Here is a 72089-nt window from a genome sequence, read left to right as displayed (position 1 = left end):
TAATGTGACAGATGCGCACACGCTTTATGTTGTTAGGTTCAAGCAATAAAATTTAGATGTCTCTTTTTATACGAATAATTATATAAATACATTCCTATTATGAACATTTACTACAAAAATAAAAAAAATGAAAAAAAGAAACATAATTCCATTTTATTACCCTTTCCTTTTCTAGGTATAATTAATGTTAAGAACCCTTCACACGATATGACCACACTCATCAAACTAATATCCTCATTTAATTATTTAATTAAATTTCTAGTTAATTACAACAATTAAAATAACACTAAAACATGCAATTAAACACAATATTTTAAAATGTTATTAAAATTTCCACGAACAAACATATAACATTTAGAGTCATAACATAGCATTGCGTACATACACATTTATTTTAAAAGGGAAAACAAACAACAAAAACAACATATTGACACAAACCATGGAAAATTGTAGGGGAAGTGAATGGGATAAATTTTCCTGGAAAGAATCCATCGGTGCGACAACCGAGAAGGGACTCTATTTGTATGTCGACAGGATTCAACAGAACAACAAGCAACACAACATAACTATAATGTAATAAAATATTTAAACGTCAGTACACTAAGTCATGAAAAAAGAGAGCAAAATAAAAGGTGTAGCAATAGCAACAGATGCCAGAATCAAATGTACAGTTGTGACAAGTCTTAAAAATGCAAGTAATTCCAGCAACTACAACTACTGGCAAATGGAATGCAGAAGTTATCCATATTCCCTACATCAACATTTCAAATAGGCTGGAAACAGAAAATAAACTATAAACTACCTTGGTGGTACTATCACCGATTTAATTTGTCATGAGAGACTACTTGAGCTATAAACTGGATTTAATAAAATTTTTTATGAATTACATAAAGAATCAAAGGACTTTCTTAAAAAATACGAAATTTTTACGAATATTATTTGTTTAAATCTATTTTTAAGGTCTCTATATTTAAGGAATATTTATAGAAGTGGATTTATAAAGAATTTTTTTTTTTGCGTGGATTTCTAAAGAATATTTCTAGGCGTGAATTTCGAAAACATAATTTCTAGGCGTGGATTTCTAAAGAATATTTCTAGGCGTGGATTTCTAAAGAATATTTCTAGGCGTGGATTTCTAAAGAATATTTCTTGGCGTGGATTTCTAAAGAATACTTCTAGGCGTGGATTTCTAAAGAATACTTCTAGGCGTGGATTTCTAAAGAATACTTCTAGGCGTGGATTTCTAAAGAATATTTCTAGGCGTGGATTTCTAAAGAATATTTCTAGGCGTGGATTTCTGAAGAATATTTATAGGCGTGGATTTCTGAAGAATATTTCTAGGCGTGGATTTCTGAAGAATATTTCTAGGCGTGGATTTCTGAAGAATATTTCTAGGCGTGGATTTCTGAAGAATATTTCTAGGCGTCAATTGCTAAATAATATTTCTAGACGTGGATTTCTAAAGAATATTTCTAGTCGTGGATTTTTAAAGAATACAATTTATACCCTCCAACATAAGGTGATATATATTAAACTCCCAAATTTGGGAAAGTTTTTTAACCGAATTGATTGTAATATGGCATTTTGAATTCATTCATAGGGTACCACATTTTCCGTAATTACTTTATTATTACCCGAAGGCAATTACAACGAATTATATCTGCTGATACAATTTATTGCCTCTTTTGCAGTTAATTGTCTTTGGTTCCTTGTGTTCTCATCTTTATGAGTTAAGCTTTGCTCGTTGCACATGAGAATGTGCGTGACATTAATTGACAAGCAAAAAAGGGATAATAGATTTCATTGCTGGCTGTTTAAGATCCTGCTGTTACATATGATTAATGTGAGCAATTTGTGACTTTTATTAGATTCATTATCTGGGTGTTCACAATGAAAAAATATTAATATTATTAATATTTATTTGATCATATTTGTCAAAATGAAATATTTTTCTATTGTTACTTGTAACTATGACTTTTATTTAATAGTTTTATATAACTGATAAAGCTGTCATAACGTTTCGTTTATTGAAGTCGAGACATATCGTTTGAAATAGCGACTATCCCATATTCGTCATTTTGAAGATGATTTTCTAGAAGAATATGACATTGTAGCTTATCAGAGAATAAATGACCTCTAAGCAGAAATATTCTACAGGGTGAGATAAAAAAACTACAGCAAAGTCAAACGACATAATGTTTACATTTCTTTTTTTAATTTTATTGAATGAAAACAAAAAATGTCGGAAATATCATTAAATTTTAGAATTTAGAACCAAAATACTCCAGACACAATAGTCCAACGGATTGGTATCCGGAGATTTCGGTGGCCATTGTGCGCTGGAAATGAATACAGGACCTCATTTTGTAACCATTCTTGAGTGATGCGTGCTGAGTGCGATGGTGCTGAGTCCTGTTGGAATGTCAAAGATCTGCGTCCAAAATGCTTGCGTGCCCAAGGCTTTAATACACGCTGCAGAATATTTCGCAATAATATTCGGCATTTAATCTGATGCCACGGTCGATTAATACGAGCGGAGAGCGATCATCGGCTGTTATGGCTTTCCACACCATCACCATGGCCGGCGCTTGAGTTCTGGTGGCCAACCGAAGGTGCACATTTTCAGCTGACCTCTCTGGCAAGTAAACACGATAATTTTGTGTGTTTACAAACTGCTGGACAACGAATATTTTCACATCGGAGAAAACCAAATTCGGCAGTTCACCACTTTCGGCCAAATCTTTAGCAACTCTTTAGCTCTTTTGAGTCTATTTTCTTTTTGTTGCGATGTAAGTTCTTGCACTTTCTGGAATTTACATGGCTTTACCCCGAGCTCTTTTGCCAGTATTTGCCGAATGGAATATTGCGATATGTACAGCTGACGAGTCATTTTTCGGCCACTACGACGCGGGTTTCGATCAAGTCGCTTCTTTACTTTTCGAACCATTTCTGCGAATATTGCTGTTTTCTTCCGTCTACTTCCTTGACCACGGTAACGAGCGATGGTACGAGACACAAAAGATTTATTCACATTTAAATGCAGGAGTGCTCTAACGGTAGCCACATGTAGTTTTCCAGTCAAATATAACGAAATCACGCTGGAATTCCATCACGAATAACTTTTTTCTGGAAAATTCTCACCAAAATGCTTTTGTATGCTTGTAAACAATATAATGAGCTGTCACTGGAATAATTTTAACAGCTGTCGGACGAGTGGCTTAGAAATGACAGCAGTCTGCAGTTGGTTGCAGTTTTTCCATCTCACCCTGCATATGAATCCATGTTTTGACACTGCTCCCATATAAAGGTGGGTTCGTTATTTTTAAGGTCAATTTAACTCGGTTTATCAAGCGAATAACAACAAAGAAAATTACGATTTCATGTCAACTTTGAAAATCGTACATAAATCACATTCGAGCATGTAAAATATTCAACATATCCTGAAACGGATCTACTGATTTATCTAGCTTCCTAGTGCATGTCACAATCAAATGCATAAATAAATAATACCATGTAGAAACGTGTGTTATAGGGTATAAAAATTAAAAGATACTGTAAATTTCCAGAAGATATCTTTTTTTACATCTCCCATTCTTTTGTCAGTGGTTTGCTTAACAAATATAGAAAAAGTCTAGAGAAACAATAAAAGCAACAATTTAGATGAATTTTTGCTGTGGCAAATTGTTTGGATTGCTAATTAGATATGAGGAGTGCCGTCAAATAAAAAATCACTTACCAAACACGTAGTCAAACGTATTCAGTTAAACAAAGTTGTATATTAGGGCCGAACTTATATGTTAGGGTGAACTTTGGAAATGTCACAGACATATTTAAATAAAAACAGAGCCTAATTATAGCATTACATTACCTTAATATACATTCAGCTTTAAATATATACATTTATAAAAAATGCATTGTTTATTGTTTTCTCTGAAATATGTATAGACCTCCTCGTTCTGTATTACAACATTCTACCCTATAGATAAACAAAATCTGTACCCATACTAACATTCTGAGGCTAATATATGAATAGAGCAAAAAAAGAAAGAAAATCACATTTTTTTACTGCATAACTGGTAATTTCATTCATATGTATGTGGAACACGTGCTACAATTCAATCTAAATATCTAGACACACTCACATACATCCATACATAACATATTAAGCAATATGTGTAACAATGTGTTTTGAATATGGCTAGGTGGGAAAAGTAATTTTACTTTCAAGTTTTTTTCCTCAACAGAAAAATTTCAATATTTTTTATTAAATATGTGTGGATGTGTTAATATTACAATTGAATATAAAACAAAATACGTGGCAAGAAAAAAATGGATTTTCAATTGTAAAAGGTAGATCGTTATACCAAACGCCACATTGTTGATACATCTTAAATAATTTTCAAAATACGCGAAGAATTTAAGGTTTTTTGAAAAAATAATGTAGGTTGCATTATTACAAAAGAGAAATGAAAACTGGTCCGGTTTACCATAGTCCCCATGCCCCATTTTTATACCCTTCACCACACTGTGGTACAGGGTATTATGTCATTGTGCATATGTTTGTATCAGGCAAAAATAATCGAGATGCACCCATAGTTCCTTTTGTAAATATGCATAGAATCACTTTCTGAGTCGATTTATGCATGTCCATCCATCCGTCTGTCCATGTTAAATTGTAAACAAAGTACAGGTCGCATTTATGATTCGAATTGGATGAAATTTAAAGATCCAGGCAGTATTTTTTCGACCGTAGTTGTTGTAATTTACAATTTTAGGTTCTCAAAGTGTAAAATAACTTGGTAACTTCCATCTCTGTTATGTTAAATTTTGTTCATATAGAAGCAGGTCTTCAAAAAGACGCATCCGCAATTTTTCACAATGGAAAAAATAGAAATGTGTACTTTCATTGTAAAAAAATAACGGATGCGTCTTTTTTGAAAACATGTGCCTATATGAAGGAGTTGTCAGATCGATACAAAATTTAACATTTGTTCATAACAGAGATGGAAGTTACCAAAACAATTAATTTTTTTCTGTTTATACCGCGCTTTTTCCGAATCGCCTCGTAAACTTGGTAAATATAATAGGTACAAAGTTTAATTCCAGTCGGGTAGACCGTTCACTTAATATTGGATTTATAAATATTTAAAATTTTGACCTCATCTTCGGAATTGATCTAGGTTTGGTTGTGAATAGTTTGGTTCAATTTTCTTTCGCCTAATATTCAATTTATAATAATTGAAAGTTGTGACTCCTTTGGGGGAAATACCAGAAGGTGTTGACCAATGTGTCCCATCCTCGGATTTGATCTAGGCTTGGCAAAGATAATATATTGTACAAAGTTTAATTTTTAGCACAATTTTGACCATTTTGTGGGGAAGTTCCAGAGGGAGTGGATCCATATTCCTAATCGTCGAACTTAAACTAAGTTTGGAAAAATATTACAATGTGCATAGTTTACTTACGGTTACTCCCTTCCTGCGCCAGAAGGATGAACGGATATTTCTAAATCGATTCCATTTTTTTGACGTAGACCTCTCATAACTGGTTCGTTACTTTGAACTCTTATTGGCATTATAGGTTCTCCTGATATTAAATTCTCAATATAGGTCAATTTATAGTCCTTATATAATTGTGCTGCTACATTTTTAGTATATAGTCGCATTTTCAAACCTAAGTACATGAATGAATGTTTGCAATTCAATTTTTTCAAAAAATAAAAAACTCCTGTAGGTTGATATATTAACATAGTTCTCATATAGGGGTTCGAACGGATTTAAGGTATTTTGAAGGTCTTAAGCAAAATTAATACGACTATGCAGGATAATTTTGAGTGGTACAAGGTCAGCAGTTAAAGTCGGAAAGGACCTTCCGGAGGCCTTCAATACCGAACGAGAATTCTGACAAGGTAACAGTTTGTCGTTTGACCTGTTTAAAATCCTGCTGGAAAAGGTCATGCGAGAGGCAAAGGTGAACAGAAATGACACTCTGTACACCATACAACACATGTTACTCGCCTATGCCGACGAAATCGACATAATCCTTCGATCATTGCGAGCGGTAACAGCCAGGTGGCTGAACGAATTGAGAAGAAGTCTGCCAAAGTGGCACTAGTGTAAATGACGAAAAGACCAAGCTGATGGTATTGACGCGCAATACGTCCAGTAGACTCGGACAACTGTGGAAATTGAAAACTACAGTTTCGAGGTAGTTAGCGATTTTATATACCTCGGTACCGCCATAAACAAAACTAATAACATCAGCTTGGAAATCCCGAGGAGAATAGTTTTGCTACTATGGTCAGACCAAACTGACACTATACAAGACGCTGATATTACCCGTGCTCTTGTATGGATCTGAAGCATGTGTACTTGTGCACGCAGATGAGGCAGCTCTTGGAGTGTTTGAAAGAAAAATTCTCCAGAAGATCTATGGATCGATCGACGTCGACGGTGAATATTGACGTGGAATGAACCATGATCTATACCATCTATTCTCGGACATCGACATAGTCAGACGGATAGTCTTGGACAATCTCGTTCAGTTCAGTGATCGAACGAACTAGATCATTTTTCAAAAGTGAACTAGTCTATGCGGGTGCTTTGCTTTTAAATGCCGCTTCATATTATTTACTGACGTATAGCTGACTATACGTAAAAACTACTGCATCATATGATCTTTTAAGCACCGCATTCCATGAAATGGGACAACAATATATTACACGTATCTTCATTCAATTTTAGAGAGTTTATATGAACATGTTTTTATTTGACGCCGTTCAATTAGTCAAAGTCATTGCACATGTGAACAACACTGAAGGTGTAGAATGCAATGTCGTTCAGTGAGCAACGTCGTTCAGAGACCGACTGAGTTTGGTAAACAAAATCGTACAGTGGACGACACTAATAATAACTGAACCATGTCGTTCACTCTTTCAGTAGACTGACTCGTTCAATTGAACTAGGTCGTTCACGAACGACAAAAGACAACAGACGGATCGAGTTGCAGCGACTACGTTGGCTAGCTCATGTTGTGAGAATGGATGAAGATGCCGCCACTCAAAAGGCATATAAAATCGAGCCAAGTGATGCTTGACGCCGAAGGGGAAGGCCACGAATCCGATGGAAAAATCAAGTAGAAGACAACATCTCGAAATATGGTCTCTCAAATTGGATGAGATGCGCACAAGACCGACGCGCTTGAAAATATTTTTTAAACTCGGCTTATTGAATAGCCTGCTGTAAAATTTTAAATATATATTCTCATTTGAATATATACCTAATATGAAGATCATGCTCCTTTTTCGGTAACTTGAAGGCCTTAAGTTCATTTTCTAATCGATGAGATACTAATTAAGCACTTTTTAGCCCATATTTTTACATATCCATCATATAGACGTCTCGGCCAATTTAAGCATTTTGATGGACCTTGCATGATTTATATCCGTTTTTCATGCGAAACACTGTTCCTCCTGCGATTGGGAAACTTCCAAATTCCAACAGAATCTTCTAGCGCCTAAAGTATGATGGTCGTAAAAATGGAATGACAGATGACCTACAAATGAAACGTATTTGGGGGCTTGTAATTTGGTGTTCCGGATTCTAGGATGGTAACATGTTTAAAATAGGCTGATGTTTTGACAAATTCGCCACTCAGGTCTTTCATAGGTTGTAGTCGCATTTTCCAAACAAATTGGCTGTGCTTTCACAATTTCAGAAGATTCATATTATGACAGGTTCATATTATGACACACGACATAAAGGTTCGATTTTATATATTTTCTCATTCAATTTTTACAATTGGTCACTTCGGGATTTTCGAAGAAAATGTTAAGTATATTTGGTATTTCCGGTCAATGGTTCCACAAAAATCACTGAAATTACTAGAATAACTAACCAAATACATTCTTTAAATCTTTTAATGTCGCTTTTAAAATTCCCAAAATCGAGCATAACATTTATATACGGACTTTACCATAAACTTTACGAAGGCATTTCTTAACTCAAATGAATTTTCAACATTCATCTTCAGCATACAAATTGATGATACAGCATCAGGTTCGTAAACAAGGCAATTCTAATGGACATGAAGTGTATTTCGTTTATTTTAAATTGAATTTAAACATAACTACCCACATATGATCCCGGTAATAAGCCCTTACCTGAAATCAGCTACACTGCGGTAGGACCACACTTTGCATAAATTATTCTCGAACCGAATTTTCAAAATATTTAATATAATTAGCCCATCACAGCTTTTTTCCAATAAAAATAGCTAATACAAGCCATCATATGCCAAACCCAATTCCCCCAAATTGGAATAATGATGTTATATAGCTGCTGGGGTGGTGATGCTGTAATTTATTTGGTTTTATATTGGCGGACACAACAGCAGTGCACGTTGCAGCACTCCACGTGTGATGGTGTAGAGTTATAGCCGCTCAATTAAACACAAATTTGCCAAACAATTATATTGCATCACGATGCACTCACGTTACTCAACCAGCCAGTCACCATCACCGCCACCACCATCACGTTGTTGGTATTTCTGATGGAGGTTGGGTTGCACCACATGCAACATCCAATCGAATTGAAAGCAATGCGAACGTAACCAAACAATGCATCGATAACAAGATCCATGGATAGACAGGGCCAGACATACAGGTCTAAAGTATGTAGAAATAGATATTGGTGTCAGATGCATACGCACACAGACACACACACAGGCGCTCACACTTCTATATGCATGTGTGAATGAATGCCACGGATAACTTTTGGGGTCCATTATTGGTTGCGAGTCAATAAATACAAACGTTGTGATTGCACAACAACAACAACAACAAAGGGAAATCACAGCAATCTCTACAACATCAACAGTGACAAATAATTTTGTAGGGTAATTTAAAAGGAATTTTTGTGTGAAAAAATGTCATTAAATTATTTTTGCATATTCACAAAGTGTTCAATTAATTTAGTTGTATATGCACAAATACCGTGATGCATCAATGTTTGTGCAATGTAACTGCTACTACCACTACTACGCCAATTTTATTTGGAATTTTACAAATTGACTTCAGTTTTAATTACCGAAATGTTATTTATTAGGATGCTTTGCGAACTGCGAAATACATCCAGCAATGACAGAATATTTGTCTAAATGTGTAGTTTTTTCGCTTTTATTTACACATTACTTACTTATATTTCTGAACAATACTAAAAACAACAACTTTCCTAGTGATAACTGTAAATTTCGTCAGAAAAGCAAAATGAAACAAATTGAGTTCATTTTGTTCAACGCAAAATCGGACAAAGCAAAGTATCAATGTTAAAAAATGCAAAAAATCGAGAAATCAATATTTAGTTGCATATCCTTTGTTGTCCCGAACGGCCTGTAAACGCTTCGGTATTGATTTGGTATTCGGTATTTGATTCTGGCATACCTCCGGCTCTATGGAGTTCCACGATTCCAGTAAAGCCTCCTTAAGCTGTACTAAGGAGTTATTTTTTTTTCATACACTCTCCTAGCTAATTCTTCCCAAAGATGCTCAATTACTTTAAGGTCTGGGCTCTGTGCAGGTGTTTGTATAAGTTTGGGGCAGTTATGGATCAACAAAAGCTTTGCAACACCTGATGTGTGCTTGGGATCGCGATACCCAATTTGTCTGCACTTTGCTTTACATTTTGCTTTAAAATGTTGAGGTAGACAAATTTTTCCATTTTACCATCAATAAAATGCAAATTGCCTACTCCCGCACTCAACATGCAGCCCCAAACCATAACAGAATCTCCTCCGTGCTTAACAGTGGCTTTTGTATTCTTATGATTAAATTCAGCATTTGGCTTACGCCACACATACATCTTTCCATCTGATCCGTGCAAATTAAATTTGCTTTCGACAGTAAACAGAACCTTAATATAATGAAAACTATCAATAGAAATGTATTTTAAGATGATCTATCAACAGATGGCGCGCTATATATTTTCGTTGCGTTTTGGGTGCTTAATCGAATTTAAGCATACCGACACAAATTCATACATAACCTTTTTTCGTGAAAAGCGCGTGGGAGTCCAAAAAAAATTTCTTTCTGTTATCTTTAATTGAAGTAGGAAGGTTTTTATGAAAGAAAATTTTGAGAAAAATACGCGAAAATCCGATTGTGACTAGTTTTGCACTCCATTGTTTCATTATTTCAGACACCATTACCGACCTCGGCATTGGTGTTACAAAATTTGTGTCGGTATGCTTAACTTCGATTAAGCACCCAAAACGCAAAGAAACTATATAGCGCGCCATATGTCGGACGAACTTAAAATGAAACAGAAACTCTCCTCACGCTCCATAGACCATATACATAAAGTTTGGTCAAAATCGATGCAGTAGTTCCTGAGTTTCGGTGCAAAAACACAAAAAAAACTAAATATTGCGCCATCTGTCGGATGAACTACGCAGAAACACTCCTCACATCACAGAAACACTCCTCACATCACAGAAACACTCCTCACATAAGTTTCGTGAAGATTTAGACATAGCACCCACACACAGTTTCGTACGATTTTGTGTGAATGGTGCATAAAAGCCCCTATATTTCTTCTGATTTTTTTACATAGCGTACTGAATTGAGTCTAGAATAATGCGTGCTAAGTTTCATAAAAATCAGTTCAGATTTCGATGTAGCTCCGATACAAATTTTGGACCGATTTTATGTAAATGTTGCACTAAAGGCATAAAATATTTCTCCGACAGCGATAGAACTATGCACAGGGTATTTTTCGACCCTGATTAGTTAAAAAAATAATGAAAAGCCTTAAAATACCTAATTTTGGGGGACAAACATAACAGAGGTGACATTAATATAAGTTCAGAATTGCTATCTTCAATATTGCGAGCTTTAGTTTTTTACAGGAGTGTAGTTCGATGGGCCCGGTTTGGAACTTAACGCCTTTTGTACTGTGTACTCATACACAGAAAAAATATTTTATGAACATTTTTATAATTTCATTCATAGTTAATTGTTCCCATATTGTACATGTTAAAGTCAGTATTTTTCCGCCTCTCCCTTTAATTGGTGGTTGTTATTTTTGCAATCCGCCAACCTTCCATTCACCTGATTGTGACAAGTTTTCACTCCATTGTTTCATTATTTCAGACACTCTTACCAAGCTCGGCCAATTCACATATGTATTTTCCAAATTATTTTGATATAAATGTCAAATCAAATATAAGAAATAAGTGTTGATATGAACATCAGGCTCAACCAAAAACTTAACATTGTATATGGTTATTTTAATGCCGCAGAACATGAACATGTAAGTAAATAAGAAGTAACGAGACAAGGCATAACACTGAATTAAATAGAAACAAGTGAAAAAGCGTTAAGTTCGGCCGGGCCGAACTTTGGATACCCTCCACCATAGATATACTGACAGGTACTAGAAATTAAAATATGGGGAACATACCAAAAAGTGGGCCTATACCGACATTTCTAAAAACGGATTATGTTAACTATAATACAAATTTCAGAAATTTTTAATGGATAATTATACCCACAGCCTTATGGCTTATGATGGTGTATACACTTTAACAACGTGAAAATGTGTCTCATCGAAATATTGGTTCTAGACCCCATGTCTCTTTGGACCAAAATTTGTTTCAGAAAATTTTGATTTTATCCAAACTTTGACCATCTTATTATTTCTTCCAAACTTAGTTCAAATTCGATGATGGGGAATATTGGTCCACTTCTTCTGGAACCTTCACACAGGGATTAGGCCTAAATGCGGCTATAGTTCATTATCGAACCTTACGTTCTAATTTTGATCTCCTCCGCATGATGAAATGATTACAACAGAGTCTTAGAACCAAACCCAAACACGGAACTATGTTAATATAAAAAAGGGGGTTATATGGGGACGACCCCAAAAAGGGGGCGAATATTAAACATTTTTGGTAGAGAGATGTGTTACCATATACGACTTCAAAATACCAAATTGCAGAGAATTTGGTTGAAAAGCGCGCCCAAGAACCCCAAAATACCGAAAATTGGGGGGTACCCTTAAATGTGGGCTATCCGAAAAAATTTACCTATATTTATAATTTTTTGTGGAGATATTTGGAACCTATTAAGAACTCAAAATACTAAATTACAGCCAATTCGGTGGAAAATACGATCAAAACCCCCAAAATACTGAAAATTAGTAGGTACCGTTATATGGGGGCTACCAGAAAAAGTGGATCTATCTTTATATTTTTTTGTGGAGACATTTAGTTCACAATAAGAACCCAATGTACCGAATTTCAGCGAATTCGGTTGAAAAACGCGGTAAAGAACCCCAAAATACCAATAATTTGGGGGTACCCTTATATGGGATCTATGCCTAAACGTGGACCGATATATCCCATCTTCGAACTTGCCTGCATACAAAAGACAACCTATGCAAAATTTCAGCACCCTATCTCAATTCCTTCAGAAGATAGCGTGATTACAACAGACGGACGGACGGTCGGACATGGTATATCGTCTTAGAATTTTGCCCTGATCAAGAATATATATATATATATATATAATATACTTTATAGGGTCGGAAATGAATATTTCGATGAGTTACAAACGGAATGACAAAATTAATATACCCTCCATACTAAGGTGGAGGGTATAACAAATTAAAATAGAAATATTAAAACGACAAAAAAATTGTGGGTCATAGAAACCCGCCAGCAAACACACACTCTAAATATATTTGTTCCACTCTCTCGGGCAGGAAACAAGTTTTTAAAGTTTTATGAATTGTATTACTTAAATAAATGAAGAAATGACGACATTGGCAACACTTTCTGAACATTATTCATAAAATATAAAAATAATTATATTCTGTGTATGAAAGTAATTTATTTGTCAGGATTTAGAGCAAATGAAATACCAATCTGTGGTAGGGAAATTGGGCTAGGAACTTCAACATACCGAACATTGCGAGTTAATTTTATTTCAAATATTTTATTGTTTTAAGAAATATTTATTATCGGTATATTTGGATTTTTATTTTGTGACCTTCCAATCGAAAAAACTCTTTTATTTTAAATAAATTCCAAACAGGAAATTCTATGAAGAAAATAAGACATTGGTCATAAAAATTGAAAAACATCTGCCGTTTTTATTAAAATTACGGTGTAGGTGTCCCTTTCTTGGATCGAGTATAAACGTTTCTTTGTAAGGAACGTTGACACTCTTTATAATTTTTCAGAATTAAAGAAAAAAATCAAAGATTCGAAGGTAATTCATTAGGTATTAATAACTTCTGTAGGATTTATGTCGACTTTCACCTTGGTTTCTGTTATGGTAGCTACTCCTTTCCATTTGTTTATAGATGTGTGTGTATTTTTTCGATTGTTATCTATATTTACCTCAATAGGTCTGTTTTCACACGATAACCCCAAATGCTTATTTATTATTATTGGGACAATGACAAAACATAGACAAATATTGTGAATTTTCTGGTAGGGGGTTCTTTGCCTTTCAACAAAACCCGTGTCTCTCTTAATTACCCTTTCCAAATATTGCAAAAATTTCCAATTTCTCTGAACCTTTTTTTATGGTTTGTCATCTTCATTTTACAATTATCTAAACATATAAATGCATTTTTAATGATTTCTTAAGTGATGCCGATGATCACTCCTCCTTTTATAGTAATGGCCAAACAAAAGAAAAATATGTAGAAAATTCAGATTTCAAAAAAAAACGAAATGACAATGATGCGAAATGTTAAAACGTGTTTTATAGACGAGATGTATTGTTTTCTTTTTTTCCTTAGCGGTTCCATTTAATTGCGTAGCTGTCTGTGGCGAAAAGAGTTTTCTTTGGATTTCTTTTTCTTTCATTTTTCTATTATTGGCATTTTAATATTGCATATTTCTCATTCACTTCACATGGTGTGATGGAAAAAGAAATGATTGATGACGGTTGGAGAAGCCCATTGACAGTTGTGTTGTTATAAATCGTAAAAACAATCGGTCACTGAAGGCACATAAAAATGTGTGTGTGTGTGTGTGTTTTTTGCATTTTGTCTGAAAAATTTTTGTTTCATGTCATATGGATATATTTTTGGAAGTGCAAACAGAAAACGAAAATCTTTTTCTCACGAGAATGTATGTCGTTGAGTACACAGTAAGTGGAAAAGTTACGTTGTAGCTATTTAATCTTTTGTACCAATATTAAATATTTTCCACGAAAAGGGTGTTTTCGATTTTCTGACAATTCGAAATACTTAGTTATAGAAAACCGTTTAGTACTTTTAAAATACCTAAAATGGGACGGTGAGGAAGGGAACATTTTCTAAGCAAATTTATAAAGAGGACAAATAAGTGGACCAATGCCGATAAGCCTCTTAAGGATATCACCAGTAATATAAAATCGGAACAGCTTTTCATGATATATATTCCTATAATTTTCCATCCCAGTGGAACTATATTACACTGCTGCGACTTAGAAGGTCATGAATAGTATAATGGGGGATATATCACCAAAAAGTCAACCTATATGAATCATTTTTTCTGAGTATATTCATTTACTGAATATATTCATATACCTCGCTTTTAATACAAGTAAAAATTCTTATAATCATGAGAATGCCACTATTTTTTCCAAAAAATGTAAACATTTCATAAATATCACAATTATTTTGCTACTTCACTCTACTTTACGACCATATGCACTCATTTTACCCCTCTCTCTCTCTCTCTCTCTCTTATTCGACAAAAATGTGGTGGTGTTTTATTTTTCTTGGGGGGAATACATTCGCAAGAAAAATAACATACCACCACCATTCACTTTTTAGCTGTGCTTCGGTATCATTCTAAGTCTTTCCCCTTTTTGTTATTTTTGTAGATGCTTCTTTCTTGTTCTACTGTTTCTGTTGCTAATCACTAATCACTAGATTGTGACTAGTTTTGCATTACATTCTTTCTTTATTTCAGACACTCTTGACCTCTGGATTGGTCTTACAAAATTTGCATATGTATTTTCCAAATTATTTCGATATAAATGCTAAATAAAAGATTTCAAACAAATGTTGATACGAAAAACAAGCCATTGAATATGATTGTTCTAATAACGCCGAACATGAACATGTATGTAAATAAGAAGAAACGAGACACGATATAACGAAAAAAATTAAAACACATAATCGAAGTAGAAAATTTAAAACGACAAAGAAATTCTGTGCTATAGAAACACGCCATCACAACCAAACGCATGGGCTCCAAAGTAGCTTTTGTCACTCTCTCTGACGGGAAACCAGTATTTAAAGTTTTATGAATTGCATTCATAAAATTCAGAAATCCTGACGATAGAATGCACGCATAATCGAAAGTATTGTTGCAGACGAAGTTACTCGAGATGGCGAGAGTTACTTTCACAAACTTTGTGTCTGTGTGTCCAAACAAATGCATATGTATGGACCAATAAGGATAATAATTATTGGCGTGGAATGGAGGATAAATAAATCAACTTTCGAATAATCGACTTTTTGTATTGAAAAGTCTGGTCGAATTCGACTGTTGATCTATGAGGAAATCGTAAAGTCGTCTTTTTAAGATCATAGTTTATTTTCGAAAACCCAAATCGCCAAAAAAAAAAACAGTAAGGAAAGTAGTAAAGTCGGACTGGGCCGACTATAAGATACGCTTCACCACTTTGGGGATATTCTACATATGTATCTTTACAGATGTCGTATTTTCGAAAGAACATTGATATGAAATCGAACTTTATCTACAAGTAAACCGACTAACATCAATCCTTACACATGCCATTCTGCAACCTATTCCATACTTTTTAAATAGACTTAACGCAAACTTTACGCACGCTATTTGGTATGCTTCACTGTTTAAAATGTAATATCAATCAAGCACCCATTGATTATTTGGTTTACAATCAACATGAATAGGTCGAAATTATATATAGAAACTATGCTATATCTAAATCTGAACCGATTTCAAGAATACTTATCCGAGAATAATTTATATTAATTTAGTAAGTTATAGTAACTTCAGTGCATTGTTCCCAATTTGCGTGCGGGTCAGCCAATCTTTGGTTCTTTAGTACACAATTTACATTAGCACACATCATTCTAGACTTAAATCAGTAGGCTGTGCCAAATTTCATGCAAATCGAAAGGTATATAGGAGCTTTGGTGCACTATTTACATAGAATCGGACAAAATTATATATGGGAGCCATATCTAAATCTGAACCGATATTCACGAAACTTAGCACACACCATTCTGGACCTAATTCAGAACTCTATGCCAAATTTTGTGCAGATCGAATGATATATAGGGACTTTGGTGCACCATTTACCTTAAATCGGACGAAACTATATATAGGAGCTATATCTAAAGCTGAACCGATTTTCTCAAAACTTGGCACACATCGTTCTGCACTTAATTCAGTACTCTATGCCAAATTTCATGCAAATCGAAAGATATATAGGGACTTTGGTGCACCATTTACATTAAATCGGTCGAAACTATATATGCGAGCTATATCTAAATCCGAACCGATTTTCTCGAAACTCGGCACACATCATTCTGGACCTAATTCAGTACTCTGAGCCAAATTTCGTGCAAACCGAAAGCTATAGATGGACTTTGGTGCCCCATTTGCCTTAAATCGGACGAATATATATATGGGAGCTATATCCAAATCTGGACCGATTTTTAACAATTTCAATAGGGTTCGTCCTTGGGCCAAATAAGTGACTTCTGCCAAATTTCATCCAAATCGGATCATAAATGCGACCTGTACTTTGTTTACAATATAACATCTACAGACGGACGGACGGACATGCATAAATCGACTCAGAAAGTGATTCTATGCATATTCTCAAAAGGAACCATGTGTCTATCTCGTTTCCTTTTGCCTGTTACAAACATATACACAAAGACATAATACCCTGTGCCACAGTGTGGTGAAGGGTATAAAAATTACACACTGCATAACTTTATTTTATCTTTTGACAACAATTCATATAAAAAATTAAATTTTTAGTCGATTTTGAATTAGTCGGTAGAAGTTAAAAAATCGATTTGGAACAAGTTTGACAAAATCGAAAAATCGACTTTTTAGTTAAAGGCAAATACGTAGTCGAGCGAAAAAGTCGATTATTAGGACTACGGACTCGACTACGTATCCCTAGGTAGAATCCGTGGTATCGTTAGGGATATGCGGGAGGGAGTGATGTGCCCAAACTTGTCCTGACCCTCGTAAGGTAGCCTGATTGGGTTGGGACCTTTATAAGGCGACTATGTTATTATTACATTATATGTTAGTGGGTTGTTTGTGATCAGAAAGCAAACTGTTCACAATTACAGACACTCAGTCTGAAAAACTGGGATATGAACTTCAATAATTTTTGGAAAGAAGTTGTTAATTCATCAGGAATCTGATGTGCCAAATTGTAGCAAGTTTGATGAGAAAATTTGGTTGAAAACTTCATAATAGCGAACTGCGACTTATATAGACAAATTTTCGCAAAAATTAGTTTTACACTACAATATTCCGGAATGCCAAATTACAGCCACTACAATGGGAAAATTGATAAAAACCCTTTAAAATACTGGCAATGGGCGCTACCCTTATATTGGGAGAACATGCCAGTACCGAAACATAAACCGATTCGCATAATTTTTGGTAGAAAGATTTGATAATCATTGAGAAACCGAACATTCGGTTAAAAAAATCCCCAAAATGCACAAATGGGGGTCACATAGGGTTGCCAGTTTCCGATTCGTAAAAAGCAAGACATTAAACGAAAAAATTTTATTTTAGTTTGCGTGAATAATTTTAATTAAAATATCCATTGTTTTAAAAATTGCACTGTAAAATACTATGTTGAAATAAATATTATCCTGACATACCAAAAAACGAAGCCAATTATTGCTCCAAAATGGCATATTTCTCGTCCCAAGATTTATCTCAATATATAGAGGGTTTTAAAAGGATTTTCAACATATAAAAGCCCTACCACGGTTCTCAATTCCATCAAAGAAATTTTAGTTCTATTGAATAGGGTTTTCTTTTTACAGGCTTAACTTCAACGCCGCCCCCAACGAACTTATAGAACCGTTTATTATTCAATGTCTTCAAAAATTTTACAACAAAACGGATCCATCTTTCCAGCACCTGTAGTACTTAACTATTAAGAAGACAATTCATTCAACATAATCCTCAATTTGTTATTCCATTTAGTTGGACAAATTAAATATTAGCTTGAAAATGGACAGGCATAAAAAATGTTAGACCATCCAGCCAGGATGGCAATCCTAGGGCCATACGAAAACTTGAAACTATATTGGTAATTTTTTGTAGGTAGATTTTGTACTCAATGAAAGCTCAAATACTAAATATAGGATATAGCTCCCCCAAAAAAAATGGGTGTACCGTCGTCATATGAGGACATTGCATTATAATCGATAATTTTTGGGGAGGTAGGCAGAAAATACCAAAATTTAGGATCTGACGTTACATGGGGGCTGCCATAAAAAACCTAGAAATATTGATCATTTTTAGTGGAATAATTTTCTACCCAGGGAGAACCCGAAAAACGTGCCTAAAAGTTTCGAAATACTGAATATTGGCGGGTACCGTTATATGGGGTTACCCCAAACATTCTAGGTGTAGTAGCAAAGTATGTGCAGCTCTATATTAAATAGTATGAAAGGCGGATCTCGTTACAAGCTATGACAATCTAGCCGACTTCGTCGTAATTCGACCCCTTTCATAGCATATATTTTCAGCTGAGATGTTGTCAAACCATTTTTGCAAGATGTTGATAATACTGCAGGCATTGTTGTCCTCTTTCCCAGGCAGCCACCAGTCAGTCAGTAAGTCTGTCAGTGACATTGTCGATGACATATTTTAAGCCATGAAATTCTTTACGTTTATGGAGTATTTTTGTGTGTGTGCGTGTGTATGCCTGCAAGGTCTTCACCATTCGATTTTCGGGGAAAATATATAAAAAGTGCTTTCTTCCTCATCTTCTGTTGTTGGCTTAAAGAACTGGCTGGCTTGAATGGTCGTCATTCTTTTGTCTTTTACCCCCATATGATACTGATGCTGCCGGACTTCTCATCAATCTTCCGTGTGTTATCTATGCGTCAGATGACATACACTCAATGTTTGGTCTGAACAACTGTGTCGTCCTCAAACTGCGTGGTTAAAATACATTTTTCATCTGAATATCACACTTCATACATGGTTGGCTATTTCTTCTCAGCGGCGGCTCGGTAGCTATTCCCTTGGCATTTGCTGTTCACAGTTGTTCGCCGGTCGTTGAGTAACATTATATTTTGCTTGTTTCTCTTTAAGTTGACTGATATTTATGGCCATAATTTATGATGTAAAATAAATTTTATGCAGAATATTTGCCGTTGGCATATAAAGAGATGCCAATTTGCAAATTTAAATGTAATCGAAAACACAAAGTGTCTGTCAATTGATGGAATAAAAAGAAGTAATTTATACTGGAGAAAAATCACGATTTAATAATCAATCAATTCCATTATTTAAAAATCAAAATAGTGTCTTCTGTCATTTATAACTTCTATCAGTGTCACTGCACAACATCGAAAATCATTCTTCCTAACTGCTTGAATTCACTTGAACTATTTTCCGCCAGCACTTTTTTCTTTTCATTTAAATATTGCTCTTCTCTGCGAATCACTTCATTTCTAGGGTCCTCCACAAATTCGAAGGGTAAATTTCCAATAAAAAAAGAAGAAGAAAAAATATGCAAAACGACTGACTATTGAGAATGTGTAAATGCATGCATGTGCAGAAATGCATAAACTGTTGTAAAACGCCATACTTGCCTTCTTTGTAATGCCGTTTACAATGTCGGAATCAGTGAATAAACGGATAACGCGAAAAAGCATAAGCACATATCTTTTATTGATTTTCTTTATCAACACAAAGAAAAAAACGAACATCAACAATACACGATGTCGAAGACGTAAAAGAAGTGTGACAGTCAGTATTAAATATTTGATTGTGAATATAAGAATTTCAAGGGCAATGGAATATTTTTTTTTACAGTAATTGAGAAGTGTAAATTAAGTTTGTCATTCCGTTTTAAATAATTCGAAATATTCCCCAGTGATCCCATCAGATATATAAATATATTCTTGATCAGAATGTCCGTCTGTTGAAAAAAACCATATAGCTCAAGGTATTTAAGATGTAATGCACAATTTCAAAATTCGATCTTAAATATCTTGATCTATTCTTAGAATATTTCGTATTGAACGATACCCCCAAATGAAACTGATCCTTTGGGGGTATCGTTTGAAGATAATGCTATCATCCACTTGATCTTTGCATCGAATTCGTGGCATTTCCCTTCTGCGTGAACCATCAGTTAACTCGCTTTTATACACCTTTTGAGTTGGAGCCTCCTCCGTAATCATGGCCTAGCAACCATAATCGCTGCAGCTCGATACGTCTGACTATATCTATGTGCGAATATAGACGGTATAACTCGTGAATCATTCGACGTCGATATTCGCCGTCGACGCAGATCTGCCCGTAAATGTTTCGCATAATTGTTCTCTAAAACACTCCAAGAACTTCCTATTCTGCTTGCGCAAGTACCCATTGTTTCAGATCCATACACCAGCAAAGGAAGTATCAGCCTCTTGCAGAGTGGGAGTTTGGTCTGGCGGGAGGTTCCTAAATTGCTTACTAAGACCATAATAGCATCCATTAGACAACACTATCCGTCTCCAAATTTCAAAACTAATGTCATTAGTCCTATTTATGGCCGTACCGGTGTATATAAAATCGTTGACTGTCTCAAAGCTGTAGTTTTCAAGTTCCACAATTGGTCTAAGTCGACTCGATGGCTTGAAACTATACGTCTTGCAACTGTTGGTTAATTGGATGTAATTTTATATTTTGGATTCTCATTGGGTAGAAAATCTTCTTGCCAAAAATTATAATTTTTGGCCGATGTTACGGTGTATGCCACATATAATGGTGTAGCCATTACTCGTACTTTTATGGATTTTTTTGGTATATTACGATTTGAACCTTTTTTAAAGAAAAAACTAATATGTCACTTTAACCAGTGAACGGAGCAGTATAGACGGACGGGGCCGACCATACGATACCCTACACAACTTCCACGGAACTGGTGCAATAGTTGGCGATATTTGCACCCTATTGCCCGATTAGAGGTCAACAGCACCTCTTCCTACACAGACATATATTCCGAATATTACAAATGTTCAGTACAGCCCCTCTAATTACTTCTTCAGATTCCCTTCACCGTGGGCTGTGTTGTGATGTTCGGCTTATAATTGTGGCCTATAGATCGACTCGAAAAACACACAAAAAATAACTTTTCGGTCCACTTCATCCCAAAATTATTATCTAATCATCACCGAAAATTATAGGCGTTGTCATTGACCATACCTGGACTATATTTTCGCCTTCTCTCAGTACGTAAGCACCTGTAAGAACATACGACAATATAATTGGTATCGATTTAAAGGCACACAAAAGTCAGGGTCCATTTGGCCCGCTAAATATTGACCGATCTTCATCAAAACAGGCATGCTTATTCTTTGGCTCGATAGCCTTCTCCATGTAAATTTTCGCGATGTTTGGACCATAATTGCGGCGTCTGAGGCGATCAGAAAATCAGACAAAAATAAAGTTTTTGGTCAATTTCATACCCTAAATATTAACCGATATTTACCAAAAACAATAGGGGTCTTCATTGGCCAGAACCCAACCTACACGCAAAATTTCGTGAAGATGATCGCTCAAATTATGGCAAACACCTTCAAAACTTTGAATATCAGACTGGCTGCCTCAAGAAAGAATCTAAAGAGATATGATACTGAATTGTGCAAATACAAAATATACATATAATATTGATTAGGAACTATAGGATGACTACTTTGGTCCAAATTACATGGGTATCGAATTATGGCTATAATGGTCGGGGGTTTTTTTTTTAAATCGATTTAGATTTCGATCTAGCGTTCATAAAGATTTTCACCTAATTTCATGTAAATTATTCTCTGCTTTTGATTACCACGACATTTTCAATTTTCACTATTACATTCGAAGAAAACTTTTTTTTTTGGTGAAAAATGACAATTATTCTCAAATTTGAAAAATGTGCAATGTATGCACATTGAAAAAGATCAATGGCGCAGACAGGCACACATGTGCTGTCGTCTCTCTAGGCCAATCTAACATCTATCTATGTATGGTAACATATTTCGCTGGGTCGACAAGTTTACCGTATATTTTATACTCATTGTAGCTTAATAAGGTAAGTCGAGAGTGTGTTTTTTACTCAAATTGCGGTTTTTGTGGTTTAGCAGCAATGGCAACACGCTGCTATACCAGAGATGGGAAAATAAAATTTGAACATGTGAACATCGATAAGTTAATCCTGGACTGAATTTGAAATGGGCATTTAAAATACTAAAATCGAGGGCTCTTCAAACCATGGACTCAATCGACTTTTTGTCCTTCCTGAAAGCCAGGTACTAAATTACAAATCGGAAAAGTACAGCCTGAAACATTAAGCTAGAATCATAAACATATTGAAAGGACTTATGTTGAGCATTTTTGCGTATAAGTTGTATACTCACCCAAGAGCTGGAGCCCACACAAGATAAATTTAATGAATATTTTCATAATTCTATTCAAAGTTTATTTTCAAGATCCCACATTGTTGATGTACCTCGTTTAGAATAAAAGTAAAAAATTCGTATAATACTATTTTTTCCATGAAATGTAAACTTTTCATTAATATCAAAATCATTACAAATTATCCTCTCTATCTCCCTCTTTTGACAAAAACAATTGTATTCCTCGCAGGAAAAAAACACCACCATTCATTGTTCGGCTTGGTTTTTTTTTTGGTAACGTCCTCCGCTTCTCCCCACACTTTTCCGTTTATTATTATTGTTTATTGTTTCTTTTGCTAACAACCTCTGTCTCTCCACTCACTCGACTGTGTGGTTAGTTTTGTATTCCATTGTTTCTTAAATTTACACACTAAACTGACCTCTGCATTGTGTTGTAAAATTCGCAAATATATTTTCCAAAATATTTCGATATACGATACGAGCAACAAGTCCAACCGAATCTTTAGCAATGTATATGATCGTTTAATTACGGAAGACAAGAACATGTAAGGTAAATGAAAAGAAACGAGACTAGACTCAACGAAGAAGAATACATAAACCCAAACCTTACCTTTGAAAAAAGCCAGTGTTTACAGTTTTAGGAATTGCATACATAAAATGCAGAAATCTGTACATTGGCAACACTGTCTGAACACTATGCATATAAAATTGTTTGTAAAAATGTGTTGCATACAGAATCAAAAAAATCTTAACTGGGAAGGAGCCTTATACAGAACTAATTCAATATATGAACCTATATAGACATTCTTCTGTGAAGAATTTGCCTAACAATTTTGCCTAAAATGATAAATTATCATATATTGTCATATAAGGCGAGGCTCCGTAAAACAGAAGAGAGAAGACCGAAGGGCTGTAATTTGGTATTTTGAGGCTGAGATATATCTAGGCATGAAGAAAGTTCTATCATAGGCTCATGTTATTTTGGAGGTTTTAGCGACATTATTTTTAAAGGCCGAACAACGATATAGGTTTCTTTTTTTAATATAGCCTCCATATATAGATCCCGCCCTATTTTAGGTGTTATGAACGATTTAGATACATTCTTCCACCGAAGTTGGCCTACTTTGGCATTTCGAGTTCCAGAGGAGAAAGAACAGACAGCGTCCCAACTTCGGTCATGATCTAGGCTTGGTAGAGATAATTGTTTGTGCAAAGTTTGATTCAAATCGGACATTCCATTCGCATGATATTCGATTAATAAATATTAATTATTTTTACCCTTTGGGAGGAAGGTACCAGAAGGAGGGGACAAATGGGTCCCATTGGTTCAAATCGAATATTCCATTATTGATATTGGATTTATATATATATATATTGAAAATGTTGACCCTTTGTTGGGAGATACCAGAAGGTTCTCACCTTGTGACTTGATATTGGCTTGGGAAATATAATAGGTTGTGCAAAGTTTGGTTTAAATCGAATAGTTCGTTGCATGATATTATAAAATTAATTTTTAGTAACATTTTTAACATTTTGTGGGGGAGGTGCTATAAGGATTGACAGGCAGACGGACGGAAATTTGAAAATCGACTCCATCTTTTCAAAAACGGATTTGGTCCAAAGAAACATGGGAAGTTAAACCAATATTTCGATGAGGCGTATTTTAACCGCATACCCTAATTAGCCATAAGGCTGAGGGTATAAAAAATGTTCCCGTTCCATGTTTGATATTTTGAAAGCTTTAAGTTGCTGTAATTTGGCTTTCCGGGTTTATGAATAGTGAAAACAATTTTTGATATATATCAACGTTTTGGTATAACCACCACATAGGGATTCCCTCCCATTTTCAATATTTTGAAGGACATAATCGAATTTTCTCATCGAAGCGGCTGTAATTTGGTGTTCTGGATTGTTGGAGGTGACAGATATCAGGTCCACTTTTCGGTATTTTGAAGATTTTAGCGGATTTTTACTACCAAAGTTGCGTTTTGATTCCTAGTTTACAAAATATGTTTTCCCAAAAAATGTAGGCATATGTGATTTAATATCCTCCATGCAACAGAGTCACATAATTTTCGGTATGTTGAACATAGTCCCCATGTTAAGATCCCGAACGATTGGAATAAAAAGTTCGTCTGTTCACAGGCACTTTGTTTCTGTTTATTGGTAAACGTTATTGAAAAGGTGTTATCGTATTGAATTTTCCATCCCTGCACATTAAAATTACTCCTGTTGTTAAATTATGCGTTATGGTCAACCCGCCACCACCAGCACCAACACAGATTGGCTACTGGCTCACCTAATGACTGTTATTGGCTTCATTCATGAATTTGTTTGGTTTTCAGAGAGCCGGGAACGAGCAAACGAACGAGAGAGAGTCATAGCTATAGTGCCAATTTGATGTATGGTAAGTGTATTTTGGCCAAGACAAGTTTCTTGTTTCTATGAAAGGCATGTGCTATGTTATGATGCTATTGATGATGATAATGACAACAGCAACAACAACCACATCACAATGTTCGATACGACAATGATGATGAGGATGCGTTGTAATGCATTGCATTGCATTCAACCAGCTGCATTCAATACCAAATTCAATCAACAATCAAATCATCAGGCAGGCAGGCATCTATCCTCCATTGGCATTGTTCGCTGGTGTATTGTGTGGCAGCTTAAACTATGTTAAGTGTCATTGTTAGAGACACATGAACATAGCTGTAGCCGTTGTAGTTGTTGTGCTGCTGCTGCTTGCGCTGTTGTTTGATATTGAACTTGATTTGAGAATTTAATGAATATTTTGTTGAAACTATAACTGACAATTGCGATAAGAAAGTTGTTATTTAGTTTGTTTCGATTTGAGCAAACAAAACAACTCAATTTCGTTGTTTCATAGCATTTTTGTTTTGTTGATACAACAACTTAACGAGATTACAAGACGCAAATAGTTTTCTTATCCGACTTAATGGTATATAAGCAGATGTTGAGGTGTGGCTGTTAAAGAGATTTATTTTAATTGGTTATTTAATGATGTGGTCATAACTTACCAAATAAATAAAATAACATCATAGAGAGTTTTAAATTACCTGGAAATAAAGAGAAAGAGAGAAATGTTGTTATTAAAAAAAAAAACAAATAGCAAAAAAACATATTTTTTGAATTCAAGTATAAGTAGTAAGGCAGTAAGGCAAATATAAAAAGGACCGGCCCCATATTCGGTACTTTGTAGGCTTAGCTACTTTTTTACATTTTCTAAATTTTGCCTGTAACTTGGGATCTGTCGGATAAAAATCAATGTTTTGTCGTAGGCCCCAAATTCCGTTCCACTTTTGGTATTTTGAAGATTTTAATGGAATATGTTTTAATCGAAGTGACCGTAATATATTAGGTTGGGGCTCAAACAATTAATCTGTATGTCTGTCTACCTGATGAGCAGCATAAAAATGGGGTTCACTTCTTTTGGTAGAGAGGGTCAAAGTTTTTTAAAAAATATATATATTAATAATTTTATAATATAATTCGAACCAAGTATCCGATTTTAGAAAATGTGTCCAAAATTCGTAATCTAGCGAAAATCGCAATGATTCGGTTACTTTACATAAACATGGAGAAATGACTACAATTTCTGGAAAAGAGTTTATTTTTTGGCTAAATTTCAGCTAATTTGATTTGAAAATGGGGATTATAGCAAAACTTCGACCAATAATTACCATTTTTTATGGGAAATCGTATTCACAAGGCAATTTCGTTTGGAATATGTGTTCAAAAATCCTTCAAAAAACAGAAAATCGGGAAATACCATCGACTGATAAAAACAATTTTTGTAAAACCATAAAAACAAGCAAATGTAAAAATTACAGTCAATTCTATTGAAAAGCGGGACAAAATTAAAAAAAAAAACGAAAATCAGGAAGCAACGAAAAACCGACCTCAGAGAACCAAAAAATATAAATTTACAATATTTTTTATTGAAAAAAATATATATATATCTAAAACCCTTAAAATATCGAAATTCCGAATGCCCAGAGACCGATCTATAAGAAAAATTGTTGTTTAGGAAATATTGTTCACAATTTTATACCCTCCAACAAGAAGAGGGCATTCAAAATTGCAAAATCGGTCGGAGCTTCCAGGAAAAACGTTTGTTATATGGGGGCTATACCAAAACCGGGATCGGGATAGATCGATCGAAAAAATGAGATTTGACAATTAGAGAATCCAAAGTTGCAGCCAATTGTTTGAAAAGCCTGCATAACCCCCCAACATACTGAACATTTGGGAGATAAAGTTGTATGGGCGTGGTCGAGTTCTCAGTATTTTGGCACATTGGGTTCATATGGGTATCCACAAAAAATTATCCATATCGATCCATTTTTTCGAGTAGACTCCATACAAAGGTACTCCCGAAATTTTCGTAATTTTGGCGTTTTTCAGTGCAGGACTTCGACCAATTTCGCTGTAATTTGGTAGTTGGTTTTCTTGTTTGGTACCAAATCTCCACACTAATATCGGCCATACAAAGGTACCCCCAAAATTTCAGTATTTTCGGGAGTTTGGACACGTTTTTTTAACGAATTGATTGTAATTTGGCATTTAAAATTGCCATTTACTACGAAAGTCAATTCTATCGAAAATCTTGTTCAAAATTTTCAAGATCTGAATATTTTGGGAGCTACACAATTTTTTTTTTTAATATTTAGTAGGGAGAAATAAAAAAAAATTATGTAGCTCCCAAAATGTGCAGATCATGAAAATTTTGAACAAGATTATCAATAGAATTGACTGTAATTTGGTATGTTGGGTGCCCTATCAATATTGGACAAATTTTTTGGATAGTCCGCATATAACGCTATCCCCCGGTATTTTGAGGATTAAAGAGCAGTTTCCCCTTAACCCATTTTTATACCCTTCACCACACTGTGGTACAGGGTATTATGTCTTTGTACATATGTTTGTAACAGGTATAAGGAAACGAGATAGACCCATCATATTCCATTCCCTTTGAGAGTATGCATAGAATCACTTTCTGAGTCGATTTATTCTTGTCCGTTTGTTGATGTTTAGTTGTAAACAAAGTACAGGTCGCATTTATGATCCGATTTGGATGAAAATCGGTTTGAAATCGGTTACATATAGCTACCATACATATTTTTGATGGATTTCAGGCAAATGTTACACCATAAAATCAAAGTCCGCCCGATTGACATGCAATTTTCCATAGATTTCAGATTTGTATGTGCAGATCATTCCATTTCAATGCCCTTCCAAAGATGTTATGTCTGTTCAATCTACAGGTTATTGTACACGAAATTGCTTGTTTATGTCCAAAAAGTATTGTATCTAAGAAGATTTAACCATTTAGAATGTATCGAGTTAAAGTTTAGAAAGTATCAAGTTACAAAGTGTGGAGGATATCCAATGTTCGGCTCTCCGGAAATGAATGTTGTTTAGTGTTTTAGTAGTGAAAATTCCAATTAAAAGTTGCAGAAATGTAATCGTTTTAATATCGAAAGTTTTACCCACCTTCCAAAATAACTAGTATAATTCCATTTTGGGTTGGGAAGTTAATTTAAAATATAGGGTAAAAAATTTTTCATATGACAGATCAAGAGTCATATGTGAACAACAGTATTTGCAGTCGATTCAAAAATATCTGCTCATAACTGATGGCCCGTAATCAAGGCGTTTCCAAATCAATAGAATACAAATATTTATTTTAAATCTTAAAAAAGTCAACCAATTCGGCGAAACTACTACATTCCAAAAAAATTATTTCACCTTCATCATAATGACAAGGGTAACATCGTCTGATGATGATATTGAAAAATTCAGTTCCAAGATTTCTTTAATGGCTAGACAAGAATCCTGTCAAAAAGTAGTAACAACAAATGACACATGACAATGGCTAAGAAATACAATGTGAGGGCAAAATAATTACATAACAAAAAAACAACAAAAAACATAAAGAAGTGTTGCAAACTATACACCATTGATGTATGTATGTACTCACAAACACATATTTCGCCACAAACCTGTCCACATTGAGGATAAAAACAACAAAGGCAAAAAGGGGAAGCATGAACTGAATTGAGATTCAACACATCACTTAAAATTGTTGGGAACCTTTTCAAACTCATGTCGGTAGTGTCCAGATTTAACCGCAAAATATCCCTGACATTTTCATTCATTTCACACATACATACACATATAGAGTAAAATATTGACTATTGTATTTACAAAAGGATTTTGCCGTTAAACCCCATACACAACCAAAAACCAATAGATCCACTTGTGAAACACTTTAATGGGGATAAAAAGAAAAACGGAAAGAAATTAATTAATTTTTACCTGAGTCATTGTAGTTGTCATTGTCTATGTGTGTGTGTTATGCGGTCATCTCGGCAATCCTCTGCACACACACCCAAATGCAAACATTCAATGCAACACTTAACTTTGAAATGAAAGTCAATAAATGAAATTATTTTTGCATTGTTCAGTATTCAATTTAAATGACTTTTGTTTATTTGTATCCTCCTATACAATACAGGAAATACAAAGTTTGTTATTCCACGTCCACGCTCATTGATATTGCTCTGTTAGATCCCATATGGCCCGTTGTGTTGGAAATTATAGCAAATTAAACAATTCTATAAGTTTAGAAATTTTTTACTCCGTTAGCAACACCTCGAAATATTAATCGGAGACCCATTCTTGATCAGGATAACATTTTATATCTGCCTGTCCGCATGCCTCTTGGAATCGCGATAGAGATCGCAATATTTAATGTAAAACCTAGGATGATTGCTACTATTCCTAGGATGATTGGTATTGGAAAAGAGATATATTGACCACGTTTTGGTATAGCCCTCATCTACAATTTGTATATACCCTTCATACCAAAAATTATGAATATTTGCCCAAGTTTGAAGGTAGCCCCCACATTCCGATACCCCTAATATTTGGTGTTTATGGGCATTTTCGACACGTGTTTCAACCGAATTGGCTGTATTTTGGGTTCTAAATGTGTATCACATGTCCGTACCAAAAATTATTAATATTGATTCCAGTTTTCGGGTAGACACCATATAACACCCCACAACCGAATTGACCTCTATTAGGTAATAATTTTTCATAACTCTTTACCGGTATATTCAAGACTCTATCGTAACACGAGGTTTATTCTAGAAGCCTCCATTAATTTTAGACATTTTGATTGTCATCCTCATGTTGGAGAGAATAAAAAGTTCGGCCTGGTCAAATTTAACATCGTTTTTACTGGTTCTTATTCCTTTAAAGATTTCATTTCAATTTTCGGCATTCTGAAGTTTCCAGAAACGAATACAACGATTCGGCTCTAATTTGACAGGGTGGAAAATATCTGTACCACAAAAATTACACTGTAAGACTAAATCGAGTATATGAAAATTATAGAATTAAAATTTCGCCATAGGTCAAAGTTGGTGTGATCAAGTTATTTTTTTTTTTCTGGCGACCCCATTATACTTGAAGAAATAATCGAGGACACACAAGGTGTCCTTTTTGTCCTTAATTTATTGAGCCGGACTCCAATTATCACAAGATGTGATTTTTCATCTTCGCAAATCTTTCTACAAACAATTATCAGTATCGATCCACGTCATGGTATACCTCCTTTTGAAGAAACTCGAAGTTGGGCTTAAGGGAACCCCCCCCCCCCCCCATTCTCGATTTTATTTTTTCAAGATTTTCAATGGGCTGGTAAATCAAAACCAATGCTTGTTAAGGTTTGTAACTTTACAAATATATAATTGAAGATTTAAAATAGAAGAAAAATAATTTACAAAAAATTTTTGTATTTGTTTTGTTGTTGTTTTTTGTAATTAAAGAAAAGTCCTTATTTTTGATGGCGGGCATGATAACTCATCACTGGAACATCGGAATCCGAAAATTCCGACGGTGTTAGAAATAGTACATGTCTGGCTCTCGTATGAACTAGGATTATTGACTTCGCCCTAAAATTAACAAAATGGTGGACCCTTGAAATATATTTTTGGAAAATCTCCGATTTGTTACCAAAACCCAAGTTAAAAAATAAGGAAGATCTTCACCGATTGGCTTTATCCTAGTTCATACGATAGCTATAGACTCACAGAGAAACGTGTAAAAATTTGAAATCGATTGGGTTATTAGTTTTTGAGTTATCGTGCCCGCCATTCGCAAAAAATTTTTAGAGAAAAACGCGTTTAAAGTTTGAGAAGCCCTTTAGCCGTCACTTGATGCTGACACAATAAATCGGCTATATCATCAAGAGTTCTTGAGATTTTCATTTGAAATTTTGTAGGGACATTCTTTAATTAGTGTAGATTCGAATTATATCAACAAAATTTTTGACCCCGAGAATGGGGGGGTCCCCCTTAAATGAAGCAGCAGAGAAGAAACTCGATACAACAAGATTTACAATAATGTTGGCTACTCCTTGTTTAGGAACTACTTCCAGCTTATGATCTGAGTCCATCAACTTGGGCAAGCGTGTAATGGTAATGATCTTAAGCCTTCAGTGTTCGCTTAAACGAATTAGAGTCGGGGAGTCCAGAACTTGGAGTGCAGCTGATTTTATTGAAATTAAATTGAGCTTAGGTACTACTTATGAGAAGCAAGATCAACGTCTAGTATTGGTTGTATGATAAGGTATTAATATCAGTGATGTAGTTATTGGTACTATTTACAAAATATTTACATAGTTAACCGTTAATTTAAAATGTTTAAAACAGAGTTGCATTTTAGTATTTAAATGGTCAATAAAACATATGTGTTTATACTATAGTAATTAACATTTTAATAAAAATGGAGTTGATCCGCTTCACTTTATAACAGTAACCAATACTTCGAATACTGAAGATATTGGACACCTTTTTCAACCGAATTGACTCTAATTTGATATTTTGTGTACAAATTGGGTGATAAATATTTCTTCCAAAAATTTTAAAAATAGGTAATTCTTTTGGTTATATACCGAATATAAAGGTGCTGCCTCGAAATATATTCATAAGAGCATCTAAATGAATTATTATTGGCATGGGTGAAAAATATATTTGCAGATTTTTTTTAATAAAAGTTTCAATGTTGTAGGTGCAAAACATCATTACTGGAAATGTCTAATATAGGTCCATATAATGATTTCCTGAATATGTAAAGTTTTTTGATATTTCTAGCATCGTTTTCCAATCAGTATGACCATGAAGAGGAACATTTTAATTTATCGACGAATATAAGACCATTTAACAGAAAATGTTGAAAGTAGTCAATCTTTGGGCCATACATCCCCATTTTCGATTTTTTTTAGTTTTTAGGCGATTTTTCGAACAAGAACTATCTGTAGATTAGTTCTTCATTTTCTCCCAGAATAAAAACTTCCTGGTAATGACATAGGCTTCATTTAAACGTCCCTATTTGAAATTCGTACATCATAGAGAAATTTTCCAGTCTGGCCCAACGATGCCTTTTATTTATTTACTTCATCATTCAAGTGGTGTAATATAATTTACTTCATTTTGTCATTCCCTTGTAAAGTTAAAAAAATGTATGTCATTTAATGCTTGATTTCACAATTCAATTAATCTTAATTTTCTTTTCCGAAATTAATTACATTATTGCCTACAGTCATGCGGTGATAATAAATATGGTGACGAACTTATTTACAACAATACAAACAGTAGCGAGTCAGATATTTTTTTGTAATCAATCAATACAGGAGTCAGAATGAAGTCGGGAAATTTTACCAACGAGTACAATACCAAACCGAAGGTTTTGGTGCAGGCGAAGAAAGAATCCTGGTGACAGATACAGACAGCGTGTTGAGGATCTGAAAGGAGCATTTTGAAAAGCTTCTGGTATCAAATAGTGGCGATAAAGAAGATACCCCAGAATCAATAAGAGATGATGGTATAGAGTGTATACCACCTAGCCAAGGTACTCCAGAGTCAATAAGAGATGATGGTATATAGTGTATACCACCCAGCCAAGATGAGGTCATAAAAGCAATTAATCGGCTCAAGAATAATAAAGCAGCAGGAGCCGATGGGTTAGGTTAGGTTTGGGGATGTGCAGTCACATGTGTGACTACAACACTCTGAGACCGGTTAGGTCCGTTGTGATCATCCACAAGAAGAGATACAGCGAAGAGAAGAGACCAAAGACAGATCTGTAGGGGAGAGAAGATTAGTAAATGAAAGGAGTGAAGAATGAATGAATGTCGATGGCCCTATGAGTCAGACAGAAAAAGCGTTACGTGCCAAGGTTGTATGCTCCTAACAACTTTATGTTTCTAATTATGCTGTAGATTAGAGCAGGTTCGGTTGTTGAAAAGAAGCTGAGATCCGGTAGAAAATAAGAACCCATTAGTCTGTGTCGCCTGTAAGCCAGGGCTGGGCAATGACACAGGAGATGCTCAATTGTCTCCGTCTCCTCCTCGCCAACACAGAGTCTGTTGCATCAAGATCCCATTTACTAGTAAAAGCCCTGATGTTGCAGTGACCAGTGATGATTCCCGTCATCACTCTAATTTCAGCTTTGCTCAGGTTCAATAGTGAGTGCGTTCTTTTGGTAGACAGAGTCGGCCAAATTGATCTTGACACGTTGCACCTAGGTTCGTTGTGCCAAAGTTCGCAGGCTGTTTCGTCAAAGAATGCGTCAAAGTTCCTATAGAAAAGACATATGGGTGGTTTGATTGAGTCATCAGTTTCTAGATCGGTGGATTGAGATCCTCGTCTAGCTAGTTCGTCAGCTCTTTCATTACCCAAGATTTCACAATGTCCTGGTACCCAACACAACCGATAGCTATGGTTAAGTTCTTCCAGAGCTGCTCTACACTTGAGGACGGCTTCGGATTTGATGTGACAAGATTTGATGGCTTTAAGAGCCGCTTGACTATCCACAAAGATAGTCACCGGAACAACGACCTCAGTATCCAGATTTTTTATCAATTCCGCTGCCTTCCAGATCGCGAAGATTTCAGCTTAGAAAACACTACAGTTACTATCCAGCTTGTAGGTCAACTCAAGGCCTAACCTTTCACAGTAGGCGCCTGCCCCAGTACCTTCTTCCATCTTGGATCCGTCTGTATAGAAGGCCAGACCGTCCAGAGGAGAGTTACTTCGTTTCCAATCGTCTCTACTAGGAATAACGACATCTACATCGTCCAATCTAAGGATTGGTGGTCCAATGCTATACCTGGTTCATTAAGAACACTACTATGCCCGAAGGTACAGTTCCGCCAGAGTTTTTGTTTATGCAGCCTTAGGGCGCTACGCACAGCCTGACACTTAATGCTGAGGCCCAAAGGCTTGAAGTACAGCATTGCGTTCAGAGCTGCTTGTGGCGTACTCCTTCTGGCCGATGGGTTACCAGCCGAACTATTCAAGACTGGTGGTCAGATGCTGGTCAAGAGCATGAGAAATGCATGCCCAATGAGGAATACATGCCCGATGATTGTGCCAACTATAGAGGAATTAAAGTGCTATCCAATGTGCATTGTGTACGATTGAAGCCAATGGTCAATGACATTATTGGACTATACCAATGCGGCTTCAGACCTGGCAAATCAACCATTGATTTTTACTCTGTGCCAAAGTCATGTCTACGTTCGTCATCCCTGCCAAATTAATGCGGATATGCAGGATAACTTTAAGTGGAACAAGGTCAGCAGTTAAAGTCGGAAAGGACCTATGGGAGCCCTTCAATACCGAACGAGGATTCAGACAAGGTGACAGTCTGATCTTTTTAACGTCCTGCTGAAAAAGGTCATACGAGACGCAAATGTGAACAGAAATGGCACTCTGTACACCAAACAACACATGTTACTCGCCTACGTCGATGACATCGATATAATGGGTCGAACATTGCGAGCGGTAACAGCCACCTTTGAACAAATTAAGAAGGAGTCTGCCAAAGTGGGTCTGGCACAAAAAAACGGTGAGAAGGCCAAGCTGAGGGTATCAACGCGCAAGACGTCCAATAGACTCGGACAAACTGTGGAACTTGAGAACTACAGCTTCGAGGCAGTTAAAGATTTTATATACCTTACCGCCGTAAAAAAAACGAATGACATCAGTTTTGAAATTCGGAGAAGGATTGTAAGGGCCACCTCCCGCCAGACCAAACTCACACTTTACAAGACGCTGATACTACCCGTGCTGTTATATGGATCTGAAGCATGGGTACTTGTGCAAGCACATGATGCAGCTCTTGAAGTGTTTGAAAGAAAAATTCTCCAAAAGATCTGCGGACCGATCTGCGTCGACGGTGAATATCGACGTCGAATGAACAACGAGCTCTACAACTTATACGCAGACATCGACATAGTCAGTCGTATTGAGCTGCAGCGAATACGGTGGCTAGGCCATGTTGTGCGAATGAATGAGAATGCCTCAGCTCAAAAGGCATATAAAAGCGAGCCTACTGAAGGGGAAGGCCACGAATTAGATGGAAAGACCAAGTAGAAAACAACATCTTGGAACGTGGTCTTTCAAATTTGAGGAGATGCGCACAGACGGACGCGCTTGGAAATCTTTTTTAAGCTCGGCTTATGAAACAACCGTTCTGTAACAAGCCAGCTAAGTAAGCCCGTAAATGCAACTAAAAACATAAATGCATTAAAAACTGCAATATTTGTTGAGTGGCACAACATTCTGAACAATGATGACATGCAAAAGTTGGCCCACTTGATGAAAAACGTCTACAATGTGTAGTAGATGTCAAGAGCCGCCATACAAAAAATTAAACTTTTATCTTTGTTCCTGTGAATTTTAATAAGTTCAATTTGTGCTGATTCGTATATCATTCAATTTTGGTAATGCCATATTTGTAACAGCAATGATAGTAAAAATTGGCCATATCGGTCAAGGTTTAGGTATTGTATGATTTTATGTCTATTCAAGCTATAACAACCTTCGAATAAGGTTACATTGCAAAAATCATTCAATGTCTAACTACAAATGAATATTGATGACAGTAGCAATAAAAACAAATGACAAACAAGAGCAAAAACCAAAAATAAATTTTCAAAAAAAAATACATACATACATATGTACATAAATATATACACCATATTTCACATCAAAATAAAAATGTGCTTACCACCCGGAACGTAAAAAGAATTTACAAAATTGTTAACAATTCAAATAACAACATTTGATGATGAGCATGATTGTTCCTGTGTAGTAGGGCATGGCATGACATTTCACCAGCAACACCATAACGAGGTCACAGCAACAACCACACAACAATGAAAATCGCAAGGAAAGAAATTTCAACAATTCTGTGGTGGCGACAGTGCAAGTGCACAGCATTTCGCATGTGTCGAATAACACTGTGACGACCCGCTAACCAACACACCAACAAAGAAAACCAACTGGGGGGAAAAAAGCTCCCATCAACCAAACAATGCACAACAATGGAAAACTGCACAGTAGATCCACACACACACACACTCTGCCAGAGTAAATGTGTGAACCGAAACGAAATCGTCTGGCAATGATGATTATGATCTATGATGACTGACTGTGTTGCGAAAAATAAAAATAAACTGCAACTTAAAAATAAAAAGCAAAAAAATAAATAAATATTAGTAGCATCCCAGCCCAAGTGCAGATAAAAATGCAGCAACAGCAGCTGATGATGATGGTGGCAGTTCATCGCCAAGAAAGCCTAGCTAATGCCAAGCACGTTCTATGTGCACATTCAAACAGCAGAGATAGGTAGCTACCATTCCCGAGGAGAATAGCAAAACATGCCAATTGTACTCTGCATTACAACAGATAGCAATAATGCCGCTGATGAGGATTATGTCTTGAATTTACATTGTGTGTGCGTGCGTGCGCACTAAGGCAACAGAAGAAGCAGCAGCAACAACATCATCAAACAATCGTGTTCACCAGAAGCGGGAACAAAACAATATCTGATATTCTAGCAACTGGGATAAGTTCATCTTTGGCTTTGTTTTGTGAAGCAACGAAGTAGTAGCGTAGAACATGACAATGGCTTTGTTAACGCGAAAAAGAAGAAGAAGAAACAACTCGGAGAAAGACAGTGGTATAACTGGGAGAACCTGTAAGTGGGAAATCCTTAAAAATAATGTTCTCCGAGTTTGTTTGTCTATTGAAGTCCTGCGATCCAAAGATGTGTGCATTCGACCGGGAAAAATGTTCAAAAAATTGATTGATTCATGCATATCCGTCCGTCTGTCTGTCCATGTATTCTTGTGAACAAAGTATAGTTTTTTTTTTAAATCGGTTGAGATTTAGATATAGCTCCCATACATATTTTCGCACGATTTTATCTAAATGGTGGACCAAACACCCACTATTTGTCCGATTCCGGCTAAATCTGATACACATTTCCACATACAAATTTTTGTGCGATTTTATACAAATTGTACCCAAAATAATCAATTTTTCATAGATTTCAGAATGGTACGTGTGTGGGTTTTTTAATTAGGTCAAATATCACACTTTTAAATTCGACCTGTTCCATTCCAATGCTTCTCTAAAGATGATATGTCTGTATTATCTACAAAATATTCCATATATTAGGATCTATTGTATGTATCCAAAGTGTTGAAGTAAATCATATAGTCGGCCCCGAACTTTGAACTTTCCTTACTGGTTTTAAAATAAAACAAGTAAAAAACTATCACTTGATGTTGCCTCAGTCTATGGTCTGCGAAGGTCTATGGAATTACACACAGGTTTTATTATTTTTATTGGGAGGTATCAAAAAAAGTGGAACGATGGTTAAAATAAAGTCATGGTTATTATGTAAGGTTGTGCCAAGTTTAGTTCAAATCCGATTGTCGAATAGTAGGAAGATTTTGGACAAAAAATATCAGATTAGTGCCAATCGGTTTAAAACGCAAATAAAGAACCGTTTATGGGGGCTACCCTGAAACGTGGGTCAATATTTTGGTACTCAATGAGAATTCCAAATATAAAACTTCAGCCATTTTGCTTCGAAAATGTGTCCAAACACGCCAAAACATCGACATTTGATGGACCCTACCTTAACCCGTAAGGAAAGTAGTAAAGTCGGACGGGGCCGACTATATGATACCCTTCACCACTATGGGTATATTAAACAGGACTATTAACATGAAATTGGATGAAATAAAATATGTGATATTTATCTAAATGTGAATCTACCTTGATCTATCCATAAACATGTCATTCGTTTGTTGCAATGGGACAAAAGTATGTAAATCGACTTCAAACAAATATAAATAGGTCATCCGTTGGGCTATATCTGTACTTCTAGAAAACGCAACTACGTAATTCTATGCTCAATTTTGTAAGTTGTGCAAAATTTGATGTCAATCTGACTAACATGAGCAGTTTGATGCCCAATTTACTTGAAATCGGGCTATATATTTTCGCCCGATTTCAAGTAAATTGGGAAGCTTTAGGTTATACTAATTTCAGAACGTTTTGTTCCTATTGGTTCCTTGGTGCGTCAATTACTTAAAATCAATCTACAATAAAAGGGAGCTATATCTAAATCTAGGCCGATTTTCACGAAACAAAGCAGACATCACTCTAGGCTCAATTCAGTACGTTATGCCAAATTTCGTGCAAATCGAAGGATATATAGGGACGTTGGTGCACCATTTACATGAAATCGGACGAAACTATATATGTGAGCTTTATCTAAATCAGGACCGATTTTCTCAAAACTTGGTAGACATCACTCTAAGCTCAATTCAGTACGTTATGCCAAATTTCCTGCAAATGGAAGGATATATATGGACTTTGGTGCACCATTTACATAAAAGCTGACGAAACTATATATGGAGCTATATCTAAATAAGGACCGATTTTCTCGAAACTTGGCAGACATCACTCTAGGCTCACTTCAGTACGTTATGCCAAATTTCCTGCAAATCGATGGATATATAGGGACTTTGGTGCACCATTTACATGAAATCGGACGAAACTATATATGGGAGTTATATCTAAATCAGAACCGATTTTCACGAAACAAGACAGATATCACTCTAGGCTCAATTCAGTACGTTGTGCCAAATTTAGTGCAAATCGAAGGATATATAGGGACTTTGGTGCACCATTTACATGAAATCGGACGAAACTATATATGGGAGCTATATCTAAATCTGGACCGATTTTCTCAAAACTTGGCAGACATCATTCTAGGCTCAAGTCAGTACGTTATGCCGAATTTCGTGCAAATCGAAAGATATATAGGGATTTTGGTTCACCATTTAGATAAAATCGAACGAAACTATAAATGGGAGCTATATCTAAATCTTTACCGATTTTATCGAAAATTGGCAGACATCATTCTAGGCTCAATTCAGTACGTTATTCCAAATTTCGTGCAAATCGAAGGATATATAGGGACTTTGGTGCACCATTTACATGAAATCGGGCGAAACTATATATGGGAGCTATATCTAAATCTGGACCGATATTCTCGAAACTTGGCTTAATTCAATACGTTATGCCAAATTTCGTGCAAATCGAAAGATATATAGGGACTTTGGGGCACCATTTACATGAAATCGGACGAAAGTATATATGGGAGCTATATCTAAATCTGGACCGATTTTCTCGAAACTTGGCAGACATCCTTCTAGGCTCAAATCAGTACGTTATGCCGAATTTCGTGCAAATCGAAAGATATATAGGGATTTTGGTGCACCATTTACATAAAATCGAATGAAACTATATATGGGAGCTATATCTAAATTAGGACCGATTTTCTCGAAACTTGGCAGACATCATTCTAGGCCCAATTCAGTACGTTATGCCAAATTTCGCGCAAATCGAAGGATATATAGGGACTTTGGTGCACCATTTACATGAAATCGGGCGAAACTATATATGGGAGCTATATCTAAATCTGGACCGATATTCTCGAAACTTGGCAGACATCACTCTAGGCTTAATTCAATACGTGATGCCAAATTTCGTGCAAATCGAAAGATATATAGTGACTTTGGGGCACCATTTACATGAAATCGGACGAAACTATATATGGGAGCTATATCTAAATCATCATTCTAGACCTAAATGATTAGGCTGTACCAAATTTCATGCAAATCGAAAGATATATAGGGACCGTTTACATTAAATCGGTTAAATATATATGGGAGCTATATCTAAATCTGAACCGATTTTTCCCAATTTCAATAGGGTTCGTCCTTGGGCCAAACAAATGAGCTGTGCCAAATTTCATCCAATTCGGATCATAAATGCGACCTGTACTTTGCTCACAAAAATACATGGACAGACGGACGGACGGACATGCGTAAATCGACTTAGAAAGTGATTCTATGCATATTCTCAAAAGGAACCATGTGTCTATCTCGTTTCCTTTTGCCTGTTACAAACATATGCACAAAGACATAATACCCTGTACCACAGTGTGGTGAAGGGTATAAAAATGGACCATTATTGATATTTATGAATAGGAAAATTTGCTACCCAATCAGAACCCAAAATATCAAAGGACAGCCAATTCGGTTGAAAAGGTGCCTAGAATTCCTAAAATACCTAAATTAGGGGATACAGGAAACGGAAACAAACTCCGCTTTTTAGTGGAGAGTATAAAACAATAATATATAATATAACCAGTGAGCGGAGCAGTATAGTCGGACGGGGCCAACCATATGATACCCTACACAACTACCACGGAACGCTAACTCTCTGCGGATGTTTATTCCTAGGCAATATTTCGTGATATTTGCACCCTCTTGCTCGATTAGAGGTCCACAGCGTCTCTTCTTCCTTGCACTGACATATTTTCCGAATATTACCAATATTCAGTACATTACTTCTAATTATGTACTTGTCCAAATTCCCTTCACCGTGGGTTGTGTTATAATGTTTCTCTTATTACTATGGCCTATAGATCGACTCGAAAAAAAATCCGGTCCACTTCATCCCAAAATTATTATCTGATCATTACCGAAAAATATAGGCTATATTTCCACCCTCTAGTGTGGTAATGGGTTACTAACTATTGTATGAATACACAAGTACCTGTAAATATTTAAATGTAATAATTAATACAACAATATAATTGGTATCAATGTAAAGGTCAACAACTCCTCTTGGATATATAATCAAATTCTCGGATCTATGTCCTTCACGAGTAAATATATACGCCGTAGAATACAAAATTTGTCATTTTTCACACAAAAGTCAGGGTATATTTGACCCGCTAAATATTGTCCACTCTTTATCAAAACACGCATGCTTATTCTTTGGCCGATCACCTCCTTCATGCAAAAATTCGCTATGTTTGGGCCATAATTGAGGCTTCTGGAGCGACCAAAAAAATTGACAAAAATTAAGTGGTCCATTTGGTCCATTTCATCCCCTAAATATTAACCAATATTTTCCAAAATAGGGTTTTTCATTGGGCCGAACCCATCCTACATGCAAAATTTCGTGAAGATTGGTCTATAACTATGGCCTGTATCGTGTTTACAAAATATAATGGACGGACGGACACACATGTCTAGATCGACTCAGCTAGTCGAGATATGACGATCGGTATACATAAAGGTTGGGTCTAGGACCAATATTTCGCGACGTTACAAACTCTTGGGGCTGCACAAAGCTATAATACCCTGACAACATAGTTGTGTAGGGTATAAAAAGTGCTGCTCAAAACATTTGCAACATCGGAATCCGAAAATTCCAACGGTGTTAGAAAGGGTCTATGTCTGGGGTCACCTTTAATGATAAACTATGTCATTTGGGATTTTGTTCCTCTGATTATTCAGGTCAACATAGACATCCCACTTTTTTTTCATTATGCAATTTACCGAAGTTTCTCTATTAGATTTAGGTCAGGTGATTGACCAACATTTTTCATTGGATGCCCATTGTTTTATAACCTTAGACGTGTGATTTATGTCATTATCGCATTGAATCACCCATGAACGAGTCATATTCCAAGGCATTACGTCAGATAAAATATTTTGGTAATCTTCTGAACTTATAATTCCAGCGATTTTATGAATTGGTTCAATTTCCAAACCACAACGTTGCCTCCACCATTTTTAACTGAACCCTTTGTATATGTTGGGTTGAGACTTTCGCCTTTTGTCCTACGAACTGTGCAAATTAAATTTTGATTCTACAGAAAATATAACACATTTCCATTTCTGCAAATAAAATTGAAGACCTTTTTATGTTTAACTAGCATATGCCCACAACTTCGTTAGCGAATGTAGGAAATATTTCAAAATGTATTAATATATTATTTTATTTTCAGAGAAAATTGGATATGTCTGAAAAACAATCCACACATTAATATAAATTAAATAATAAATTTGAGTACCATTTAGTACCAAACTTTATGATTCGAGCTCTAAAGGTTCACCCAAATCCAAATTTTCCATTTTGCTCATATTATTTCCATAAGTACCCTCCTCAAGCATATAACATACCCCGATCCTATACCCCCACAATGATTCCAAATTCAAATTTCACCCCACACAATGATTCCAAATTCAAATTTCAGCAAACCTACACCCCGACAGTGATTCTAAATCTAAGATTCAGGATTCCAACTCCATAGGTTCACCCACAATTCAAATTGTATCATCGTTTGAATATCACAGTCGTTTGAATTTCCAAAACTTCATACATAACCCAAACCAACACCCCCACAGTGATCCTAAATCTAACTATCAGGATTCCAACTTTATCGGTTAACTCACAACACAAATTGTACCAAATTTAGTACACAGTAGTATACTTACCCCAAACCTACACCACCACAGTGAACCTAAATATAAGTTTTAGGATTGGTTCACCCACAATTCAAATTGTACCAAATTTAGTACATAGTTGTACAAATTTCCAAAACTTCCCACATATCCCAATCATACACCCCCACAGTGACCCTAAATCCAAGTTTCAGGATTCCAACTCTTTCGGTTCACCCACAATTCAAATTGTAACAAATTTAGTACAAAACTTCCAGCATACCCCAATCACACACCCCTACACTGATACTAAATTTAAGTTTTAGGATTCCAACTCTATCGGTTCACCCACAATTCAAATTGTACTAAATTTAGTACATAGTAGTAGCAAATCCAAATCTTCCTACATACCCCAATCATACACTTCCACAGTGTTCATAAATCAAAATATCAGGATTCGAACTCTTACGGTTCACCCAAAAATCAAATCGTACTAAATTTGGTACATAGTAGTACCAATTTCCATACCCTCCTACATACCCCAATCCTACACCTCCACAGTGATCCTAAATCAAAATTTCAGGATTCCAACTGTATCGCTTCACCCACAATTCAAATTGTACCAAATTTAGTACACATTAGTAGACATTTCTAAAACTTCCTACATATTTCAATTTTACACCTTTAATATTATTTTCTTATTATTATTTTCTTAAAGGAATCCTGACCCCAATCCCACACCCCTACAGTGATCCTAACTTAAAATTTTATTGTTCCCGCTCTATCGGTTCACCCAAATCGAAACTGTACCGATTATAGAACGATTTAGTACTTTTCGTACACATAAGTAACAAATTTCCAAAACTACCTTCATATCCCAATCCTACACTCCGACGGTAATTTTAATTTCAAATTCCAGGATTCCAACTCGATTTGTATCTTCAAATTAAATTTGTACCAAATATAGTTTCTTATAGTACTTTTCATACACACGAGTACACGTTTTCAAAACCATCTCCTTAAATATACCCTACTTCTCAACCTTAATTCACACTCCAAATTTTATGATTTTAACGCAATCCGTTCACATGCTACAGAATTGTACCAAATTTAGTACATGTTCATACTTTTCGGATAGTTATAGTTCGAATTTCCAAAAATCCTTTGGTACATCTATCCTACACTCCATCAACGACCACCAAACCAACTTTCCCCCGATTCGCCAAATACAAATGGCATCACATTTAGTACTTTTTAGTACTTTTCGTACCGTTCTCGTACGAGTTTCCAAAAACCCAGACTTATCTGTCACATTTGGACCAAAATTTCAAGATTCTAGCTTCAGCCGTTTCGTCTGGGCGTTGATGAATCGTTATATCAGTCAGCCAGTCAGTCAATCACTTTACTCTTTTATTAGTATAGATTACAGCTCTGAATGATCAAAGCCAGACTTCTATGGCCTTACACCTGATCGTTTGCTTAGATATATTCAGTTGAAGTGATTTTCTTATTTCGGTGGATTGTTGTATAATTATTTTAATTTGAAATAGTCGTACGTTTTGTTCCACCACTTTGTACTGCCTTTGTGTTTCTGCTTTCTATGACACGGCATTCTGTTGATTTATGGACATAATACTTTTCAGATATTTTAATTTGGGAAACAACTTTTTTTATAATCGCCGATAATTTCCTTTTTATACCCTCCACCATAGTATGGAGGGTATATTAGTTTTGTTTTTCCGTTTGTAACGCATCGAAATAATCATTTCCGACCCTATAAAGTATATATATTCTATGACGATCTAAGCATGTCCGTCGGTTGTAATCACTCTAGCGTCTAAACGAATTGAGGTAGCTCGCCAAGATTTTGCATAGAGTCGTCTTTTGTCTGCAGGCAGGTCAAGTTTGAAGATGGGATATATCGGTCCACGTTTAGGCATAGCTCCCATATAAGGGTACACCCCCATTTTCGGTATTTTGAGGTTCTTGATCTCGTTTTTCAACCGAATTCGCTGAAATTTGGTAATTTGAGTTTTTATTGGGTAGCAAATCTTCCCACCAAAAATTATAAATATATGTAAATTTTTTCGGATAGCCCCCATATAAGGGTATCCCCCAATTTTAGGTATTTTTGAGTTCCTGAACACGTTTTTCAACCAAATTCGCTGAAATTTGGTACATTGGGTTCTTATTTGGTGCCAAATATCTAAACTAAAAATTATAAACATCGGTCCACTTTTTCTGATTTTCGATATTTGTAATTAAGTAATTTGAATTATTATTGCGTAGCAAATCGCTCCACAAAAAATTATAAATATAGGTCCATTTTTTCGTTTTTTTCATATTTGAGGTTCTTGAGCGAATTCGCTGAAATTTGGTATTTTGCAGTCGAATATGGTAACAAATCTCCCCACCAAAAATTATTAGTATTCAGCCCTTTTTAGGGATAGTCCCCATATAACCCCCTTTTTATATTAAAATAGTTATCTGATTAGTTCCTTTTGTTGGGATTGGGTAGTCGTTACGTGGAATAGTCAATTTTTACCCTACAAAGACGTTTTAGCCATCAGTTGTAAGTTTCCGCCTTCTAAAGATATTGTGATAAAAACCCAAACATGACAATAATGAAATATATCGGGGAAATTTGGTACCCAATAAGAACCCAAGGTACCAAATTTCAGCCAACTCGGTTGAAAACCGCGCCCCCTTATATGGGGGCTACCCGAAAAAAAATGACATCTTGGCATCTCCTCAATATAGTGATAACTCCTGAAGGAAAGAATTAACATAAACAATTAAAATATTGGGTTCAAAATTAGCATATACCGGTCATTAATTAGGTATACCCCTCATATAATGATATCCCCAAATATTCACTACTTCCTACACTATGTAATCAATATTGGTCCCCCTTTAGGCATAGCCTCATATAACTTTGTAATCTAAAATTACAGTAGTTTGAAGATTTTATATTTTTTTATGCGTTATCAGTCCACTTTTGGAGCTTTCAGATTTTAGGGAAAATCCTCATTAAAATTGCTGAAATTTGTATTTGGTGTACATAATGGTTTACATAAATCGGTTTGTAGAATTATCGATATATGCCCACTTTTTGGTATGTTCCCTATATTTTCATTGCATGTATCCGTCAGTATAACTATGGTGGAGGGTATCCAAAGTTCGGCCCGGCCGAACTTAACGCTTTTTCACTTGTTAATGTTCTCAATATATTTATTGCCACCCATTTTATCGACTTTTTCAAAAATATACCATTAATGCCCAACACCGATAATCTTGTTACGAAATCATGTAACCAATTCAATAAAATTGCTTCGTTTTTCTTTACTAACATTATCAGGGTCTGTTTTTAGCCCATATTCTTTAAAAGATTCTCGAAATATTGCCATAGACAAGGAAAAAATACAAAGTGTATTATGGAGTTGCAAATGTTTAGAGCAGGCCCCAATACTTTTTTTATATTCTTGGGAAAAATAACAACAACCTATTGGAATAAATTATTATTTTTTTTCAAGTATTATTTAGAAAGATGGCTTATCAACGATTTTTTTAAATATAAATATAAAATTATAAAACCCTTCAAATCTTAGTTTTGCCTCATTTTATTGGCCGGCAGTTCTAGTTGCAAATGTTTTGAGCAGCACTAAATATATGAGCCATTTTGTGCATAGTGTTGCCGAAGTGATCCCAAGAGGTACTTAATAGGAGTCCATCAGGCTCTCAAAGAACACTCCGCTTGTAACCTCTGCAACTATCATGTAATAACCACAGTGAATTTTTTTTTATTTTCATTTTCCGAACAGCTAACCGCAAAACTAAAAGACAAATAACAATGTTAAGGCTGCTGTAGCACATGTTTGACATTACCGTGACCCCCAGCAGCAGCATTATTGGTTGGGATTGAGCGGCAACGGAGTATCTGCTTGGAACACAAATCATGTCTTTTTCATTGTTTCCTTTGGCTGCAGCGAATGATGGCTTTGTTTTTGTTGTTGTTTATACTTTATCATGGCATAAGCATAGACACAAACAATTATCGTTTTTTTAGATACTGTAAAACGAAATCGTTTCTTTCAACGATGGGAAAAACTATGGAAAAAAATGAAATATGAATGCTGTGAAAGCACAAACGAAAACAGAAAAAAACAAACCCCAACATTAAGTAAACAATATAAAGCAAAACAACAACTAAAAAATAGGAATATTTGATTTATATTTAAATATTAAACAATTCCAAACAAAATAAAATATAATAAATTCTATTGCTACAAATCCAACAAAAAATAATAAAAACAAACACAATCATAATACATATGAAGCACGAGCAACAACACCCACACATACATGACGTCCTCACAACAACGAAGAGCAACAACAAAAAAATAGTTCAAAAAACATTTAATTTTCCCCCGCAAAACAACGTTTGATGTCTACCGTCTGTGTGGGTGTTTGTGTGATGTTTTATTCCTTTTGGGGTCGGGGACATAATAAATTATTTAAATAAAATTTGTAATTATTTCATTTGAGATTCATTTGTCTAAATGAGATGCGAAAAAACCAAAACTATTAACCACATAAGTTTATCAAATTTATTCAATTGGAATTTTAAAAAATGTTCGATTTGATACAAATCAAGTGTAGCTTGTGGTTGGTTCTTTGCATTTCAAAATTTTGTTTACCACAAAAGTGGCTAAGGAGAAAAAAATTTACATTTTTTGCACTGAATATTATATTAGAATAAAGTTCTTTTGTTGTTGTTATTTTTTGGTTGTATAAATAATATATCCTACATAAATAATTTAAAGTATTACCAGACATAAAATAAATTTTGAGATTTTTATATATTCAATTGATAAATAGTATATCATTTTTGAATTGACATTTTTAATGAATTAAATTAAAGTTAATAGACCGATTATTGTTATACCCTACACAACTATGTTGTCAGGGTATTAAAGCTTTGTGCAACCCCAAAAGTTTGTAATGCCGCGAAATATTGGTCCTAGACCCACCTTTAAATATACCGATCGTCATATCTCGACTAGCTGAGTAGATCTAGACAGGTGTGTCCGTCCGTCTGTCCATTATAATTTGTAAACACGATACAGGCCACAGTTATGGACCAATCTTCACGAAATTTTGCATGTTGGATGGGTTCTGGCCAATGAAGACCCTATTGTTTTTGGTAAAGATCGGTTAATATTTAGGGGATGAAATGGACCAAAAACTTTATTTTTGTCGGTTTTTCTGGTCGCTCCAGAGGTCGCAATTATGACCCAAACACCGCGAATTTTTGCTTGGAGAAATGGATCGGGCCAGAGAATAAACATGCATGTTTTGATAAAGATCGGTCAATATTTAGCGGGTGAAAATGTGAAAAATGACAAAATTTGTATTTTATAGCGTATATATTTACCCATGAAGAACAAAGACCCAAGAAGTTGATAGCATATCCAAGAGGAGTGGTTGACCTTTAAATTGATACCAGTTATATGGTCGTATGTACTCAGATGTGGGAGTTACACTTAAATATTTACAGGTGCTTACGTACTGAGATATTATTTAGTAACCCATACCACACTAGTAGGCGGAAATACAGCTCTAATCGCTTTGAAATTTTCCATGATGATCCAGGTATGGCCAAGCACCGATGATTATCAGATAATAATTTTGAGATGAAATGGACCGAAAATTTATTGTATCCTACACAACTATATTGTCAGGGTATTATAGCTTTGTGCAGCCCCAAGAGTTTGTAACGTCGCGAAATATTGGTCCTAGATCTACCTTTAAGTTTCATGATGGTTTGAGATAACTAATGGTACATAGGTACATTCCAAAACATATTTCACCACCTCAAAAATAGAACCACAAAGTAAATGTGAGAGTTTCATTATACGAAATATTATAATAACGCAAAATTATGTTAACTTCTCATGAATATTCAATTCCGATGATAGTTGTGTAGGATATCATATGGTCGGCCCCGTCCGACTATACTACTTTCCTTACTGGTTTTATTTTTCTTTTGTGATCTACATATATAATATTCAAAAAAAAAAAAATTTGTATTTAAGCCACTTACTTAGCTGGATTATGACAGAATGGTTGTTCCATAAGCGGAGCTTAAAAAAGATTTCCAAGCGCATCAGTCTTGTGTGCATCTTATGCGCATTTGAAAAACCATTTCCGCGATATTGTCTTCTACTTGATCTTCTACTGATTGACCCATAGATCTTCCGGAGAATTTTTCTCTCAAACACTCCAAGAGCTGCTTCATCTGCTTGCGCAAGTACCCATGCTTCAGAACCATACAACAGCACGAGTAATATCAACGTCTGGTATAGTGTGAGTTAGGTCTAGCGAGAGGTGGCTTTGCTTTTGAGTTGCTTACTTAGACCATAATAGCATCTGTTGGCCAACACTATTCTCCTCCGAATTTCAAAAGTGATGTCATAAGTTTTATTTATGGCGGTACCGAGGTATAAAAAATTGTTGACTACCTCAAAGCTGTAGTTTCGAGTTCCACAGTTGGTCCGAGTCTACTGGACATCTTGCGCGTTGATACCATCAGCTTGGTCTTTTCGTCATTTACTGCTAGTCCCAATTTGGCAGACTCCTTCTCAATTCGTTCAAAGGTGGCTGTTACCGCTCGCAATGTTCGATCCATTATGTGGATGTCGTCGGCAGAGTGTCATTTCTGTTTACATTTGCATCTTGTACTTCCCTACCAGCAGGATGTTAAACAGGTCACACGACACACTGTCACCTTGTCTGAATCCTCGTACGGTATTAAAGGGCTCCAAGAGGCGACTTTAACCGCTGACTTTGTGCCACTTAAAGTTATCTTGCATAGCCGTATTAATTTTGTAGGAATGCCTAACGCAGGCATGGCTTTAAACACCTCTGAACGGATAGGGCTGTCGAATGCGGCTTTACAGTCGACTATTTGGTGAGATGTGTCTATGTGTTTTTCGTGAGTCTTTTCCATGATTTGGCGCAGAGTTAAAATCTGGTCAATGGTGGATTTGCCAGGTCTGAATCCGCACTGAATTGAATAGTTCGGCTGGTAATTTATCGGCACCTGCTGCTTTATTGTTCTTTTGCCGATTAAATGCTACTCTGATCGCGTATTTGGCTTGGTAGTATACACTCTGTACAGTCATCTCTTTTTGGTTCCTGGGGCATGTTCTTCTATTTGATACCAGAAGCTTTTCAAAATGCTCCTTCCAGATCCTCAATACGCTATCTGTCACCAGGATTGCATCTTCATCTCTACAGGAGGACGTGCCAGCACCAAAGCCTCCGATTTGGTGTTTTACTAATTGGTAAAAATTGGTAAAATTTCCGGACTAAATTCTGACTCCTGTACATCTCAATTCTGACTCCTGTACATCTCGATTTGCTCACGCTCACACTAATGATTTTCTTGTTCTTTCTTCCATTTTCTGAAAATAAGTTTCTCCTCCCTACTTTTCTCTCGATAATTTTCCATCGCATTATGTGTTGCTACTGTCTGCAGGGTTGCCCTTTACGTTACGTACCATGGGTTTATTGATGGTGATTTTTGGTACCCAAGTGTTGCTTGTGCTACAGTTTGTAGGGATTGGACAACTCTTTGCCATTGTGCTTCTATATTATTATCGGGACAAGGAGTCTGCTACATTAAGACGAGTGCAAATGTTGTTTCCTACAAGGTAATGGTCCGAATCGATATTCGTTCCTCGTATCGAGCGATAAATCAAATTAATCACAACATAATCAATTTTATTTATCGTTCCTTGATCAGGAGAAATTCAGGTGGCCTTGTGTATATCGAGATGCTTGAATCTGGTGCTGCTACCTACCTCATTTTTTGCTGCCGTGAAGTCAATCAAACTCATGCCGTTGACAGATGTTTTTTCATGGAGGCTTGATTTTCCGACGGTGGGATCAAAAATATTTTCCCTACCGATTTTTGCAATAAAATCTCCGAGCAGAATTTTAATGTCATGGCCAGGGCAGCGGTCATATGTTGTTTCTAGGCGCTCGTAAAATATGTCTTTGGTCTGTTCATCTTTATCTTCGGTCGGAGCATGGACGCAAATAAGACTGATTTAGAAGAACTTCGCTTTTATACGAATTATAACAATTCGTTCATCTACTGGAGTGAATCTGGAGACGAGGTCTTTTATTAACCTGTTAACCATAAATCCGCAGCCAAATTCATTTCTCGTTTCATGGTAGCTATAATACAGTGCGTAATCGTCTGATTTACTTACGCCCGTCCATTTCCACCGCATTTCCTGCAAGGCAATAATATTGGCTTTGTACTTCTTGAGTACATCCGCCACAGCGAGAACCGCGCCTGATCAGCACAACGAGCGCACATTCCAAGTGCAAATTCGCAGATCGTGGTTCTTTATACGTTTGCGGGAGTCATCAACTTTAGTGGGTTTGGTTTTCTTTTTTGTTCCTTCACATATCAGCTCACTATTTCAACGGATGATGAAAGTAGCTAACCCATGTGACACCGCGCGGAGATCAATGTCCACAATTGATATGAAAGAGGCTGGGCTTCGCCATGTTAAAAACCATCAGAGCCATTGCTTGGTATCTAACATCCCCTACGTCACTTTGTATTAGCTAGTAGCATACATTTAATATTTGTTTAGCACTCATTTAAACAAAAATTTCATTATTTATAGAACTATAAAAACACGCGCTGTAATTAATAGAACTCATACGTCACCTGCTCCAATTTTCCATTCATTAAGCATTTGTTTTATAATTTTATTATGACTATCACACACACTAACACACCTTCACATTCTAGCTAGCAATTATCTGTTGTTTCCACATGGATCATTGATTTCACAGAGATGTCTTTATATACGTATGTGTGTGATAATAAAATGTTGTTATATATTTATTAATGTCGATCCTAGTATTAATAATAATCGTCATACGTCATATGAGCAACACATTTTGTTTGTTAATTCATAAAATCAAAATCTCCGCTATGACATTAATGACATGTTACTATGAGACCTTGCGATTTATATTTGAAATGAAAAAAGAAACATAACAACATCTGTCTGTTTCAAAAAAAAAAAAAAAAAATAGACGCTTGCTTATTATTAATATTTATGAGAAATTATTATCTACTGCTTGGATTTGTTGGAATCTAAATGTGTCGAAATAAATTGTTGAATGAAATTTTGTGAAAACAATTTATGATTTCAAAAAATATATTTTATAATCTTTATTTAGTTTTAGATGATTTTTCTATTAAGGACAAATCTAATGGGAAATTACTTAAATGTCAAGTAGTTACTTTCATTTAAAATATTTTCTATTGATAAAAATCCCATCTGAAGCGGACATAGTTATGGGAAACTTTATTTTATTTAATAAACAGAGGAGCATACGATATGAAGATCCTCGTCTTCTTTTTACCGGGATGTGAAACACTCCTTGTATTATGTATGCCACTCTCGAACGGGCCGAACTTTGGTTACCCCCCCAAATGGGTAAACATACAGGCACTTGCATGAAAATATTGGGAACATATCAAAAAGTGGAGCTATACCGATAATTCTACAAACCGATTTATAAAAATATCAGAATTTGTTAATGGGGATATTTCCTAAAATCTGAAGACCCCAAAGCGTGGACAGATACTGATAACGCACATAAAATCCTCAAACTACTGTAATTTAGATTACAAAGTTATATGAGCCTATGCCTAAAGGGGGACCTATCTTGATAACATAGTTTAGGAATTAGCGAATATTTCGGGTTATCATTGTACGAGGGCTTATGCCCAATTAGTGACCGATATATGTAAATTTCAAACCCAATATTTTAGTTTTGTATCTCTCAATCCCGTATACTAATGTAAATACACTTATATGGGGACAATCCCAACACACGTAACTAATCAGCTAAATATTTTAATATAAAACCAGTAAGAAAAGTAGTAAAGTCGGACGGGACCGACTAAATGGTACCCTTCACCCCTTTTGCTATATTCAACAGATGAATCCTAACAGACGTTGAAGGATCATAAACACGAAAATGGATCCATAAACATGTCATTCTGCAACCTATACTAGATTTTTCATTTGGTCAGATAGAGTTGCTATATATACTATAGTATATATATATATATATATACATATATAAAGCCAATACATTTCAACGAAACTTGCAAGAGATTAACTTATATTAACTACAGTTCATTGTACAAAATTGTGTGACAATCGGACAAACTTTGGGTCTTTAGTGCACAATTTACATAAAATCGGAAGAAAAGATATATAGGAGCTATGTCGAAATCTGAATCGATTTTCACGATTTGCAAATCGAAATATATATAGGGACTTCGATACACCATTTACATTAAATCGGACGAAAAAATATATGTGAGCTATATCTAAATCTGGACCGATTTTCAGGAAACTTAACAAACATCATGCTAGACAAAATTCATTACGCTATGCCAAATATCGTGCAAAACGAAAGATATATAGGGACTTTGATACACCATTTACATTAAATCGGACGAAAATATATATGGGAGCTATATCTAAATCTGGACCGATTTTCAGGAAACTTGGCACACATCATTCCAGACTCAATTCAGTACGCTATGCCAAATTTCGTGCAAATCGAAAGATATATAAAGACTTTGGTACACATTTACCTTAAATCGGACGAAAATATATATGGGAGATATATCTAAATCTGGACCGATTTTCAGGAAACTTGACACACATCAGCATATACCTAATTCATTACGCTATACTGAATTTCGTGCAAATCGAAAGATATATAGGGACTTTGGTACACCATTTACATTAAATCGGACGAAAATATATAGGGGAGATATATCTAAATCTGGACCGATTTTCATTACATTTTGCTGAATTTCGTACAAATCGAAAGATATATAGGGACTTTGGTACACCATTTACATTAAATCGGACGAAAATATATATGGGAGATATATCTAAATCTGGACCGATTTTCAGAAAACTTGGCACACATCATTCCAGACTCAATTCAGTACGCTATGCCAAATTTCGTGCAAATCGAAAGATATATAAAGACTTTGGTACACCATTTACCTTAAATCGGACGAAAATATATATGGGAGATATATCTAAATCTGGATCGATTTTCAGAAAACTTAACACACATCAGCCTATACCTAATTCATTACGCTATACTGAATTTCGTGCAAATCGAAAGATATATAGGGACTTTGGTACACCATTTACATTAAATCGGACGAAAATATATATCGGAGCTATACCTAAATTTTAACCGATTTTTCTCAATTTCAATAGGGTTCGTCTTTGGGCCAAATAAGTGACCTATGCCAAATTTCATCCAATTCGGATCATAAATGCGACCTGTACTTAGTTTACAATTTAACATGGACAGACGGACATACGTAAATCGACTCAGAAAGTGATTCTATGCATATTCTCAAAAGGAACGATGTCTCTATCTCGTCTCCTTTTGTATGTTACAAACATGCGCACAAAGACATAATACCCTGTATCACAGTGTGGTGAAAGCGTATAAAAATGGGGGTTATATGGGAACTACACTACTAGTTATTTTTGGTAAGGAGTTTTTTTGCCATATGCTACTACAAAATACCAATTGCTGGGAATTGGGTTGAAAACCGCGCTCAAGAACCAACGCCCTATAAACCCCCAAAATACCCTAGGGGTGTACCGTTATATGGGGGCTACCATAAAAAGTGGACCGATATTTATATTTTGTAGTGGAGATACTTGGTACCTAAAAAAAAACCAATGTAATCAAATTTCTGCGGATTCTCTTGAAAAGCGCGCTCAAGAACCCAAAAATATCGAAAATTATGGGTACTCTTATGTGGGGGCTACAAGGAAAAGTGGGCCGATATTTATAATTTTTCGTGGAGATATGGTGAAGGGTATAAAAACTCTAGGAATCGCAAAAAGTCGTAAGAAAAGAAGACTTATTGTAGATAAGATATATAAAAAAGCAATTAAAAAACCAGTGAGCGGAGCCGTATAGTCGGACGGGGCCGACCATACGATACCCTACACAACTACCACGGAACTCAAATTTTCTGCGGATGTATATTCCGAGCCTGGGCAATAATTCGTGATATTTGCCCGATTAGTGGTAAACAGCAACTTTTCCGCAAACTGACATATTTTCCGAATATTACGAGTATTCAGTACAACTATTGTCCAGATTCCCTTTACCGTGGGTTATGTTGTGATGTTCGGCTTTCATTTGTGGTCTATAGATCGACTCGATAATAACACACAAAAATTAAGTTTTCGGTCCACTTCATTCCAAAATTATTATCTGATCATCACCGAAAATTATAGGCGTTGTCCTTGACTATAACTGGAACCTCATGGAACATTTCAAAGCGATCAGCGCTATAGTTCCGCTATCTAGAGTTATAATGGGTTACTAAATAATATACGAATACGGGTCTATGTCCTTCAGGGGTAAATATATACGCTATAGAATACAAATTGTGTCATTTTTCACACAAAAGTCAGGGTCCATTTGACCCACTAAATATTGACCGATCTTTATGAAAACAGGCATGCTTATTCTTTGGCCTGATCCCCTTCTCCATGGAAAATTTCACGATGTTTGGGCCATAATTGCGACCTCTGGAGTGACCAGAAAAACCGGCAAAAATTTAGTATTTGGTCCATTTCATCCCCTAAATATTAATCGATCTTTCCCAAAAACAATAGGGGTCTTCATTGGCCAGAACCCATCCTACATGCAAAATTTCGTGAAGATTGGTCCATAATCGGACGAAAATATATATGGGAGATATATCTAAATCTGGACCGATTTTCAGAAAACTTGGCACACATCATTCCAGACTCAATTCAGTACGCTATGCCAAATTTCGTGCAAATCGAAAGATATATAAAGACTTTGGTACACCATTTACCTTAAATCGGACGAAAATATATATGGGAGATATATCTAAATCTGGATCGATTTTCAGAAAACTTAACACACATCAGCCTATACCTAATTCATTACGCTATACTGAATTTCGTGCAAATCGAAAGATATATAGGGACTTTGGTACACCATTTACATTAAATCGGACGAAAATATATATCGGAGCTATACCTAAATTTTAACCGATTTTTCTCAATTTCAATAGGGTTCGTCTTTGGGCCAAATAAGTGACCTATGCCAAATTTCATCCAATTCGGATCATAAATGCGACCTGTACTTAGTTTACAATTTAACATGGACAGACGGACATACGTAAATCGACTCAGAAAGTGATTCTATGCATATTCTCAAAAGGAACGATGTCTCTATCTCGTCTCCTTTTGTATGTTACAAACATGCGCACAAAGACATAATACCCTGTATCACAGTGTGGTGAAAGCGTATAAAAATGGGGGTTATATGGGAACTACACTACTAGTTATTTTTGGTAAGGAGTTTTTTTGCCATATGCTACTACAAAATACCAATTGCTGGGAATTGGGTTGAAAACCGCGCTCAAGAACCAACGCCCTATAAACCCCCAAAATACCCTAGGGGTGTACCGTTATATGGGGGCTACCATAAAAAGTGGACCGATATTTATATTTTGTAGTGGAGATACTTGGTACCTAAAAAAAAACCAATGTAATCAAATTTCTGCGGATTCTCTTGAAAAGCGCGCTCAAGAACCCAAAAATATCGAAAATTATGGGTACTCTTATGTGGGGGCTACAAGGAAAAGTGGGCCGATATTTATAATTTTTCGTGGAGATATGGTGAAGGGTATAAAAACTCTAGGAATCGCAAAAAGTCGTAAGAAAAGAATGTCGGGACTTATTGTAGATAAGATATATAAAAAAGCAATTAAAAAACCAGTGAGCGGAGCAGTATAGTCGGACGGGGCCGACCATACACAACTACCACGGAACTCAAATTTTCTGCGGATGTATATTCCGAGCCTGGGCAATAATTCGTGATATTTGCCCGATTAGTGGTAAACAGCAACTCTTCCGCAAACTGACATATTTTCCGAATATTACGAGTATTCAGTACAACTATTGTCCAGATTCCCTTCACCGTGGGTTATGTTGTGATGTTCGGCTTTCATTTGTGGTCTATAGATCGACTCGATAATAACACAAAAAAACTAAGTTTGGTCCACTTCATTCCAAAATTATTATCTGATCATCACCGAAAATTATAGGCGTTGTCCTTGACTATAACTGGAACCTCATGGAACATTTCAAAGCGATCAGCGCTATAGTTCCGCTATCTAGAGTTATAATGGGTTACTAAATAATATACGAATACGGGTCTATGTCCTTCAGGGACATATACGCTATAGAATACAAATTTTGTCATTTTTCACACAAAAGTCAGGGTCCATTTGACCCACTAAATATTGACCGATCTTTATGAAAACAGGCATGCTTATTCTTTGGCCTGATCCCCTTCTCCATGGAAAATTTCACGATGTTTGGGCCATAATTGCGACCTCTGGAGCGATCAGAAAAACCGGCAAAAATTTAGTATTTGGTCCATTTCATCCCCTAAATATTAATCGATCTTTCCCAAAAACAATAGGGGTCTTCATTGGCCAGAACCCATCCTACATGCAAAATTTCGTGAAGATTGGTCCATAATCGGACGAAAATATATATGGGAGATATATCTAAATCTGGACCGATTTTCAGAAAACTTGGCACACATCATTCCAGACTCAATTCAGTACGCTATGCCAAATTTCGTGCAAATCGAAAGATATATAAAGACTTTGGTACACCATTTACCTTAAATCGGACGAAAATATATATGGGAGATATATCTAAATCTGGATCGATTTTCAGAAAACTTAACACACATCAGCCTATACCTAATTCATTACGCTATACTGAATTTCGTGCAAATCGAAAGATATATAGGGACTTTGGTACACCATTTACATTAAATCGGACGAAAATATATATCGGAGCTATACCTAAATTTTAACCGATTTTTCTCAATTTCAATAGGGTTCGTCTTTGGGCCAAATAAGTGACCTATGCCAAATTTCATCCAATTCGGATCATAAATGCGACCTGTACTTAGTTTACAATTTAACATGGACAGACGGACATACGTAAATCGACTCAGAAAGTGATTCTATGCATATTCTCAAAAGGAACCATATCTCTATCTCGTCTCCTTTTGTATGTTACAAACATGCGCACAAAGACATAATACCCTGTATCACAGTGTGGTGAAAGCGTATAAAAATGGGGGTTATATGGGAACTACACTACTAGTTATTTTTGGTAAGGAGTTTTTTTGCCATATGCTACTACAAAATACCAATTGCTGGGAATTGGGTTGAAAACCGCGCTCAAGAACCAACGCCCTATAAACCCCCAAAATACCCTAGGGGTGTACCGTTATATGGGGGCTACCATAAAAAGTGGACCGATATTTATATTTTGTAGTGGAGATACTTGGTACCTAAAAAAAAACCAATGTAATCAAATTTCTGCGGATTCTCTTGAAAAGCGCGCTCAAGAACCCAAAAATATCGAAAATTATGGGTACTCTTATGTGGGGGCTACAAGGAAAAGTGGGCCGATATTTATAATTTTTCGTGGAGATATGGTGAAGGGTATAAAAACTCTAGGAATCGCAAAAAGTCGTAAGAAAAGAATGTCGGGACTTATTGTAGATAAGATATATAAAAAAGCAATTAAAAAACCAGTGAGCGGAGCAGTATAGTCGGACGGGGCCGACCATACACAACTACCACGGAACTCAAATTTTCTGCGGATGTATATTCCGAGCCTGGGCAATAATTCGTGATATTTGCCCGATTAGTGGTAAACAGCAACTCTTCCGCAAACTGACATATTTTCCGAATATTACGAGTATTCAGTACAACTATTGTCCAGATTCCCTTCACCGTGGGTTATGTTGTGATGTTCGGCTTTCATTTGTGGTCTATAGATCGACTCGATAATAACACAAAAAAACTAAGTTTGGTCCACTTCATTCCAAAATTATTATCTGATCATCACCGAAAATTATAGGCGTTGTCCTTGACTATAACTGGAACCTCATGGAACATTTCAAAGCGATCAGCGCTATAGTTCCGCTATCTAGAGTTATAATGGGTTACTAAATAATATACGAATACGGGTCTATGTCCTTCAGGGACATATACGCTATAGAATACAAATTTTGTCATTTTTCACACAAAAGTCAGGGTCCATTTGACCCACTAAATATTGACCGATCTTTATGAAAACAGGCATGCTTATTCTTTGGCCTGATCCCCTTCTCCATGGAAAATTTCACGATGTTTGGGCCATAATTGCGACCTCTGGAGCGATCAGAAAAACCGGCAAAAATTTAGTATTTGGTCCATTTCATCCCCTAAATATTAATCGATCTTTCCCAAAAACAATAGGGGTCTTCATTGGCCAGAACCCATCCTACATGCAAAATTTCGTGAAGATTGGTCCATAACTGTGGCCTGTATCGTTTTTACAAATTATAATGGACAGACGGGCGGACGGACGGACACACATGTCTAGATCGGCTTAGCTAGTCGAGATATGACGATCGGTATACTTAAAGGTGGGTCTAGGACCAATATTTCGCGGCGTTACAAACATTTGGGGCTGCACAAAGCTATAATACCCTGACAACATAGTTGTGTAGGGTATAATTATCAGTCGGTGCTGCTGACTGATATTTATCTCCAGCCTATGGTTTGCAGATGTTCTTGGAATTACACACAAGTTTTATTTCTCTTTATATAAGGTATATGTTCTTATCAAAGAGGTTTCGGATTTTATGTTGATCAAATCGGTTATTTAATTCGTTTCAAATTATATTTACAAGTTTATAAAATATTGACGATGACCCCTTGTGGGGTAGCTACCAATGGCTCCCATCTTCGGATTTCATCTAGGCTTTGTAAAGATAATGTACAGTTTGGTTCAAATCGGATAGTACGTTCCCATAATATTATAAAATTAATTTTTAGCACAATTTTGACTATTTTGTGGGGGAGGTACCAGAAGGAGTGGACCGATATTCTCTATCATCGAACTTGAACTAAGATTGGAAGAAATATTACGATGTGCTAAGTTTGGATGAAATCGGTTAATCCCTTCGAGAGTTATCGTGCGCACCAGCCGGCCAGCCTAGGTTTTGCAACCAAAATGTATGTAATTGGGAACATTCAGATCCAGATCAGGTCATGAACCATGGGACCGTGTAGTGAATCATATAAAAAGTTTGGCCGCACGGACATTTTGACTATTTTACTTTTTTAAATTAAATTAACTTTTTCATAAACTTTGAAAACAATTCTGCATTAAGAAATTTCACCAACAATACATTAGGTGTGGACAAAATAGGTTTATATCATTATACTTATGTCCTGCATACATAAATCATGAATGGCTCGATTTGTAAGAGTAGAAGCTTAAGGATATTTTTGTTGTTAATTACAATAAACACATGATGTCCCACCACCATCCTTTTGCTTGTGAAATCCCTGTTACTGCCGACTACGGCATAAATCACCTCTACTATTCTTGTTTCGCTTTCTTCATTAATTCTCCAGGGTAGCAAACAAGGAAAATTATGAAAACATAAATACAACAACTGTAAAAGTTTTTCCTCAAATAACAACAACAAAACAAAGAACAACAAAAAACTACAGTAGAAATTTGTCACTGACATTCTGTTATAATTTTGAATTTGTTTAGTAAGTTTTCCTCTGTAACAAATGTCACAAACTAATTTGCCTGCAATGTTGAAAGAGATTAGGTATCGGCGTCTAGGGGGATATCAATGTTGGGGAGAAGAGAACATCTTAAAGACTTGTGTTGAAATTCCAAAAAACAAAAAAATATATATATTAAGAGTGTCTCAACATCAAGGATGGAAGAATATTTGCAAGGATAAAAACCAGCAAAAGGAATGCTGTCCTTATTGTTTTGTTAATGGGTGAAATTCCTGTGATAACACAAAGACCAACAAGCAGAAAGGAAATATCTGTATCTTAAGATAAAGGACATACACTGTCAACTACCGTGACAAAAGAGTGAAAGCCATAACTGCTTCGAAAGAAAAGAGGACGACAACAAAGCCATAGTAATAATGAAGTGCTGTTGTTGCCAGGACAAAAGGAAAGGAAAGAAAGGAAAGGACATAAACGAAACACCATCACCAGCAACATGAATAGCAAAAATGCCAATAGTGAGCAGACGGCAGAAACCAACGCAATAATTATTATGAAGTGAAAAAAAGGCAGCAACCGGGTAAAAATGATATTATTTTGCCTTCATAACCACCCGCCTCCATGTTACCATGTATACCGCGTCCTTCCCCCACACCACTGACCTGACACAGCAACAATGAAAAACAATTTTATTTTGAATGACAATTGAAGTCCATAAATGTTCGTTATTATGGACTCGGTAGTTATGTTGTTGGTAGACGAACGACATCATCATTTTCATGTTTCAGAATTCTATGACCGTAGAGTCCATAAAAGCTAATAACAGAGAAATAACATTGTTCGGAAAAGAGGGATTCTGTGCGCACTTTTGTTGATATTTGCGGGAAAATTTTCATTTTTTTTCTTTTCACAGAATCCAATTGTCTTATTCTATTGTAACTTTGCCTTTTGGTTGATTTTATAGAAATTCTGGATACCAGATAAAAGTAAGATGTTTAGGGTTATAAGAAAGTGTTGAAATAACTAAAATTTCTTCATGGTGTGACTTCATTAATGTAGCATTTCAATGTAAACCGCATTGTAGAAATGTTTTTTTTGTAAATTGGAAAAATTTCTTGGGTAAAATTAAGGGTTTTGTGGTGTCAAAAGTACGGGACTGGAATTCGACATCTGCCAAAAAAAATTGTTAAGCTAATTATTTTTTCAGCTGAATATCTGTCATTGACGAAAATGAATCGCTTAACTATCTCTCAACGCATTGAAATTGACAAAATGAATTTCGAAATAAAATTTATTTGAAACTATTTAAGTGGCAAAACTAAAACCAGCAAGGAAAGCTCAAAAGTCGGACGGGGCCGACTATATGATACCCTTCACCACTTTAGGTACATACAAGAGATGCCCATATGTACAATATCCTTTTGATAGAATAGACATGACATCTTTGCAGGTCTATTGAAATGGAATCGGACGAAATTAACTTCGTGAAGTACATAGATATTTGAACTAAATTAAAACAACCCTTACACATACGAATCTGAAAAATATTTTAAAAATTGAATGTCAATCATCGAGGAAAACATGTATAAGATCTATATATTAATGGACGTATCTGAACAACCGTGGCATCCACCATTTGGTATGCTGCAACACAGTGCGCTATTGAACATTTATCTCGACACAAAATCCAATATACGTTATTCTAGGTACGATTTGGTACGTTGTCCCAAGCAGACAAACTTTAGTTATTTTGTACATCATTTTGATGAAATCGGATGAAAATATATAGGGAAGCTATATCGAAACCTGAAACGTCTTCAATCCAATACGCTATGACATGTAAAGCGAACAGACATAGGCTCCTCCATTTACATAAAATCGGACAAAAATATATGAGACCATTTTGAACAACAAAATATCGTGCAAATAGAACGGGATATATGGTGCATCATTTACATAAAATGGGACTGAAGTAACAATGTGAGCTATAATTATATTGTAACCGATAGGACATAGAATCCATGGTGCACCATTTATATTAAATCGGACAGAAATATATATGGAAAATTTTGGGGGACGTCAACCTGCAGTAATTTCTGTACGCTGTACAAAATTTTGTCTCAATCGGAGAAACATTGACAGTAAGTTGCACTATTTACATAAAATCGGAGGAAACTACATATGGGAGCTATATCTAAATCTGAACCGATTCCAACAAAAATTCGCATACATAAATCCAAACCTAAATCAATACACTGAGCAAAATTTTGTCTCAATCGGACCAATATTAGCAGTATGGTGCTCCATTTATTTAAAATCGGGCCAAACTATATATGAGAGCTATATTTAAATCTGAACCGATTTTAACAAAACTTGCCATATATTGCACAGAGTATTTAATTAAGTACTCTGTGCAAAATTTTGTCTCAATCGGACCAATATTAAAAGTTTGGGGCACCATTTACCTAAAATCGGACGAATCTATATATGGGACGGACATGCATAAATCGACACAGAAAGTGATTCTATGCGTATTCTCAAAAGGAACCATGTGTCTATCTCGATTCCTTTTGTCTGTTACAAACATAAGCACAAATACATAATACCCTGTACCACAGTGTGGTGAAGGGTAGCAAAAAAAAAAAATAAGATAAAAAACTGCAACAAAGTAAAACATCATATTTTTTATTTTTTTTTTAATTTTACTGAATGAAAGCAAAAATGTCGGAAATAGCATTAGCGGATGTTGCTGTTTTCTTCAAGACACAAAAGATTTATCACCAATAACTTTTTTCGGGAAAGTTCTCACCAAAATGCTATTGTACGCTTGTAAACAATATAATGAGCTGTCACTGGAATAATTTTAGCAGCTGTCGGAGGACGAGTAGCTTAGAAATGACAGTAGGTTGAAGTTGGTTGCAGTTTTTTCATATCACCCTGTATATTCGAACAAATAGAAGCTAATTAACGTAAATGAAGTACGAATAGCTAAGTTTGTAAACACGATCGAACGTGGCGCACTGTGTAGAAAATATCATATTGCGCAAAAAAATGGATGCAGTATGTAGACCCACATCAAAGTTCTTGAGACGTATATTCAGAATATATACACTTTACACTGCCAAACAAGAAGCATGCGCCTAATGGATATTGCCTCCCTGTGTAAAAAGTCGCCATACTGTGCGTAGGGTTTGTGTCATCGCTAAGGCAATTTGCCATATATCTTCATGAAAATATATATTGGAGGGTACCGTTATATGGAGTCTATGTCGATAAACCAGTATTGATATGGAGATGTTCTACCCTTTCGATAAATCTTGATGTTCTATAAATAGGAATAAATCTTAAAATAAAATAATATTATAAAATAATTTTTTTTTTAAATTGCGTCTAAATCGCGTAATTCTCAAAATCATTTGATGCGCATGCGGTTTCCAGGAAGTACTGAAGTTTATCTTCCAATCCATGTATATTTTGCGAAATTTCATTTGACGGCTAAGATGTTGCATTGATGTACCCAAAAACTCGTAAAACGCGAATAATTTCCGAAAACTCCATATGCCAGCCGATTTCGGTGTGCGCCCTAAAAAAATACATCGATCTATACCGATTTCAACGCGGTCCAGTAAGAACCATGGATGACCCAGCACAATCTATTTTTGAGATAAATTGGGTACATCTCTCTTTCGATTGAAGATTCTAATGCTCTCTTTTCACAAAAGTACAAAATCCGTAACAGGTCATTTATTGAAATTATCCACAGAAAACGCAAATAAATCCGCAATATTTTCAAAAACATTTTTGCCAAATTTTGTGTTTTTGGAAGGCTAGTTCCCGCCGTTCTAGTAGATTGATTTTCACGAAGAAGATTTTATATCATCCGAAATGTAAAAAACCTTACTGATCGCGGGTACCCATATCATTCAGTTGACAGATCTAAAAATATGGCCCGAAAAATAGGTTTTTTAGAAATTTGATCGCACAAAATTTTCACCATCGGATGAGTATTACTCTGAAGCTGTGCATAATACATACAGAAAATATATATCAAATTACTCAGATTCGCGACTGCAATAATCTTATGATCGATTTTTAGAAATTCCGGTTTGGGCATTGGAACTAGAAGAAAAATTCAAAAAAAAAAATGTTAGCATCATTTAAAGGTAGATGCAGATAAAATTTTGAAAAATGATCATACAGGGCGTAGTCCCCATTTTGTTGGCTTCTAGTTTTACTTTCACAGGAGGACCGTGAAATGAGTGGCTCAATAACAAATCGATAGAGAACATAAAAAACTGGTTCGCCTCAACCTGTTTTAACACATTTTTTACATGAACAGTTTGAAACGACAGATCAATTAACCTAAAAAAAAACAACGGCAAAACGCGTCGCATAATGGTGGGTACGTAGGTTCTCCTGGCTTTCCTTTTCATTGCAAAACTTATATCATCAAGCTCGACTCGAAAGAGTATAAATAATCACTTAAAATTACTTTGAAATGATCACTGCCCTTACAAGGCAAAATTCAAATAACAAAAATTAATTTCAGCTGAGCACGGCTAGGGCTCGAACCTAGGTCCTCGGAGCAACACAAATGTTGCCAGACCACTTAACGTTCTGAGCCATCAACACACTTCCCAAAAACGGTTGCGCAAAAACATGTGTATACCAGGGAAGAAATTGTGGGTGTGTGGATCAATTATCCATCGCTACAACAAAAATCTGCTTTGAAAAGGACCGTTCCTGGAATAAAGATAAATGTCGAACTTTGACAAATTTGAATTTAATTCGCATATGCAAGTTTCGCATCAGGGCGGAATAAATACAAGTTATCAACGTACGACCATTGTAAAGCCACATAGCCCAATATGCCTGATGAGCCGATTAACCAACGGCAAAACGCGTCGCATAATGGTGGGTACGTAGGTTCTCCTGGCTTTCCTTTTCATTGCAAAACTTATATCATCAAGCTCGACTCGAAAGAGTATAAATAATCACTTAAAATTACTTTGAAATGATCACTGCCCTTACAAGGCAAAATTCAAATAACAAAATATATTTATATATTTAAGTAATTCACGAGTTATAAAGGTGTGAACCTCCGCTTGATCCACATTTTGTTCATTGAATTATAGCTGATATATACCACATTTTGTAATTCAAAGAAATATGTAATGCTTTAATTTATGAATATGGAGAATTTAATTACTTAGCTTATTGCCTCTTTACAACATGATTTATTGTAAGTCGAGTACATTCTTGTACATAATATACACCATCTACCAAATTTCATCCTACAATATTTCTTACATTATATTTCCCACCATTTAGAAATCTCCACCTCCAGTTCTTAGAAAGAAAAATAATTGTACAATAAAAATGAAAACACATTCTTTTTTTTTTAATTTACATAAACGAAAAACAGAATATGATGAGCCTTAGAAATGACTTTCGCAACAGCATTTATTTCCAACAGCATTTATTTCCATGTAACGTAAAACAAAAAGAAAATCATTTTTTTAGACCTCCTGTTGCGTCTACAGGTTGTCTTGACAGCAAAGGTAATAAAGTCGCATCTCCAGCTATTCTTTATAGACCATAAGAAAGATAATAATATATGAAAATGTGTGCAATACGCTTGTACGCACAAAATATTCGCCTACGCCTACTTCTTTGAAAAAAATTTAATGTCTGTTTTGGTAATTTATTATTTGACGGCATATTTGAAATTAATAATGTTACAGTTAATAGATTACAGCATAAGAATGGAATGAATTTAAATCATATGAATTTATGTAAGACGATAAAAGTACGTAAATTCTGGGTGTGGTACCTTGTAAATAAACAAAATTTCATCGGATCAAATTGCTGCTATAAATTTATACCTTGACGTAACACTCATTAAAAAGAATTTCTCAAATTTTCAAAACAATAATTCTTTTCAAACACTTTGTCATACACATTGGCAACACTTTGTCATACACATTGGCAACACTTTGTCATACACATTGGGCGCCATCCCTGCCATAACTTGATGAATGTTGGTTTTTAAGTGCTCATATGTTGATGGTTTATAAGCATAAGCACGATCTTTCGTATAGCTTTATAAAAAGTCTAATGATGCCAAATTACATGATCTTGGTGGCCAGTTGACATTCCCACGACCAGATATTACCCGGCCACGAAATACCTCTTGAAAGTTGCGACAAAGCCAAATTCGTCAAGTTGTATGACACGTGACACCGTCTTGTTGAATCCACATATTTCCCAATACTCCCCAATGAATATTAGGAGTTTGGTGCACAATTTAGATAAAATCGGAAGCCTTATCTAAATCTGAACCGATTTTAACAAAACCTCCCATATATCACGCTAAACCTAATTCAGTACTCTGTGCAAAATTTTGTCTCTATCGGATAAATATTAGGAGTTTAATGCATCATAATTTTTATACCCTTCACCACATTGTGGTACAGATTATTATGTCTTTGTGCATATGTTTGTAACAGGCAAAAATAATCGAGATAGAGATATGGTTCCTTTTGAGAATATGCATAGAATCACTTTCTGAGTCGTTTTACGCATTTCCGTCTGTCCGTCCGTCTGTTTTAGGTAAATAGTCCACTAAAGTCCCTGGAAATCTCTTGATTTGCACGGATTTTGGCATAGCGTAATGAATTAAGTTTAGAATGATGTGTGCAAAGTTTCGTGAAAATCGGTTGAGATTTAGATATAGCTCCCATGTATATTTTCATCCGATTTAAGGTAATTGGTGCACCAAAGACCCTATATATCTTTCGATTTGCACGAAATTTGGTATAGCGTACTGAATTGCTTATATAATAATGTGTGCTAGTTTTCATGAAAATCGGTTCAGATTTAGATATAGCTCCCATATATACTTTCGCCCGATTTTAGGTAAATAGTGCACCAAAGTCCCTGGAAATCTTTTCAGTTTTACGAAATTTGGCATAGGGTACTGAATTAAATCTAGAATGACGTATGCAAAGTTTTGTGAAAATCGGTTCAGAATTAGATATAGCTCCCATATATATTTGCATCTGATTTTATATTTTTGTCCAATTTTATGTAATTGGTGCACCAAAGACCCTATATATCTTTCGATTTGCACGAATCCAGAGCTAGACCGATTGACACAATGAACTGAAGTAATATAAATCAGTCTCTGGCAAGTTTCCCTTAAATCGGTCCAGATATAGATATATAACAAAAACGCGACGTCTGTTAGGATACATATGTAGAATATACCCAAAGTGTGAAGGGTATCATATACTTTCCTTAATGGTTTTCCATAATTTGTATCGAATTCGGATCATAAATGTGACCTGTATTTTGTTTATAATTTAACATGAACAGACAGACAGACGGACATGTATAAATTGACTCAGAAAGTGATGCTATGCATATTCTCAAAAGTAATCATGGGTCTATCTCGTTTCCTTCTGCCTGTTATAAATGCACAAAGATATAATACCCTGTACCACAGTGTGGTGAAGGCGGACTTATTATTTCAATATTGAATATAATTTGCCATCACATCGGAACAGTCCTTTTCCGAGTCGGGGTTTCTTGTATTTTTGGGGATATGTTCACATTCACTTTCTGTCTGTCAAAGTCAGATTTATATATTCATAGCTCCCATCGGACAACCATTTGCCCATCATAGCTAATTGAGCATATTTGAAGTGTATTAAGTTTTATCGATTAAATTGCTTCAGATTTAGATATAACTTCTATATATGGTTCTATGGCCTAATTTAATGAAGATATAAGATTTTTACATATATATCTTCATTTTTACTTCGATTTCATACAAATGTTACCCCAACAACCATAAGTCCGCCCGACGAACATTAAATAATAATAATTTTCAGGTGTGTGATTTGATTTAAATCGGTCAATAGACAGAAAAAAAATAAATGTATTCATAGTTAATTTTTTTCATGCATGTACACGTATATTAGTAAAAATTCTTATAATCATGAGAGCTACTATTTGTTCCAAAAAATATAAACATTTCATTAATATCACAACTATTTTCCTACTTCGCTCTACTTTACCACTATTTGCGCTCATTCTCACTCTCTATTTCTCTTAATTTGGTGTATGTTAGTTTTGTAACCCCTTGTTCAACTGTTTCTGTTGCTAACAATCACCGACCTCCCATTAACTCGATTGTGACCAGTTTTGCATTCCATTGTTTCTTTATTCCTGACACTCTAATCGACTTCTTCATTGGTGTTACAAAATTCACATATGTAGTTTCCAAATTATTTTGATATAAATGCTAAATACAATATATCAAAGAAGTGTTGATATGAGCAACAAGCCCAGCCCAATGTTTAATATTGCATTTGATTGTTCTACTGACCAGGACATGAACACGTATATGCAATTAAGAAGAAACGAGACAAGATATAACAAAGCGGAATAAAGCATAAACATTAAAATAAAATATTTTCACACACGCCAAAGTAGTTTTTTTGTTTTCTCCGACAAGAAACCAGTATTTAAAGTTTTATTACTTGTATTCATAAAATGCAGAAATTTCGATATTAGCAACACTTTACGAATACTATTCATATAAAATACGAATTATTTTTTTATGTAGATCACACACTTAATTTCGTCCAATGTCATGCCAAAACTTTTCCAAAAATGTTCCATTTAAAATGTTATATGTTAAGTTATTGTAGGTTAAAATAAGAATCTTAGGAGCAGCACTTGTATTTACCCAAAGGGTACCTATCATATAGTCGGCCTCGTCGAACATGCGTACTTTACGCACTACTTTTTTATTGCTGGGTTGACTTGTTTTACCTTTTCTCGTTAAACATCATTTTCATTTCCATTTTTTTTTTTTTTTGTCTTCAGATGCATTTCCCTGTCCGAATATTTTTTATAGTACAATACCATCATCATATATATATCATTGATTTATTACTATTTATTTTAGACAAATATTTCAGTTTACCAGCAATCAATAGAAATATACAAACATTATATCGACTGAACATTATCAAAAGTATACAAACAAATGCATGCACATACAAACACAAATGCATGCCACATAATAAAATTGTTTACATTTGGCTAACCGCAAGCCACCAGTGCCACCTAGTGGTGGTCGGAGTAATACATGAAATGAAAATTTGGTTAAAACATTTCAATTTCATAATTAAATGGATAATTGTAAACAAACAATATCGAAATGTGAGGGCATATGTTTGTGTTTTTGAGTTAAAAAAATCTTCTTATCACACAAATGCCAATAAAGAGACTGAACCTAATAATATGGGAACTAAAATTGATCATGGACCGATATATGCAATTTTAAGAACGATTTCCAACCTAATGTGAATAGAAAAACATAATTACAAATAATTTGATTGAAAATATGCCCAAAACTCCCCAAATACTAAATAATGTGTGGTAAGAGGTAATAGCCGAAACATGGGCCAATATAATTTTAATTGCAAGCAATCCGGCGATTGGCTTTTGTTAATTTTTGGTAGAAATTTGCTTATTTATTTCTTTTTCTGTCAAATTAATTTCTTCAGTGTTTCAAGTGTCTTCTGCGACAAAAAAAAAGAAAAACAATTTATACTAAAGGGACCGAATTTCCAAAACATTCCACAGACTCCAATCTTAATTCCAAATTTCAGGATTATATCGGTACACCTAAATCTAATTTGTATCAAATTTGGTACCATTTAGTTCACATAAGTACAAATTTCCATTACTACATACATCATGCAATCCAATAGAAATCTTATTACCCAATTTCAGGATTCCAGCTCTATCGGTTCACTCTCCCAAAACTTCCTACATAACCCAATCCAACAACCCAACCTCGATCCTAACACCACATGTCACGATTCCAGCCTTATCGGTTCACCCAAATCTACATTTGGTACCATTTTGCACACATTAGTACAAATTGTACCAAATTTAGTACACATATTAATTCAATTTCCAAAACTTGTTCAACAAAGACCAATCCTACATCAAAATAGTGATCTTAACATCAAATTTCAAGATTCCAGTTCTATCGGTTCACCCAAAAACAAATTTGGTACTATTCAGTACACATTAGTACGAATTTCGAAAACTACATAGCCCAATTCCATACCTCAACAATGATCCTAACTTCTAATTTCAGGATCCCAGCTCGATCAGTTCACCCAATATTTAACTTGTACCAAATTTAGTACCCATAAGTATCAATTTCCAAAACTACATCCGTACCCCATCTCTACACTCCAACAGTAACCTTATTTCCAAATTTCAAGGTTTCCAGCTTTATTGGTTCACCTTAAATATAAATTGTACCAAATTTAGTACACATTAGTAAGAATTTCCAAAACTTTCTACAAAGCTCAATCCTATACCCCATCAGTGATGCTAACGTTAAATTTCAAGATTCCACCTCAACTGGTTCACTTAAATCCACATTTGGTGTAATTTTTCCAAATTTCCAAAACTTCATACATCGATTTACCCAAAATTTTAATCATACCAAATTTTGTTCTTCACATTAGTAGAAACTTTGAAAACATCCTAAATAGCTCAACTCCATCCCCATACAGTAATCCTAACTCCAAATGTCAAGATTCCAGCTCTTTCCGTTCACCCAAATCCAATGTTGGTACCATATCCATAGGTACACATTAGTAAGAATTTTCGAAATTTCTTACATACAAAATGTAGTACATGTTAGTACTTTTCGGATACTTATAGTTGGAATGTCAAAAAAACCCCCCTTTGCTATACTTATTCTACACTCCATTAGTGAGCCTAATTTCATATTTAGGAGTTCCTACTCTACTGGTCCTCAAAATACAAATGTTACCACGTTTAGTACTTTTCGTACCGTTCTAGTACGAATTTCCAAAAACCCAGGCTTATCTGTCACCTTTGGACCAAAAGTGACCCTCACCCAAAATTTCCAGATTCTAGCCATTTCGTCTGAGCATTGATGAATCGTTAAGGGTACAAAGGGTATGAACTAGGATTATTGACTTCGGTCTAAAATTAAAAAAAAATGGTGGACCTTTGAAAAAATATTTTTGGAAAATCGTCTATTTTCCACCACAAACCATGTTAAAAAATAAGGAAGATCTTGACCGATTGGATTTATCCTAGTTCATACGATAGCTATACCCTTCCAAAAATTTGGAATCGATCGGATTTTTACTTTTTGAGTTATCGTGCCCGCCATTCGCAAAAACGCGGTTTGAAGAAAAATGTTTTTAAAGTTTGAGAAGCCCTAGAACAATAAATCAGCCATATCTTCAAGAGTTGTTGAAAATTTCACTTGAAATTTCATAGGGACATTCTTGAATTAGTGTAGATTCGAATTAAATCAAAAACAAAAATTATTTTTTTGAAACCGAGAATGGGGGGTCCTCTTAAGACAGTCAGTTAGTAAGTCAGTCAATTATTTTAGATTAGACAAATTTATCAAAATTTGATGTTTTACTAATGGTGGAAAATATAAGCAGTTAAGGGGACCACCTCCTCTTCTCGGTTTCATTTCATTTTCATTTCAAAACTAGTAGTCCCACCGGTTCTAAATTTTAACACTTTATTCTGTGCATACATAGCTATCGGTCAATATCTTCCTTATTTTAAAACTTGGAATATTTCCCGCCATTTTGCAAATTTTTGTGCCATGTTAATAATCGTAGTTCATATCAGAGCCACATATGTTCTCTTTCAAATGCCGTTAGAACTTTTGGTTTCGGACGTTCCAGAGGTCGGAAATCATGCTTGCTCTCGAAAAGGAGGACTTTTACCTGAGTTCTAGGGTGTTAATCCCTGCGAATCTCTATAAATCCTTGATAATTGGGGGTCCTAGCGTATCATATCTTCATATCTTATCTGCGAAAATTATTCCGACAAACCACACCCGATTCTATATAACTTTCATTTCAGTTTTGTTGCTATT

The sequence above is a fragment of the Musca vetustissima genome, unplaced genomic scaffold (assembly GCF_032173495.1).
Source record: "Musca vetustissima isolate MV318-11 ecotype Yass unplaced genomic scaffold, APGP_CSIRO_Mvet_v1 utg3866, whole genome shotgun sequence".
NCBI classification, from domain to species: domain Eukaryota; kingdom Metazoa; phylum Arthropoda; class Insecta; order Diptera; family Muscidae; genus Musca; species Musca vetustissima.
This window is presented reverse-complemented; position numbering follows the sequence as displayed.